Genomic DNA, 72,089 nt, shown 5'->3' with positions numbered 1-72,089 from the left:
TCCTCCATTAGTCCACATTGTTCCTCGTGATTTGAGCATTGCTCCCATGGATATTGGATTTCCTTCCAACCAGAGGCAATTATTCCATTAATACCAGTTGGCAGTACTGAAAGCAATGCGTCCATTTCGTGTTGTTATTTGTGGTGAGTAAGATCAGGCCATTAATAAGATGTAAATTTTTATTTTACAGCTTCATGAGGCCCAGGCACAATGTATGTCAATAAATTCATTGTCACGATCAAGGAAGAAAGACCACTTTCCACCTGTTTTAAACTCTGGAATTCAAGGACAGATAAACAAAGACATTTAGCTATTGGAAGGATGATGTTTTCAAAGATATCAAGGATAAAATTGGAATGAGGAAGAGTACATGAGGGAGATAGATCAGGTCATCAACAACCTTGTGCTCAACATGAGCAAAGCCAAGGGGATGTTTGTGGAGATAGGGGAACACGACCCAGTCCCCTTCAAAGAGTCAGTAGTGGAGAGAGTCAAGAATTTCCAATTCCTGTGTGTCAATATCTCCGAGGATCTGTCCTGGAGCCTCCACTTTGATGCAATCACAAAGAAGGCCCACCAGTGGCTATACTTTGTGAGGTGTTTGAGGAGATTTGGTATGTCACCGAAAACTCTCGAAAGCTTCAGCAGGTGTACCGTGGGGAGCATTCTGACTGGTTGCATTATTGTCTGGTATGGAGGCACCTAATCTCAGGTCAAGAATAAACCCCAGAGGGTTGTTAACTCAGCCTGCGACATTGCCATTGAAGACATCCACGCGAGGCAGTCTTTAAAAAAGCAGCCTCTATCCTCAAAGACCTTCACCACCCATGCCATCCCCTCTTCACTCTGCTACTATCGGGAAGGAGGTACAGGAGACTAAAGATGAGAACTCAGCGGCACAGGGACTATCAGATTCCTGAATAATCAATGAGCCAGAGACACTGCCTTACTTTCCATGCACTTTTTAAAATATATTGTTGTAAGATGGTTCATGATATGAATGTTTGCCCTGTGATGCTGTTGGAAAATACTGGAAGGGGCAGTTACAGTGCGGCATCTCTTATCATAAAATACATACAGTCCATTTGGCCCAATAAATCCATACCGGCTCCTAGACCAATGGAAGTTCAAAAGTTCAGATTTATTGTCCAAGTACATACATGACATCACATAACCCTGATATTCTTTTCTTCTGCATGTGAGGCAGAATTATTATTTATTGGTGAAGAGTCTTGATCTGAAAGGTTGTACTCAGGAAGATACATATACATGTAAATAATGTTAACAAACTATACAATACAGTGAGGGGGGGGGATAAAAGGTGCAAAAGTAAGAGTCCTTAAATGAATCTCTGATTGACTTTGTCGTTAAGGAGTCTGATGGTGGAGGGGTAGCAGCTGTTCCTGAACCTGGTGGTGCGAGTCTTGTGGCATGTATACCTCCCTCCTGATGGCAGCAGCGAGAACAGTGTGGGTGCTGGGTGGTGTGGATCCCGAATGATTGCCACTGCTCTCTGCCGGCAGTGTTCCCTGCAAGATGTTCTATCTACATCCTATTCCCCCACCAGTTTCCTCCACATCCACCATTCACCTGGGTTCAAGTAATAGTGACCAAATAGGATGCCAACCTGCACTTCTTTGGGATGTGAGAGGAAACTGGAGCACCTTGAGGAAATGTGTGTGGCCACAGGGAGAGACGTACACACAGCATCAGAGGTCAGGGTCCCTCAATGGCTCAAAGGGGCCCGCTTTTGTGTTGCATTGAACCTGGGTCACCGGAGCCCGGAGGAAGCAGCTCCACCTGGCGTGTAATTGCGTTGGCCTGCATGGGTTACATGCTCCTTTGGCACTTTGATTTGCAGCGGGAGAAATGAGAATTGTGGAAACCTGAACGGGAGCAGCTCGATGGCTGCAAATTTCTCTTTTGGAGCTGTGAATGATGCAGGAGAATGCGTGTTAGCCTTGAAAGGCATCAATCTAGTCATCAGCTCTGAATTCACAGTGTCACCCCCTTCAAGTGCAAAAAAACAGTCATTACCACATCATCAGAATCACACAGCACAAAAGTGCATGAAATCATTACTGTTGGCAGCTATAAAGTCATTGCACTGACAGTGTGGATAATATGAGATTACGATGATACAGTTCAGGATTTACAAGTTAAAATATTGTCAGGACAGCCTACAAGTGCAGCCGATCAAAGTGATAGTTTAATGAAGTACATTAAGGAATGAGCTGACTATGAGAAGGAGGGATTAATTTTTCAATTAACTATTTATCTTTATTTGAGTAACCAGAAAGGATATTTTGAGGTCATTTTGACAATACATTATTTTATAACTAATTAGCTTTTGATTAAAAATGTTGGACCATTAATTGCATGTACCTCCTCAAGCACTGAACAAATCAAGAGATAATCAACCATTCTCTCACTCCTGATAACTGTATTTTTCCAAAAGTTCCTTGAATGACTGAATCAATTTGCATTTTTTCTTATTCCCAAACTGAACCGGTTATCCGTACGTTACCCCCTAATAAATAGACATTATTTATTCTGCTTTTCACACGGCCACTTCATTCCCCGATATTATAGTCTCTTTTCTGGAATGCGTGCTGTGTGTTTTTTTTTAACACCTAGGCCCCTAGTCAATTTTGCAAACCACCTGCAGTGTAAGCTGCACTGCAGACATTCCGGGACCAACTCAGGTCATGATGTGTATTTTGTACCATAATTTTTTTTTAGTCTGGCCTGCTGTCCTGCGCTGCCCTAACGGTTCGCTGCCTGCTCTCTGTTTCTGTAGACCGCTAACCCGAACCCTATCCCAAATCCCACAACTAACCTTAACCCTAAGGTGTGATCACCCACCATGCAGACAATAAACTTACCCCAGGACATATCAAAATGCACAACGAGGACTGGACGGGGAATAAGGCACTGATCCCACTAAGAGCGAGAAACGGGCCCAGGTTAATGGAAGCCTGGGCCATCCAAAAATTGGCAGTTTATAGTGACACAGAACCTCAGAGAGACGAACCAGTGAACACAAGAGATGTGATTATCCTGCTGTCCACATATTGACAAATTAACCTGAACCCTAACCCAAGGTTTGACATGATTGTGAGCAAGCTGTTCTGTGGATTTGTCCTCCGTTTGAACAGTCTGAAGCCCACCGGCTGGCTGCCACACCGACAACCCACCACCAGTCCCCAATAATAGTGGTGATTAGTAAGGGATTGTGGGTGTATTTTCCCATGCTCCTTTATAAATTGTGTGGGTATGTCTCCTTAAATTGTGCACATTTTCCCATGCTCTTTCATAAATTGTGTGGGTGTGATTTATTCCTCCTATGATTTTCCCATCATCTTCTATTAATTGTGTATTAATAAATGTAACATTTGATAGCAAATCCTTCTATCCAGACTGGTCTCTCACGGACCTAACACTTTCTCAACACAACAATGACCAGTGTGGGGACTGACAGCCTTACTGTCCCCATTATCACCCTAATTTCAATTTGGGGGGAATATTTTTGAGCCTTTCTTTTTGAGGGGGGGGGAAATAAGTGGGTCTAACATGCCATCAAATATGGTATGTTATACATGACATTAGATGCAGATGCATGTCTCACCCCTTTTGTTTGCAGAATGCAGGGATGCTGTATAAAATGGCGGACTGATGCGGAAAATTGCAGGGTTTGGTCATTCCAGTGTGAACAGCCAATGCCGGCGTATTGGAGGCTCATCAAAATGGAAAAATATGTTTGTTTGTGTGTCTCCCTGCAATTACTTGTGCTAAATGGAGCTTTTCCAACAATAACAGGTGCGAACCATGTTGACATCAATCTCACTGGTACAGTACTTAATCGAAATACTACATCACATCTCTCAAGGGACACGCCAAAGCTCACAAACAAGCACCAGGAATTGACCTGCCTGGCAGTGAGGGGTGCTCTCCCCCATCCCCCAGTGAGATCCTGTTTGTATAAACAGGAACATCGCCCTCCACGCATGTTGTCCTCAGGACATTTCCAGCAGAGTGAAGACCTTCAGGGTCCTTGTCATTGGTTCATCTCCAGCAGCAGCCTGACAGGGGACTCTCTCATTTACGGGCTGTTCCAAGGGACACAAACAGAGTCAAACATCCAAAAATACTGGAAGACCAGTAATTCAGAGAAAGACGCACTTAAGTCTGCCCGAAACCTGCTGGTCTTTCAGCGCATAGAGATGTTGGTGAGGGAATGCTGCCCACTGGCACGTTCCTGGCTGCAGGAGCATTTGCTAAGGGACGCACTGAGGCTTGGTGCAGCCAACATGAGAACATTGCGGGGAAAGGCCGCAGTCTGGAGTCCTCCCATTACTGGGCATTGAGGGACTGAGTCTGAGGGCAAATCCCATGTCAACAGGTAGAAGAAGTGATAAGGTACGACAGGGGTGGTAATGGTGGTGTTAGAAAACAAATGCAATAATGTAAGTAGATGGGAATATTTAGATATGATTGACACTGTGTGCAAAAAGGCTTTGAAGAGTTTTTCTTTGCTAAATAAATTATTGTGAATAAAGTCTATTTTTTTGGAAAAAAAAGTGGTAGGAGAGCATTGCATCTTACTGGCCAGGGGTATGAGCTTGATCCCAACCATGACAGCTCAGGAACTTCCATTCAAGCAAATACATCAATCTTGTATCAGTGATGTTGAATAGTTGTAAATCCCCTCTGCATCATTCACATTTCTGTACCTCCTATGGCTTCTACACTCATGGCAATATGATTGACACTTTGAGTGTTCGTGAGGTACCAAGGACTATTCGGCTCATAATGATTCAGATGACTGACCACACCCCCCCCCCCACCTCCATCCCCCACTATCATACTATGTATACATTTTTAATGTGCCCAGTAATGTCTCATTAGGCCCTTTCAAATTGGCATTTAAAATGGGGTTAACTGGGTAATTTGCTTGGTTGACGACCCAGGTACATAGCTCTTTGAATGGGTCCAACGGGGTCAATCTGGTCAAAATCCGACTGGGTCCCAGACCTACCTTGGAGGTAAAGCTTACTTGGGCGTCTGAAATGGGAAATGTCCAACACAGTTACTCAGGTGACGTTAGTGTTTGCGTGCGTCACAGGGAAACCCCTGGCTGGCTCAATGCAGGATGCTGTTGCAGTGCTGCCACAAACGGGGTGGCGGGTGCCGTGAATGGGGATGGGGGGTGCTGCAGTGATGTGCCTCTGCCACGAACAGGGTGAGGTGTCACGACGTGCTGCTGCCATGAACGGGGGCGGGGGGAGGTGTGTCGCAAAAGGGGTGGGGTGGAGGAGGTGGAAAGCTGTCACGACGTGTCACTCAAGTTCGTGGCGACAGCTTAATGCAGGAACAATGACCATCTTCCTTACCCATACTAGAGGGGTTCCAGCTGCATGGGGGATTGTGTAAGGAAGAAGGCCATTGCTCCTGCACTCCTGCTTTGACCCTTCACTGTGAACTGGAGTGGCATGTCGTGGCAGCAAACCCCCACCCCCGTTCATGGCAGCGGAATGTCATGACACCCCCTCCCCCAACCCCAATCACGGCAGTCGGCTAGGAGCGGAGGCTTTAACTTTAAACGGAAAGAGATTCCCTATGGGGCTGCCTGTTACTGCATGACATGCCACTCACCACGTCACCAAAGGGGCTGGATCCCCCTTAAATCGCCGGGTTGCCAATTTAACGGGTAGGTTTGGCTGCTATTTGAAGTGCGCATCCTGCCCATGTGACCCTGTAATCTCACCCAGGTCCCAGGAGGGCTACCTGAGTGCTGCAATTTGAAAGCGCCTCGTGTTGGCATACATGGGGGCCGTGGAACCCATAAGCTGGCCTCCCTAATAAAGGAGTGTATCAAAAAAAAGGCTCACCTGCCTCAGAGAACAAGCACAGCTAGGAGCGCACATGTTATTCAGATGTGCTTCCTTTATAGATTGGGCCAAAAATCAGTAAGGGTGGTGTTTCATAATCAGGCACAACACTCTAGAGGCTAACCCCACCCTGCCCGCCCAGGATGGTGAAGGTTAAAGTTTAAAACTGAAAGGATTGTGACATTCAGAGCTGGTACTATTTCAATGACAGTGAGGTGTGTGTTGTGCAAACGCCCCTGCTCAAGAGGGGCATAACCTTCATGAAATATTAGAACGAGGATTTCTGCTATTCGTGTGTAAATATCAGACAAATTATGACCTGTAGTTTTCTGAGTCCAGTTGACTATATCGCAAAGTCTCTTTGAGGCATGGTTAGCACTGTGGTGGCCTGGTTAGAGTAGCTGTTAGTGGAATGCTATTGCAGCACCAGTGACCCAGGTTCAAATCTGGTGCTATCTTTTTGTACATTATCCCCATGACTGCGTAGGTTTCCTTCGGGGATTCTGGTCTCCTCCCACCGTCCAGGGCTTGTAGGTTATTTGGTGTATTTCAGTGGCTCTTGGACCAGATGGGCCTGTTACTGTGCTGTAGCTCTTAAACAAATTTTTAAAAAAAATGAATGTATGCCAACTTTGAAGAAATTTTCTTCCTCTTTTTGATGGGACTTCTTCGACTGCTCCCACTCTCGATCGATTCCAACCTGTCACATCGGCCATTTGTTTTCGACTCAGAATTGCTTCATCAGATGCTTTCTTGTTCTCTGATGAGCCTTCGTCTTTCGTTTTATTGTGTGGTGGTGGCTGTAATGGTCATATATTTGTTTAGGTTGGGAGAGCAGAAGAGTTTTTTCAGAGCAAGGGGTTTTCCAGATATTCTGCAAAAATCAACTTTTTGAATTCCTCTCAGTCTCAGCCCCTCAATGCACAGTAACTGTGCAGTAGACTGTGCCCTTGCGTTGGCTGCGCCAAGCCTCGGTGTGTTCCTCAGCACATACTCCTGCAGCCTGGAATGTGAGGGCCAGCAGCATTCCTGAACTGAGATCTCTGTGCGCTGAAAGGCCCACAAGTTCCGGGGCAGACCAAAGTGCATCTTTCACTGAGTTGATGATCTTCGAGCAATTCTGGATGTCTTACTCTGTGTGCGTCCCTGGGTGCAGCTCATAAATCAGAGAGCCCTCTGACATACTGCTGCTGGAGATCAGCTGAGACAAGAATCCTTTGCCTTCTTGTCCACCCACTCTCAGCAAATCTGCATTCTGCAAAGAATTGGGTGGCTGGCTCCTCTCTACCGCAGGTGACATCATGCATTCTGATTGTACAGGAAGGATCTGACGAGGAGCGCTCCTCTACCGTCAGGCTGGCCAAGTCCTGGTGCTCTCAGTTCATTACTGATGAAGTCATCAATGTAATCGTGTACAGATGAGTCTCAGCAGGAAGATATAAAGGGTCTCATCAAATCAAATTTCTACTTTAACCAGTTTATTTATTTATAATCTGGTTTACGTTTTCCAATCATTGCTGTCAGCTTGCTGGATCCAAAATAAAACCTCTTGGAACTGATTAATTGTAAATATCAACGCGAACCATCTTCATAATGGTATAAGCAGCTTAACAATGATCTGAATAAATTCGTCCCAAAACATTTGAGCTTTCTGCTACCAGAAAATTGTGCTGAAGACCATTACTTTTTATACCTTTCCAGAGAGAATAAAATTGATGAATAGTTAAAGGTTTCTAAAACCACCTGCATTGTCCACAAGGCCAGTGAATGTCAGAAGATAATTTGCTGCCTACTAACAGGTCTTAGTACAATCACTCTTGGAGTAGAGCCTGCAAATAGATTTTACTAGGGTCTATCTGCGTTCTACGGGAAGGTAACAAATGGTGTATTTCAGTTTGCTAAATATATCAAATAAGGTTCAGAAAAAGCACTATTTTTGTACATATGACGCTTTACAACAAGGATTATTTTGTGTTTATATCATTTTAGCTTGGAAAAACTATCTTTAATAATATGACATTTAAAAAAAAAATTCCCATGCTGGAAACACTCATCAGGTCGGGCAGCTTCTGTGGAAAGAGAAACTGGAAGTGTTTCAGCCCGAACCGTCGACTGTCTATTGCTTTCCATGGATGCTGCCTGACCTGCTAAGTTCCTCCAGTATTTTGTGTGTTGCGCCAGTTTTCCAGAATTCTTGTTTACTGCCAGCAAATGCTTTTAACTCCTGGCTAATCAATGAACTGTCAACGTTTGTGTTAAGATATTCAAGGACTCTGCTTCCACTGTCTTTTGATAAGTTCCAAAAATTTTCAACCCTATGAGAAGGAATTTAAAAAAAATTTTTCTCCATTTGTGGGTGGCCTCTTATTTTTGAATAGGGACTTTAGATTCTCCATGAGAGAAAATATCCTCTCCCGCTCAACCTTGTGAAGTCAAGCTTATTGTCATCTGATTGGACAAGTTCATCCTGATGAAACAGCGTTCTCCTGTCCTCGGTGCAAAACGTGCAGAAACACAACCAGATATAACTCATATGCAAGCAAACAATACAAGGACAAGTATTCATAATCTACAAATCAATAGCTAAATATTGTTTCATGAATATGAGAGCCTTGGATGGGGAGTGCGAGCAGTTCCTTTGGTCGTTCAGCATTCTCACGGCCCGTGGGAAGAAGCTGTTTCTCAGCCTGGTGGTGCTGGCTCTGATCCTCCTGTATCTCTTTCCTGACGAGAACAGCTGAAAGATGCTCTGTGTGAGGTAGAAGGTGTCCTCAATGGCAAAACCCAATAGGATGTAATGTATTTCAATCAAATCAACTCCTGCAGAATTCACAGGAATGTAATGGGTTGTCTGTACCTAATTTGATGCATTAAGCAAAATAAATCATTTACACCACTGTCAGTTCACATATCTGATTTATTGTCAATTACACCATTCGTTACCTTATATTATGCACAGGTTCCAGGTAGAGTCTCAGCACTGGGTTAATTCTGTTATTGGTACTCCTATCATTACCGATGTTGATATTCACTCACATCCGGAGTCCAATCTCTCTATAGATTTTTTTTACAATATATGGAAGTGAAGATATTCATGAGAGGCACCTCTTAGTTATTTTAACTGACCACTAAGCAGATGTGTGACCTTATTAATCTGAAGTCTTCAATCCAAACCTTTTAAAACTTCCCAGGGAAAGCTTTGGAATGACCCCAGTTAAGGGAGGTTTAAATTTGGTTAGGGAAAGGTAGCAGACCGAGTTTTTGTCTGTGCTAACATTCTGATGCAGGTGGGCTTTCTCCCCAAGTTCGGTCCCAAAAATCAGTCTGATGAATAATTTAATTCCTTAGGCAGCGATTGCTGTCACACCAGCTGGCAATTGAGTTGGTAGTTAGTGACTAAAATTGTTGGATTTGGGAAGTATGGTGCAGTTGGAGAGATAGTGAAAAATTGCAGGGTTCTAGCACCAAGGTTTTAGAAGGTGACTGATCACAGAATGGGGGATCTTGCAAGTTTAGAGAGGCAGGGAGAGTTAACTTTTGGTGCAGTGACCGGTTATTTCGTCACAGTTGCAGAATTACTGACAGTGTTGGGCTCTATTACCTGTGTACTTCTGCCCCCATTATCTAAATGGAAAGCAAATGAGTGGTAATGCAGGTAAAGCAGGACATAAATCACTTCAACAGTGATTCTTAGCCTTTTTCTTCCTGCTCACATACCACCTTAAGCAATCCCTTACTAAACACAGAGCACCAATGGCATAGGGAATACTTAAAGTGGTGTATGAATGGAAAGAAAAAAGGTTGAGAACCATTGAACTAAACATTAGAAGACAGATCCAACAAGTAGTTCAGAAGGCAAATGGCTTGAAAAATAGGCAAGTTTTGGTATAGTTGTACTGGGGATTGGTGAGACCACACTTGGAATACTGTCCACAGCTTTGCTTCTCTTACCTGAAGAGGGATAGCATTGGAGGCAGTTTGAAGAGAGTCGCAAACCTAATTCTGGAGAGAGAGGGTTGTCCAATCAAGAGAAGCAGTTTGGATTTTTATTCCCTCAGGTTTAGAAGCATGAGGCTTCACCCTATTCAAACATATAAGATTTGAAGGGGATGAGGACATGGTAGGTATTAGGATGTTCGCATTGATGGGAGAGTCCATGGAACTATCTTCTCAGAGGATAGTGAACCTTTGGAATTCTCCGCTCCCAAGGGCGAAGAAGAACAGATCATTAGATATATTTAAGGTTGAAGGAGATAAATATTTTTTGATTTATAAAAATCCAATAAACATCGCCATTCAGGTATACATGCATGCCCAAAGTCACTATTTGTTCCATCCCCACATCCATTCCAAAAATTCATCTCAATCCCGCTCATCATGGGGCATGCGACCAAGTAGATAAATATTTGAAAGATGGTGGAATCGAAGGTTAGGGGAAACTGGCAGAGACGAGGGGTCAAAGGCATCTTGGATAACCATGACTATAATTGAATGGTGGGGAAGGAGAAAGAGGCAGACTGGCCGAATCCTTCTCCTATTTGGTTGTGTTTCTGTGTTCGAGGTATTTTCTAAAATTCAGCAACTGTGGCAAAACAAGAACACAAAAGAGTACTTTCTCCTTCAATCCTCTATTTCACACGTTTGGAAGGCTAATAAGTAAATGGAGGAGGGGGGTTTAACTACAGATTACAGAAACACATGATCACATCAGAGAAGTTAGTAAATATCTTATATAAGGGAATTTTATGTGTATCATTTGTATAATTTTTGTACTCAATATTGATTTTGGACAATGAGTTATGATTTAATTGTTATAATTATAAAATCTGATCTCCTTAAGTTAATGAAATAATTATAGTTTTGCTTCTAATTTTCATATGTATGATATGATTTATGTTATCATTAATATACCATATGTAAATGGTTTTTGTTAAACTCAATAAAAAAATATTTTAAAAAGGAAGGGAAGCATGTGGGGAAAACATTTTTGGTTGCATGTGATTTATGAAATAAAAGGTTACTTGGTAATAAATAACATAATGCTCAATTAGCTTGGGAGTGATATTGAACTTGATAAATTTTAAAAAATGAATAAAAAATAATTCAGTCCTGAGACATTTGTGATAAATAGACTATGATTCTTTGGCTTGGCTTCACGGACGAAGATTTATGGAGGGGTAATGTCCATGTCAGCTGCAGGCTCGTTTGTGGCTGACAAGTCCGATGCGGGACAGGCAGACACGGTTGCAGCGGTTGCAAGGGAAAATTGGTTGGTTGGGGTTGGGTGTTGGGATTTTCCTCCTTTGTCTTTTGACAGTGAGGTGGGCTATGATTAAAAATAGTTGAATTACGTGAAATTGAAAATTGAGGGAAAGCCTGCTGAAGGGTTTCATTATTTTCTTGTTTGCTTTTAGAAATAATTCTAGGTAGCAACCTGGAAACTACTCACAAACAAAAAATGGAATTTTCAAATATTTATAGCAATTATGCCAGATTGATATTGTTGGATTTATGTGTGTCAATAAATGCTAGAATATTACACCAGCCATTTAAATCACTGTTGAAAATAATTTTCCTCAAAGCTTGTATCTGGTGACAATCTTGTTCTCAGTGAAGGTGATTGAGTAGCTCATAAAGGAAAATATTGCAGATGCTGAAAATCTGAAAATAAAGCCATGTGCTGGAAACCCTCATTAGGGCACATTAGCCTCCGTGCAGGGAGAAAAATTTTTTTTTCAGGTTAATTATGGCAACTTTATTGTCTCCTGATCCAGTGATTGGTTGTACACAGGTTGGAGTACATCTTGCAAACCCTCCATTCAGGATGCCACAATTGGAGAAGGGATGCAAGAGGTGGCCGTATGATGGTGCAATAGCTCACAGGTTACTTACTGCAGATGATGGGCATGAGCGCATATCTATCTATATATCTATCTATTTATTTATATATTTCCTAATTTTTAAATTGGTTTTTATAATAAATACAGTACAATGGGAAAAAACCTGAAAATATTATCATATATCTATACATATTAAGATAAACCTTCAAACAGTATAAACTTGGTTCCCCCTCCATTGCACTGGATGAAGTCAGAAAATACATTTTAAAAATTAAATATATCATAAAAACCCACCTAATCTTTATTTAAAAACAGAAAACTAACCAAAAAAAAAATCTGAGGGTTGCATCTATTTTGTAGCTTTTGATGCATACCATGAATCGTAAAACAAAGGTAAGACTATATCTCATCTGGAAGAGATTACATCAAATGAAAATAAGACTTAAAAGGTCACCACGTATCTTCAAATTTCACCTATGAATCAATATTTTTCTGACCTTAACACGACATAATATGAGAAAACCATTGAAACCCTGTTGGAGGTCTGGAGTCTTTCAATTTGAATAAGAGGGCTCTTCTAGCCAACAATGTTGAGAAGGCCACAAACCGTTGCGCAGGTACAGAAAAAAACTCCCTATGTCCCATTCAATAACCCCAAAAAGGGCAGTTATTGGATTGGGTTGTAGCTCCACCTGAAACGCTGATGAAAAGATAATAAAAAAATATTTGAATAGATTTCTAAAGATGGACAAGACAAAAACGTGTGTCAATCAGATTTGCAGCTGTCACAGGTTATTATTTAAAATGGGTAGCTAAGTGGGTTACAGTTATAGCTTGCTGGATTTAGTACACGCATTCAGAGCAGAGTTATGGAGGCTAGATTCCGTGAATTGAATTGAAATTCTCACAATGCACCTTCACGCTCAGGCTATTGATTTTTTGGTGGACCTTTCAAACCTTCTAGAATCTTTTCCAATTGAAAATCTGCTATTCAGACTTCATGTTATAATTGTTTTCACAAAGCACAGCAACCATTTTTTATTGCCAATAATTATGTTAGCTCCTTGCTGCTTTGACATCGAAATTCCAATGGGAATGCTTGATGTTGGAAGAGATGGCCTGATGAACAGCCACAGTCTTGTTTCAATTGCTTCTTCAAACTTGTTAATAGCATTTCATCAACTGCAAATAACCTCCGAGTAGTCCCATTACAGAGCGACTAAATGCTTGTAAAATTGTTCACATGCTTCTCTTTATCTTCTTAAAAGAAATGTTACGAAACCACATGCCTTTTTTTTTCTGTCAGGCTTCAGTCATGTTTATGCCTCCAAGTCAGAAACATAAATTTATGATTAATACTATCACTAGGCAGGTGTCATCAGGAAAAAAAAATGGAACTTGAATGAACAATATGCTGTGGCAGAATTGTCCTCTGGTAATGATGTGTCAGTGGAGCAAAGCAGTGATAGACAATACAAGACCAAAAGCACTTAACTCTGCCCTCAAGTGTAAATCTATGATTCATTCTATCTATGACAGCTAAGTCGTAGCGAAAAGAGTACATTATCTCTCAAAGGGAAAATCATCTAGCTAGATTGACTAATGGGAATAATGTGGAGCAGGAGGGGTATTCATGTGTTGTGTGAGATCTCCGTTATATCTGATCCAATTGACTATGTGCTCAAGGGATGCAGTTGGTGAAGATGATACACTGTTATATGGCAAGAGTGCGTGAGAGGTTCGCATTTTTTGTTAAATTTTTAAAAATTGCAGATGCTCAAAATCTGATAAACAGAAAACACTAAATTTGTTCAGGCAAATTTGCAGAAAGAGAAATCGAGATGATGTTTCATGTCCAAAAGGTTTAAGGACCTAGAGGCCTGTTTCTCCTATTGAGTGCTCATCGTATTTCCTGTCGATTTGCTCAGCAGCCTGGGCCCGTTGGCACCACCCCTGGCTTCCGTGGTGATTGGTGCTGGGGATGGCTCAGGGTGCTGGCTATGGAGGGGCTGAGGGCCATTGCATGTGTGTGTCCCACTGCGGAGCTCGGCCTTAGTTCCAGTGTTGTCGCGTCGAGGCCGCCCCTTGCTTTTTGCCTGAGAGCTGGGCCATGATCAATGGCCTATAATTTTCAGGGTTCGTGAATATTAGAGTCTTGGTTGTTTAAGTGTGAGCAGTTCCCTTGGTTGTTCATGCGAAGAAGCTGTTTCTCAGCCTGGTGATGCTGTGTCTGATACTCCTCTATCCATTTCCCGACACGAGTTGCTGAAAGATAGTAGGGATCCTCAATTATTGACATGCCCTCTTCGTACAATGATCCAAATAGATCATGTCAAGGTGGGGGAGGGAGACCCCAGTGATCCTCTCCGCCACTCTTATGGTCCTGAGGATTGACCTCTGATCCAATTCTCTACAGCAGTCGCTTTCAAACTGCCCCCACTAAACTCACATTCCACCTTAAGCCATGTGCTCTGTGATTAGTTAGGTGGTATGTGAGTGGGAAGGGAAGGTTGAGAACCACTGTTCTCGATCGAATTGTTACTGAAATATTTTGCTTGAGAAAATTGTCATTAGCCCATTTCTTTTGGAGTTATGAAACCGTGCACATAATGAGTCAATGAGGTACAATTAGAATAGTGGTTTTCAACCTTTTTCTTTCCACCCACTTACCTCCTTAAGCAATCCCTTACTAATCACAGAGCACCTATGGCATAGGGTGAATATAGGGGAGCAGTTTGAAAACCACTGCTCTACAGCAACCATGCAGCTGGCCATGATGCTCTCAAATGAACTCTGTAGAAAGTAGGTGGCTGGTAACCTCGCCCGCTTCAGTCTTCTAAGGAACTGCTGTCGCGCTTTCCTGACCAGTGAGGAGAAGTTGTATGCTCAGGATAGGTCACTTGTTAAGTGGGCTTGGAGGAACTTGGTGCTGTCCACTACTGAGTTATTAATGTGAAGTGGAGGGTGCAGATTAAGATTTAAATCTCTTGGGCACATAAGGCTCGGGGCCAAGGGCTGGGAAATGGGATTCATGTGGAAGGGAGTCCACTGATTGGCACGGGCAAGTGGAGCTGAATGGTGTGTTTCCATTCTGCACGTTTCTGATGTGAGCCGCTGTGCATGAATATGCCCTTCCAGAGATAGAATAAAGGCAGAGAGCGCTGCTGTGTGATGCAGATGTCACACCTGGAACTGTGATTCCTGCTTTTGATGTCTCTTTAATTAGAAGAAACAACTATCAATAGTAATGCCATCAAACTGGCAGAACAATATTATTCAATCCTATTAAATGAACAAAAGGAATAAATGCTTGTAATTAACACCATTAATGACCATACAAAACTTAGTAGAACAGCTAATCCATGAGCAAATTAACCTTTTATTGTGGGTGAATAACTGTGGAAATGTAATTTAAAAACAGCTGTCGCCATGGAATTTGTAAGTGTTTTAGGCTCATTCCCCTGAACAGCCTGTGAAATATGTGAAACAAATGCCCGTCTTTACTGCTCATAAATCCTTTGCTCTGATTTATTAAAGGTGAATGGAAATTAGATATAGATTGCTTGACTATATTTGAACAGTAAAACTGAAAAATCAATACCAATATAAAGGTGACATTTGTACTATCTGTATTCATAGCTTAAAACACACAGATAATGAAATCAGATTCTGGTCTAATCACAGCAGTTGAAATCACATTGATCCATTCAGCTGGTTCTTTAGGCACCACTAATGCTGGCAACACTGAAGGTAACAGGTACACTGTTTTGCCCGCAAACAGGTATTCTTGAGTGTTCTCGTTAGCCCCATTCACATTGGCATTTTAACCCAGTAATTAGCTGCCAATCTACCGGTTAACGGCCAATATGAGCGCATGAAACCGGCACACAGGTGTCAGATCGACCCGGGAATAAACTGCCTAGGGAGGTGTATCATCACCAATTTGTTTTGAATCAGCATGTCGGTTACCCAGTGTGAAAGGAATGGGGTGGGGGGGGGGAGGGTATGCCAGGCCCAATTAGTAAGATTAGTTGCCCCTTTGGTCTGCGACGCCGGGTGGTGAGTGTGAAAAGGCGCAGAGAACCGGGCTAACATTGGTGAATGGCAAAAATGTCATTTTGAACCGGTTTGCTGAACTGAATGTGAAAAGGGCTACCTGTGGAGCATTAGTTAAACAGTTTTGAGGCTTGCTTAATTTTTTTTCTAGGCATTCAGCACCCAAGAGCCAGTGCTGCCCAAATACACCCCCATAACGGTTTCGAAGGGTGGGAGGAAACTGGAGCGCCCAGATGAAACCCACATGGGAGACATACAAACTCCTTACAGACAGCATGGGATTCAAATACTGGTGGCTGCTGTGGCTGTGACAGCATTGTGCTAACCACTACACTACCGTGCCGCTAAGAGATGTGGAATATAATTCCTGGCTGTAGAGCCACTGCTTCCCAGCACCAGAGACCCAGGTTTAATCCTGACATCGGGTGCTGATTGTGCAGAGTTTGCAGGTTTTCTGCAATGATGTGGAGTTCCTCTGGGTCGTCTGATTTTCTCCAACATTATGATTGCAAATTGTCTTGAGCACATAAATGCATAGAAGCATCTGGGAGGGTAGAGTTGGAGTTGAGAATGTGGGGGAGTACAAAAAATTAACTTAATACAAGATCAATATAAATGGCTGGCTGATGCTTGGCAGGGGATGCCTGAGCCTCAGGGCCCATTTTCATGGTGTAGCATTCTTTGATAGTTTAATATTTTGAATGCAGACGCTTTTAAATGAAATATGCCAGCTAAATGTGAAGTAGTTATTGCATCTTACGAAAGTGAGATGTTGATTAAAATAGGGAAAGGGGGTAAAATTCATTTTTAACTTATCATAGTAAATAATATGAATGATTACACTGGACAACAAATTTTTTCCAAAAGGTTTGTTTCCTGAAAAAAAAACATGGGGATTATGATAGACAACTTCAAGCTGAACAGAAAGATCATTCAGATTTGCTGTATCCCAGAGGAAGATGGAGAAACATTAAATGAACTTCCATTGAATTTAGCAGGTTTAATCGCATAACGATGCTGTCACATTGCGCCAGTTTAACTGACCTAGAAATGCTTTGCTGCCGATTTTCATTTGTACTCAGTATCTGATGCCTCTCGTGCCAGTGTCCAACAATAGTCAGCCGGCATTGATAGATTCCAGTTGCCCTGATAACACTTTTCTACTGTTGCAATGTCCTGGTGAAACCTTTCGTCATATTCGTCGCTGACTGCACCAAGGTTAGCAGGGAAGAAGCCCAAGGGTGGATGGAGTAAATGAATTTTCAATGGTCCGTTGTACTTCATGGTTTTGTATGCTTGAAGCATGTTAAAAATATGACCGGAAATCACAAAATCAGGTTAAAAATAAATAACGGTATGTGATAGGAAAATTATAAGGTGATTTTCAACAGTCAAAACACCCAAATGTGTTCAGGAAGCAAAGCCACTGGTTGAGGACTAATGAGATTCAGCATGTCCCCTGTTCTGCACCAACTTCTACAGGAATAACATCAAAAATATACTTGCTGGATGCATCTCAGAGTGATATGGGACTTACTCTGCTCAAGATTGGAATAAACAGCAGAAGAGGATGAATCCACACATCTCACTTGTCAGGAAGCCGCAACAGTGACTGGACTTACTGAGAAGAATGAAGTGGGCAAGACTACCGGCTGCCATCATGTCAACCTCTTACAGGAGTTCTATTGAAAGCGGCCTGGCTGGCTGCATCACAGTATGGTACAAATGCTGCACAGAAATGGATTAAAGTGGCCAAGAGGATCATGGTAGTCTCCCTCACCACCCCCCCCCCCCCCACCACCATTGATGTGATCTACTGGGATTATTGACTGAAAAGAACATCCAAAATCATTGAGGACCCCTTCCATCCTGAACACAGGGCAGGCCCACCATCGCACACACGTGCTCTCTCTCTCCCCCCCCCCCCTCCCCCACCACCACTTCTACAACTTTCCCATGATCCTTTAGAAAGTTATAAAGGTTTATAGAGGTCGGCAAAGTTTATACCTTTTTGATCTTTTGTTTCCTTCATGTTCCTGCACTCGCAAAAACGTCATCAACTTGTCACTACTTTGTCCCTGGATAGTCCATGTCCCTTTCACACTGGGCTAATCGGCACGCAGACACCAGCTGAGCCAGGAATGATACAACCTACCTAGACAGTCCATCCCTGGTGTGATTTGACGCCTGTGTGCCGATTCTGGAGTGTTCACAGTGGACACTTACCAGTAGATTGGATGTCAATTATTAGGACAAGGTGCCAGTGTGAAAAGGGGTTAATGACTCTCTATTACTCTCTGTTGAGACCCTTCAGCTTCTCATTGTTTGCTTAACATTCACAATACAGCGCAGTAAAATGGAAAACACCATGTGACTTCTTTCTGCCACCTGTGGCAGAAAAATCAAATGTTGGAATGTTTTTCTGAGAAGGATATGTGCTGAGTTTACTGTGAAATTAGATGTGCGGAATTTTTTGGCTTTCCAAATAGGTGTTCATTGTCCTCATCCAAAATCACAAGTGACAAAAATAAATGGTGAAATTACAACATTCTCAAGAGGTTGATGTACTCTTCTGAAAATGGACCTGAGATTACTTGACACGTGAACGCAAATACGGTTAAAAATTTCATGGTGCCTCATTATGGCTTTGCAAAGTACGAGAACGCTGTTACAGCAAGGGGTACTGCCAAAGCAGCTCATCTCGTTGCAGGGGAATCTGCCGCATCAAATTTATAGTTTTCCAAACCATTCAAACAGACCTTCACATATCCTTTTCATATATAAGTATGTTTCTTGGGATAGGATTCGTTACACGGAGTTGTGTCCCTTAGCCAGTCTTTTACTGTCTTTGCCAAATAAGGAATTGTTGTTCTTCACAATCTGCTTTTGCTTTGCTAAATCATCAATCTGCCCATCAGAATGCATTCTGCTTCACTACTTTTTGTCAATACTTTAAGACTCACAAACTCTTTCTCCTTTTAAGAGCTTAAAATTTGACCAATGTATTTCACAGATGCTGCTACCTTTGAGACGGACAGCGACTGAGATGAGGGAGAATGCTGGTGGGGAAGAGGTCAGTTGGTGGCAGAAGATAGGCACGACTGGAAAGGGAGTACAGAGATGGAACACTGATCTCCCCAGTGAATTCCCTCACAGAGAGTGGATGTCATCTCCTCTCCTTTTACAGGTTTCCCAGTGATTGGTGGCAGCAACAGGCTCACAATCTCGAGGTCTATGTGCTGCAAGTTATCAGCTCAGAGACACCCTCGACCTTTGCAGAGGGGGCCTGGTGATAACAATTGATTGAAAATAAAAATTGCAGGAGCTGCCTTCAGGGAAATCACTTAAATTCACACACAGTTCACTACTTGCAATGTGATGTACTCCTTAGCACTTTCTCAATCTTTATGACAGGGTCATAAGTCACACCCTTGCGAAACAGTTGTTCCGGACCACACGTGTGTTCAACAGCAAAACAAAACCTGGAATAGACAGAGTTAAGCCATCTCACAATCACCAAACCAGTTCGCGGCTCTGCAGTTGCTACATCTGGTCACGAACGGCTGCGGACAATTACAGAGCGAACAGGAAGAGGAGGTTCCAGGGATCTTCCATTCCTCAGCGATTGTGAGGAGAATAGTGCGAGGCTCTGCAGAATTCTGATGATCAGCTGGTGAAGCAGTGGCAGGTGGAATTTAATCCTGTAGACAGTAAGAAAATTCACCCCATGGAAAGTTTTTTTTACACTCTCAGGGTGTTTTTTTAAAATCAGGAATGCACTACCAGAGGGAGTTATGAAGGCACCATTGAAGCGAGATTACAGAATATGAATATTAAAGAAAGGGCTCATACTGAAATCAACTTGTTTCACCTGATATTGAGAAGTAGCTGAGCATTCAGAATATTGCAAAGGCTGTGGGACCAAGCAATGGCCCAGTGGTCGTATTGAAGGCATGCTCCAGAACTGGCATCTTAACTAGACAAGCCATCCCTGTGCAGTTCCGACACTGGCAACCCTCCAGCAATTGAACAATTGCCCAGGTTACATCCAATCCGACCACTCTCAATCATCAGGAAATTAATGGAAGCTGTTGTCACCATTGCTACAAGTAGCACTTACTCACCAGTCGGCACTTTCTCTTGATCAAAATATGCGGATCCTGGCTTCATCAGAATGACAGCCTGTTGTGTCGTAAAGTCCACCACAAAGTGCTATAGCAACAACCCACGCACGAGCAGCGACACCTGTGACATGATATTCCTGAATGAGGCACCATTAAACGTTTGCATCACCTCCACCATGACAGCCAGTGTCGGCCTGACCTCAGGGTTGGCATCATGAGGGGGTCCATCCGTGGACCATGCAACCCCCCCCCCAAAAAGAGTTATTGTGCCCCCAAACCTCCAGTCCGACACTGTCACCACCCCTCTACCCCCTCCCTCTGTGCTGCTGGTGTAAATCAGTAACATCCCCTGCGGTTACGCTAATGCTCCTTGATTGGATTTGTTCTGACACTGACTCTGCCTGACCTCCACCTGATCAGCTGTATTATCTCTAACCACCTATCCCCTAAACATCGGATAGAGCTAATAGAGATAGATCAATGTCAACAGTCTCAAAGATGCAGAATCTAAATGGCCAAACAGCGGGATAAGTTCGGCGGGCTGAGTTTTTGATCCTTGGCTGGGGTAATTGATCAGGGTGCCACAATAATGGGAGCAGAATCCTGGGAAAATAATGAGGGGATGAAAGTCTATGGCATGTCTTTGACTTGTGCCTGCAGGCAAATCTATTGCGGTAATAAGATTGGAAAATTAACAGCGAGGGGAATACGTTGCCATCTCACCAAATCATTTCTGTTAACTTTGGCTGGAGTGTAGAAAAGACATGCAATCGATGGCATTTTCTTTTGCCAAATGGACGCGGTCAAGTGCAGGCCCATGTCTAGGAGATGTGGCCTACTCCTTTCCCTGCTCTCTTGTGCTTTGAGTATTCCTCATTCTTCCTCACAGATTTTGCATTCGTTAAATATCTCCATACCTGATCATTAAATAACAGAATGACATGTCTGAAGGAAGAATATCCAGTGAAAGTAGGCAGACTCCTTGTTCTTATCCTGGGGAGAGAAGGATGTTTGTAAAGGCAAATATTAGTTTTGTTCCATTAATTAAGAAGAATCTGTAGCAAACATAGAACAAATGAAGTGAAAATCAAAATTTTAATGATTGAACATTCTCAAATGAATAACCATTAAATTGGTTTATACCAGTACAAAATTTCATTTGTTTAATTTGACTCAGTTGTCCTAGATTAACTGAGGATCTGTCTCCTTTAATTACAATTTTAAATTATTTAAAGCCTATTTTCCCTCCCAATTACTTGCACTCATTTGTCTGAATCATATGCACTGATTTCCAGGCCATTTTTCAAGGTTAAAAGAGTGAGTAATTTGGATTATATATTTTTTTCTTCTATTTTTTTTTAATCAAAACTAGATTTTATTCACAATAAATTATTTGCAAAACGTAAGTGTCATATTTCTACATTTGCGTCACTGTGCGTAGCTACATTTATTTCTATTTACACCATTGCCACCACTGTGGCACCCTGTCTTTACTCCACTGTGGATTCTCCTCCGTCTCAGCCTCTCAATGCCTGGTTACAGAAGGACTCGAGACCGTGGTCCTTCCCCACAGCACCCTTGTGTTTACTGCGCCAGGCCTCAGTGCATCCTTCAGCATATACTCCGGCAGCTTGGAATGTGAGAGTTGACAGCATTTCCACCCCGAATCCTCCGTGGGCTTAATGACCAAAAGGTTGCGGGCAGACCAAAGCGCATCTTTTACCGAGTTGATGGTCTTCCAGCAGTTTTGGATGTCAGACTCTGTGCCCATCTCCAGGAACAGCCTGTAACTCTCTGAAGAGTCCTCTGTCACACTGATGCTGGGGGAGGGGGGGTAAACCATGATGAGGATCTGTGCGCCTTTCAGACTTTTGTAGTCCACGTTTAACGATGTTATCGGTTTCCAATTCCTCATATTCCTCCTTTATAAAATTTTATTAGTTAGACGTACAACACAGTAACAGACACTTTCGGTCCAAGAGCCCTTGCTGCCCAGTTACTCCCAATTAACCTTCAACCCCTGTACATTTTTTTGATGGGTGGGAGGAAACTGGAGCACTCGGAGGAAACCTACACAGATATAGGGAGAATGTACAAACTCCTTACAGATAGCACAGGATTCGAACCCGAGTCAATAGGGTTTTAATAGCGTTGTGTGAACTGCTTTGTTAACGGTTGTTACGGAGTCCAGAGGACCCCAAAAACCAGCAGTAATAGATATGCACAACAACACAGATTTACTGAAACAAAAGTCGTTTTTAATATTAATGGAACAAGAAAACAGAATTGAACTTTAACTTATTACTTAACCTACCTAACTACTTAATCCCTCCTCTAAGCGCAGGTGTGTATAACATATATTTAAGATGAGAAAAGTTCTTTGGATCACAGTCCAATTGGTTGCAGACAATTCTTGTTCTGTGCTCAAAAGTTAGCATTAACAAAGTTCACCAGGCTTTGGTGCTTAACAGGCAAATGGTTACCACTCAGGAGGGTTCTTGCTGATTTTCAGAGAGAGATTGCTTTTGTTCCAGGACATCCACAACTGATTCCTTCTCAATCAGTCTTGCTGACAAAACTTTCCCCCTTCAGAGTTCTCCAGATGATCCTCTTTCTTTCAGGTCACCTTTCACACCGCCAGTCTTCTCCTTTGACCAGGCAGCCTTCCAAAGCTTGACCTTCTGGAACTGATTTCCATATCCTCTCTCTCTGTTTCACACCCTCCCTCTCTGAGAGCAAAACTCTTCTCCTCTGCCTGCAAAGATCACATGCTCTCCCAGGCAAGCTGCTGTCAGTACTTTGTTGCCTCCTGCAAAAAGCATTCTGCAAATGTCTTGTGTTTTAATATGTGTGTGTGCAAGCTGCTCTAACAATTCCTCCCAAACCACCTCTAAATACTCTGTCACACCGTGCCATCCAAACTGTCTCCCCCTTCTGTCCTCCTTCATGGCAGTTGACATGCTGCCTGCTCAGAGCATAGCATTACATACTTCCAACAGGTCTAGGCCCACCCAGTCCCACAGAGCTGTGAACAAATCAAATGGTAAGTCGTTGCTTCTGGGAGTTTTACTTGAACCAAAAGATGGAATCTGTCAACTCCCCCAGGGTAACTTGCTGGTACAGTCTCCCATGCTTGCTGTTGTCTAAGACCTCTGTAATAGAGGACAGGAAGTTTTGGGAGGCCATTCTGTCTGTAATAGTTTGATTTATGAAGGCTCATGTGTCAGAAGTTCTCTTTATGACCCTATCTACCTCTGATGCCACTTTCAGGTAATTATGTAAAGGTTCCATTATTGCCTCATACATTTAGAATGTAACATACATGAAATTCTTTAACTTTCGTCCACCGTAAGGCAGACAGAGCGTCGCCACTTTGTCCAGCGCCCCTCACAGAAACCTACAGCACCTGGTGTTCCTCGGTGGTCTCCCCTCCAAGTACTGACCAGGCCTGAGCCTGCTTAGCTTCTGAGATACATCTGTATTCCCAGATCCCACTGTTCTACCGCGCTCCTCAGTATACCTACCTTGGTTTGTCCTTCCAAACTGCAACGCCTCACACTTGTCTGTATTAAATTCCATCTGCCATTTTTCCAGCTGGACCAGATCCCTCTGCAAACTTTGAAAACCTTCCTCACGGTCCACTACATAAACACTATCAAAATATTTTGCTGTAATATAGACTAGGATGATTACGTGAACGTTAAAAATATTTCTTGGAGCATAGTTCTGTAGCAGAGCAAGAATCTGCTGCCCAAACTCTGCATTTCCTTTGTGAAGGAGATATTGACAGAATAGTCGAATGGGGAGAGCTGCTGTCTCACTGCTCCTGTGACCTGGGTTAGGTCCTGATCTCAGCTGTTGTCTGTGTGGAGTTTGGACATTCTGCCTGTGCCCATGTAGGATTCACCCACTGCTTCAGTTTCTTCCTACATCTCAGACATGCTGTCCACTCCATGAATTGCCGATTCAGGGGATCTGTAGGGGTTTATAGAACCTCTAAGGACATAGTTAAGATAAATGGTCATCATCTTTCCCCCAAGGTAGGGAAGCATAAACCTAGTGGGCATATGTTGAAGGTAAAAGGGGAACGATTTAAAAGGGACATGAAGCGTACATTTCGCTTTACACAGAATGAGCTGTCAGAGGCAGTAGCGAATGTGGGTCTAATTGATAGTTCAAGTTCATTATCACTGGATTGTACATATAAAGCCCGACGAAACAGTGGACCATGGTGCACACACAAAAAATACATATTACCCTGTCAGTACACAACAAAAGATCGTATTATATGGCGAGCTCTCCACTGGCCACCGTGACAGAGGTGCACCAAAGAAAAGGTACAAGGACTGCCTAAAGAAATCTCTTGGTGCCTGCCACATTGACCACCGCCAGTGGGCTGATAACGCCTCAAACCGTGCATCTTGGCGCCTCACAGTTTGGCGGGCAGCAGCCTCCTTTGAAGAAGACCGCAGAGCCCACCTCACTGACAAAAGGCAAAGGAGGAAAAACCCAACACCCAACCCCAACCAACCAATTTTCCCTTGCAACCGCTGCAATCGTGTCTGCCTGTCCCGCATCGGACTGGTCAGCCACAAACGAACCTGCAGCTGACGTGGACTTTTTACCCCCTCAATAAATCTTCGCCCGCGAAGCCAAGCCAAAGAAGAAGACACAACAATCACATTGCTAGCTGGATGGCCAAATGCAGTGTGGGGTCCTGGAGTCACACTTCCTGAACTACCAGAGTTCAGCAGCCCTACATTCTCCTCTGGTCCAGAGTCGGTCAACCATTTTAATTTTCCAGACATTTGCAAGTAAAATCGTCGAGAGCATGGGCCTAGATCATTGGTTCTCAACCTTTTTCTTTCCACTCACATATCACTTCAAGTAATCCCTATGCCATAGGTGCTCTGTGATTAGTAAGGGATGGCTTAAAGTGGTGGGTGGGTGGAAAGATAAAGGTTTGAAAGCCACTGTTTTAATTGTACCTAATTGACTCGTTGTGTGCATGGTTTCATAACTCTAAGGGAAATGAGCCAATATTTCCGTAACAATTGGGTCCAGAGCAGTGATTCTCAACCTTCCCTTCCCACTCGCATGCCACTTTAAGCAATCCCTTACCAATCACAGAGCACCGATGGCATAGGGATTACTTGAAGTGGGATGTGAGTGGAAAGAAAAAGGTTGAGAACCACTGGCCGACATGGATTCCTTTGAGTCTTGAATCACTTAGTGTGCTTCTGCTTCCTTGCCCACGATTTCTGATGGCCTCTTCCTCGAAGTGCACACCATTTCCGATGACCTCTTCCCTGACTTCAGCTTGGTGTTGGGGCTCAATCCTTTCATTAAGTCATATTCGCACAGTACCTTCATGCTTGATAGACCTGCAGGTTTTAGCATTCCTTTCCTTTTGCTGTGTTTTCTGAACAAGAGGAACAGAACAAGACATTGGACCTTTGTTAGAACCGGAGTGGTCGCTGAGACTATGTGTGCTACCATTTTTCTCTTTCAAGATAGGAAAGGTTAAATTTTAAATTTAAATTTAATTTTAAAATTTTAATTTAGATATACACCATGGTAACAGGCCATTTAGGCCCATGAGGCTGTGCCACCCAATTAACCTACACCCCAGTATGTTTCGAACGGTGGCAGAAAACCGGAGCCCCCCCCCCCCCCCCCGGGAAAACCCATGCAGACACAGAGAGACAGTGTGGGATTCGAACCCATAATCTCAATCGCTGGCATTGTGCTAACCACTACGCCAATCGTGCCGAGGGATATGGGTCCAAAGCAGGGATATTGGACTAGCTTAGACGGGTAACTTGGTTTGAATAGATGATTTGGGTCGAAGGGCCTGCGTCCATGCCATCTAGCTCAGCTACTCTCTGTGTCACGTAGTCTTTGCTGTGATCTTGGTGCGTGTTGGAACCGAATACAAGGGAGGCTTATACTGGCTCTCATTATTTTAATTGCCTCCCTGCCATTTGCCTTCCAGGTTAAGGCAGTTAAAATCAGGGCTAACATTTTACAACACATTCAAACTCGAGTTGTCAACTACTTGAATTTAAAGATGCTTTTTTTAGAAAACTCTGTCTTTGCAATTTCCCATCCTGTCGTCTCCCTGGTGACTCCTATAAATCAGAAAAATATATTAGCATCACAACCCCTGTCCTGCTGCATCCTGTAGGCTAACAGTGTTGTCTCCAAAGAAATTACACAAAATCTTGTGTGACACAACTTAACAAGCCTGACTCGGTTATATTTCAATTGACATTTCAATAAAGCCGTTGGTTAAGAGAAACCTGTGCACTTGGCTCCTTGAGGAGATAAAATGCAGAAGAATGGGAAATTATGAAAGAATGAAGAATTTTATTGCAAAACTGAACAAGAAATGGGCTGAAAATTACAAGGTAATGGAATCTCAGCAGGCAGGCAGAGGAATGCCATTTGCAGACTCCAGAAATAACTGGAGGAGCTGTCATTTAGACAACAAGTATGAAAATACCTCAACAGTTAAGGTTAGTGGTGGAAGCTCACTGTTTGTTTTTGATGCCTCAGCAAATGGCCCCCTCCGTAACGTGGTGGTAATGAGGGGCTGCAGATTGCAGGCTCCAAGCAGATGTTACAACAGGGATATGGTCGGAGTATTGCAGGGTATATGTCTGCACATAGATAAGTAAAATAAATCTTGAGGCATTGAAATGACGGTGATTAGGAAAGGGAGTAGGTGGCAAAGAGGGCAATAGTCGCACAGAAACTGAATTTTCACAGTGCAGAGCTCTAATTATGCTATAATGACCAGCTTGACGGCAGGAGGCTAATGTAATTGCTACTTCTTCTAAGGTCTCATTACATCATTTACAATGATTCACGTTAAGATTTTATTATAACTCAAAATGTCGAGTATTATTTAAATTTCTTCTAAATGTAACTTTTTTTCCCCCCACAGAAAAGTGACAGTTAATCAACAGTTGCCTTTGCAAACTGAAAATAATTGGGTCGTACAGAATCCACATGTAGGGTGGTTTAATAAGAATTTCTGAGAGAAAGTTAACATTCAGTAGTTGCCGTTCCTTTTATGGTTCAATGTAGAGATGGTGAAGGCAGATTTGCTGCTGGTCTCTGCATTGTTTCCAATTCTTTAACCTTTCGTTACATCCAACTTTCAACCTTTTGCTGATCAGAATCCATTCTGCTAGAATGGCTCCTGATCTAGGATGTCTTGGCTTTGATGTTATTACCAAAGGACATTGATAGAGTCAGAGAGTTAAAGAGCATGGCCCAACTTTCCCCTTCTGATATAAACACCCCACCTGTCATTCGGCAAACTTGAGATGAACTTCTAGGACCAAAGCTGGTTTTTTTCGTCAATAAGACCCTTCTCCGAGGATTGTCTCAGGCATCCATGTAAATCAAGGACACCTATGTTTTCTGTCTACTGTTAATGACTACAGCTCAGCCTTCAATGCCATCTAGGCCTCCCCTCCCCATCTTTAACTGGACACTTGACTTCCTGACAACCAACTGTAATCAGGGAAGACAGATAATAACATTTCCTCCATGATTGCACTCCACAAGGACGTGTAGTCAGTCCTCTACTATAATCTCTCTACACCCGCAGCTGTACCGCCTGTAGCATTCTAATTCTGTCTTCAAATTCGCTGAGGACATCACTATTGTAGTCAGGGATCTGAAAGCCTACAGACCTCTCTCTCAAAGTTAATAACGTTAAAGAAATTATCGTGGGAGAAGGGAGTAGAGACCACAGCCTTGCTTGCAATAATGGTGCTGAAGTGGAAAGAGTTGTTGGCAGTAAATCTTTTCAATGACCTGATCTGGACCAACTTCATTGACGTTACCAATAAGAAAACACCTTTGCTCTTCTTTCTTGGAAGAAGGAGGAGGAAGTTTGGTATTTCTCCCCAAGTCACTCAACAACTTCTGAACTTTCAGCATTGAAAACATGTCTGCTGGATGTGACCCGGTGTGGTGAGGGAGCTGCTCTGCTCAAGATGGGACGAAGCTGAGGAAGAAGTTAATGGAGATGGATGTAGCCCACAATTTTCCCTCCCCTCTGTGGACTGCATCTATATCTCTTGCTGCCTGGGAAAGACAGCCAACACACTGAAGATGCCCTGGACACACTCTCCTCTTCTTCATCCTATCAGAGAGAAAGCTCAAGAATGTGAAGCTGTTCATCAATTGGCTTAAAGACAGGTACCACCCACCCCCTAACCACCAAATCAGGCTCTTGATAAATTTAAATTCAGACATACAGCATGTTAATAGGCCATTTCGGCCCACGAGCCCATGCCCCCCAATTTACACCCAATTAACCTAGACCCATGGTATGTTTTTTTGAATGGTGGGAGGAAACCGGAGTCCCTTTCACGTTTCAAAGGCATATGGTTAATTGGTCACATCGGTATAATCGGGGATTGCGGGCTCACTGGGCTGAAACACTTAATGATGCTGATTCTGTGTGAAATGAGCTGAATAGAAAGATCAATTAGCATCAAGTCAAGGCAGCATGGTAGCATGGTTAGGGGGTGCATTCAGGCACCCGATGGTAGTGAGGAAGAAACCATCTTTAAACCTGTTGGTACATGGTTTCACACCCTTCAGCTTTCTCCCTGATGGGGGAAGTGGGATCCAGTCTGTTGTTGCCACCTGGAGATTTAGATGGGGTATCTGCCAAGTCAAACACTTCACAAAAAGGAAATTTGAGGGCTCAATTAGAATTTTTCAACCAAGTCTAACTTCAAGTGAGTATGCATTTCAAGCACTACTCCATAATCCATCACCTCATCCACCTTGCCATTTACTCAAATCTTTCCCCTGATCCTGACCATCACACCATATATTCTATCCATCCTTGCTTTTGGAAGGAGAGCCCTGAATATGGGGAGAGAAAGGGATTGGGTTGGTCCTTTACTCATCCCCCAATGACTCGGAGTATTTAGTGTTGGAAATGAACAGAATTTCATCATCCTTTAACATGAAAAGTAGAGAATAGGTAGTCATAAAATATTTTAATAGCTCACATGTCATGTTTGCTTGATTTCTACAAAGAGTGAACCATAATCATTGAATTCCTACCTGAGCTCAATGATATTATGTGTTTTATTTGCATTAGAGCCTTAGAGAGACATCGTGAGTCCACAATGACTCGGTGTGCAAATCAGCTTAAAATCTTTGTGGTGAGGAGGGGTCAAGGTTGGATGGGAGAGACCTCAGAAGCAGAAATTGGGATTTTCAATTAGACAAAAAAAAACTGGTGACAGAAAAAGGTGGCGCTGCTGTAACAGAAGCACTGCTGTTGGTGTGGACATGAGGAACAGAGATACAGCACTCCCATGAGGTCCAACCACCCAATCAACTACCATCAGCTCTGCACAGGCTTTGAACAGCCCCATTAAAGGAGCCAACGGTATTTTTATTTAAAATCCTGCGACCACAGGGTCTGCACCCAAGATGGCATCACCTGTGACCTGCCCCAGGGGAGGGGAGGACTGGTACAGGGCACCAGAAAATCACCCGTCTGAGGAGGAGAAGCAGAGGAGATGACCAGTGTCAGGGCTCTGCAGCTGAACAAAAACAATGCATGCAACTTGAGGCGTGGAACCCATAGAGGCTGAGGGCAGCTGTCGGGAGATTCGTACCGGGCTAAGGACTGCTGGTGACTGGCTCGAAACTGGCTGAAGGAGTACCAGGTATCAGAGCCTGGATGCGAGGGGGTGCCAAAGGCAAAGGTACTGAAGGGTCCTGGACCGTGCTGAAGGTTTGGATCTGGACTCTGTGAGGCTGCGGAAGTGCCAGAGGTGAATCTACAGACACTCAGTGACTCCAAGGGGGACTCTCTTTTGCTTCTCTTTCTCTGACTGTAATGAGGCGTGCCTTATACCAGGCAAAAGCAATTTCATGCAAAAAGACATTGTTTTATTACAATGACAATGAATTGAATCTTAATCTCTCTTGAAACTTGAATCCTCACATTTGCACAAGTGAAACAAATGGAAGTGCTAGGGAAATTAGGGAAGTTTGGAAACGCAGGGCACAGGTCTTAGTGTTCTTCTTGCAGTAGTGAAAGCAGGCTCTCAGAATGCTCACTGGGATATGATCTTAATGAGACGTGGAATCAGATCTATAATCAGCCTCGGAGATCTGGGACTCCGTTCATCCCTTTGCAAATTAATCCTCGATTTCCTCATCGACAGATCCTAATAAAAGCAGATTAACAACATCACCTCCTCCACGTTGACCACTATTCCCTCTACACTCATAACTGTGCAGCCTAGTTCGGCTCCAATGCAATCTATAAATTTATTGATAGCATTGTTGTTGGCTGAATAATGGGAAATAATGATTGTGTGAGGTCAAGGGCATTTGGCGGTAACAGTTGGGTGGTTTTCACTGCGGGGTGAGGGGAATGCCATGTCTGTTGGCAAAATATCCAGCGCCAAACTGCAGATGCCAAAATGTCCAAATCCGGATTGTGTGGTTCTATAACAACATTGCTCTCGGCAAGGCCAGGGAACCTATTGTCCAATAGAAGGGGAGGCTGAGGGACCATGCACCCTTCTTCATTGACAGGACGGTAGTGGAGAGGAACAGGAATGAGCATGGGTGGGGGGAAGACAGGAGAGTCCAGACCAAAATATCTGTAATTACGTAGATGATAATAAACTCTCACTTTTCATCTCATCATCTAATCTCATAAGAGGGTATTTGAATATATACCCATGGTCTACATGGGCTTTCTAAAGAGTTCTAAACTTGTGGCTACTTTTTTTTTCTTGTTTAAACACTTGGCTCATGCTCTTCAACACATTTCCCTTGATTGTCACCTTGTCATAGTGGTGAAGCTTGTGTGGTCCTGAGATCCCAAGAGCGATGCTGTCTGGAGCTATGCTCCTGGTAGGGTCACCCATGGTGGTAAGGTTGAGGCCCTGTCAAAGAACAATCCAACCAAATCCTCAATGGTGCAACAAGCGGACAAAGTTACTCTGAACTCAACGGCTGTGAAGGCGGACGAAGGCTGCAACAAATCCAACAGCTCCAGTTGTGTGCTTCTTGGAGTGCAACATCAAGTACATGTTAAACGACTACACGCACAGTCATCTTCACTCTGTGAATCAACGGATCGAAGACCATCATCCTCAACTACAAGGGATAGTCACGACGATGACTCTCGAACAACCTCTTGGCATCTCTGTGAACAGTTTAGTGAAGAAACGGAGATGAACAAGAAATACGTAGGACAGGAAGCTGTTTAATCGGAGATGCTTTCTCAACAAACCAGTGTAAAAGGTATTCACTTTCAGGTCATGCTTGGTGTCCAAAGCTCAGATACTGAGTTCATCAGACTGCACAAGTGGGAATGAGCCTACTTTGCATTTGCTAATGAGGGGGTTAGCACCTGTCTTTGGAAGTTCTCATCGTAAGTCTAACTATAAACTACTGGGACAACCCAAGGATCTGCTGCACCATTGAAACATCACTTTCTATCTTGCAATAGTGGCCACTCTGAATATTTATTTGGGCTTGGTCTGTTAGTACTTGATATTTCTTGGGAATTGGTTTCTACCAGAAGAAGATTTCTAAAGATGAATGTGGACCCAGGAAGTCAAATGGTGCACCTCACACTTCTGGAAAACTTTGCAGGCTCCCTTCAGACCCACGGGCACATTCCACGTGAGAAAAATGACCTATGGTGCTTCCTGAAATAGGTGAGCTGCCTGCAGAGTTCATATTACTGTAGGTACTGGCAGTATATGTGCAAAAAAAAAGCCTAGTTAGAAGTAAGCCATTAGGTCATAGGAGAACAACATCACTGCAAGGAATCTCATTTTAACAACCCTGGACTATATTTCTGTGGATAACTGTTGCTTGGAAATACAACAGGATACTCCACAGTCTTTTTGCTAAGATGTCCTTCATGACCATCCATGATACTTGCATCATTTTCAGGTTAATGTCACATCACAAAATAAGCTTGAAGCAGCCCCATGTCTATGATCTTACCTTGTACAAGATCACCCAGCTTTTGAAAGAGCAAACCACACTTTCTGTTCCTGTCAGACCTGATGGAGAATTCTGCAGCATTTCCTGATTGCCAACAGTGGGGGATTCACTTACCGTGTGCTTCGTGTAAAATGTCATTGTTCATCCTCACTGTCCAGCAATATCCAAATTTCTATAGATTCAGCAGAGCAGGGAATCACCTTCCTCAGCTCACGTAGTTTCGTCATCCAACTGCTCGTTTAAAAAAAAAAATTGACGTAAAGACATTGCCTCTCAACTGTTTCACCTTCAAGTTTTCTCTAAAAATTTAATCTTCTCAAATCACATACTCCAGACAAGTTGACACCACACATCTTTTACTGGACTCAAGCGCTATTGCTTTTATAAACAGCAGTTTACACTTATATCCTTGGAAACAGATAAAAGAGAAGGACACTATTCCATGTGTGGCAAAATAATTAACTTATTGATCCCATCAAAATGCTTGAGTATTACTTGAGTAACATAACAGACAATCATACTTGACGTACACATTCTAATTCAAGAGAAATTAACAAAGGAAACGTATATTTAAAAGAATTAGAAAAGGAAACCGATTAAAATAAATGGTCCTCTTCAGATCAATCACAGTAAGGTCCATTTTCAACATTCTCCAAACACAAGACTATTTTGACATGTATTTTTTTCTACTTGCTATCCAACAGACATCTCAGACCCATTTGTTGATATGTAATCATTTTGGAAATAACTGCATACACTCACGCTTGTTTGCAGTTATCAGAATTTAATTGGAACATTAAGTGAAAGGAAATAGCATATATTAATATTTTCCTCCAGGGTTTTTAAATTTCTAAAATGAACTTTATTCACACAAACTGTACATGGTCTCCCCAGGCTATGAATTACTTGACTTAGAGAAATTCACCGTTAATCAAATTCTCCCATACATTTTTAGGCATTTTTCAAGCTAGTAATAAAAATATTATTAATAATAACAAATGTTTCATTATTCAATGATGTGAAAGAACTATCACAGTAATATTTAGTGATATGATATGAAACAGCCATTTCTGATGTTGGAAGAAATTGGTTTATGGATACTGTCGGTATCAAGAATGGAATCCTTGTGTAACCTGGGGGCTGTCTACATACAAGAAATACAGATCATTACATGGCTTTCTCTACATTCATAATATCGTCATATTTATATTCACAGTGTTGTCAAGTTGATTGAGTATGTACAAAGCTCTAATGCCAGTTATGTGGCCTCATTGAAGATTACACCCATCTAGTGTCTGAGGGGCTGTTAGTAAGGCCATCGGTATCCAGTGGGAGGAGGATCTTGGGTTGCAGTCCCTTCCCACAAAGCCTTGGTTCTGGATGCACCAAGCTCTCAGCATGTAATCTTGCAGCTGGGAATGTGCCTGTGAACAGCATTCTCTATGGACATCTTGTCAAACTGCAAGACCAACAATTTTTGTACAGACCAATGTACGCCTTTAACCGAGTTGATGATCTTCCAGCAGCACTTGATGTGACCCTGGAAACAACCTACACATCAGAGGCTCCATAGCTGCAAACAACTTGGGAGAAATCTTGACAGGGAACGCCGCATAATTTTTCCAAACATTCTTCGCAAATGCTTGTCTACCACTTGGAGAACATCATCTCATTCTCCTTGCAGAGTCTTCAGGAATAAGATGAAAAGGTATGTCTTTGAGAAAGGTATTTCTTGAGGCAAGAAAGGAAACTGAGCCCTGAGTGGCTGCAATCCAAATCAGACATTTGAGGGCAGCATTAATGCACAATAATTAGTGTTTGCCACCTCGTGTGTGAGCTCCAAGAGACCAGATTTATTCTGAATCTTGGATACTGTGAATGTGGAGTTTGCACAACTCTGGGCACCATCTAGTTGCTCTAATTTCCTCTTACCTTTCAAAGGTATGCTGATAGGATAATTGTACGTTTAAATTGCCCTGAAGTGGCTCAAAATTCAAAGCAGAGTTGAAAGGCAAGTGCAAAAGAGAGTAGGTTGCAGGGCCACAGGGAAATGAGAAGGGGGAAAAGCTAAATCAGATTTATTGCTGTGTCAGAATAAATAAGCTATAGCTTTTGTAGAAATCCAGAAAAAAAAGGAGCAAAAAGATGGAAAAATGGTTTGAAATCTTGGTGGTTAATTAATAATATGGGTCAACAAAAAGCAAGGGTTCCACGTGAATGAAATAATGCATGAAATTATGTTGGGATGAGTTTTAAATAAGCAGGAATTATAAGGATAATGAATTTAATGTCATATACATTGAACAATGTACAAATGCACTGAAATTCTTACCATAATAAAGCTACAACAGTATACTTGATTGAATTAAAAAGAGACAACAAATACAGAAAGTAGATAAGAAGAGACATTGATGAAGGCTTCAATGGCAGATTAATTTGAGATGGATGATGTTCACTGAGGGATACAGTGATAGGAATTGAAAGCATAGAGTTTATGATGGTTTGCAGGAGAAAATAGTGCCCTTTACATTAAGAGAGATCAGCTTGTTGAATGGAATAACAAGATCGCAAGAGGGTCCAGACCTTCAAATTCCCGGATGTCTGTATCTCTGAGGATCTGACCTGGACTCTCCATATTGATGCAATGACAAAAAAAGGCTCACCAATGGCTATTCTTTGTGAAGAGTCTGAGGAGATTCAGTCTGTCACCAAAAACTCTCTTTAAAAACTTCTACAGGTGTACCATGGAGAGCATTCTGGCTGGTTACATCACTGCCAGGTATGGAGGAGGCAACTCTCAGGTCAAGAATAAACCCTAGGGGGGGGTTGTTAACTCAGCCTACAACATCACAGGCACCAGACTTCACTCCATTGAGGACATCTACATGTGGCGGTGTCTTAAAAAAGCAGCCTCTATCCTCAAAGACCCCCACCACCCAGGCCATGCCCTCTTCACTCTGTTACCATCAGGGAAAAAAGGTACAGGAGCCTAAAGATGAGCATCTAGCGGCACAAGGACAGCTTCTTCCCCGCTGCCATCAGATTCCTGAATAATCAATGAACCAAAGACACTGTCTTACTTTTCGTGCACTATTTTTATTTTTTCATAGTAAGGTTGCAAGATGGTTATAATATATACATTTGCACTCTGACGCTGCCACAAAACATCAAATATCATGACGTGTTCATGACAAATTCTGCTTCTGAAGAGTTGCTTAGAGGTGATGGATACATCATGCTTTATACCGTCAGAGTGGATGTTAACGAAACTCAGGAAAGAGGCAAAAAGGGTGAACCATACAGGATTTAAGGGGGCAAGAATGGTGAGCAAAGCCACGGCTATAATCACGTCAGTAATTCACATTGACACCAAACGAAAACAGTCCAACAGCTCAGGAAATAACCAGCAGTCGAAATGTGGTTGACCATTTGAAAGGTGGGGAGGCACTCACGGATGATAATACACGATGATCACATTAATCAAGTCCACTAGCCATTTCATTAGGACCATTGCGGGCTGTGGAAGAGTGGAGATATGATCAGAAAGACTCCAGGTGGTAATCAATGTACTTGAATCGATCTTGCTATAACTGGAAAAGCAAGTAATATGTCAGGAGTGAAGGAGGTGTTTTAAAGTTGCAATCAATGACTCACCTTGCTTTGGAGCATGGAGCAGCGGAGTAACATTACCCTAGCTGTGAGTAGAAAGCACACAGCTACATCAGTCATTTCCTGAGCGGCTGGGGAACATTCTAATGACTTTTTCTTGTTAAATGGAACTAGGTCAGGGAAATGTTTATTGTAGCATTTTTTTTCCCCCCCAAAGAGAAATCAGGAACTAATCAATCTCAACAGACTCAATGAAGATCAACTGGGAAATCTTGGAGGTTGCAATAGGGTTGGGGTCATAACATAGGCAACAACAAAAAAAACAGGAAATGTATCAATGCAAGCCAGAGAATGCACTCCAATCCCTCCCAAAGAAGCCTTGCCTGAAAGTGTTGACTCCACTAAATGTCTTGGGTGAAGGGAATCACAGTCTGGCAACACACAAGGATGGTGTCACTTTAGCATGGTTTGTTTTGTGATTAAATCTGCACAAAGACTTGGAATTAAAGTCTCATAATTAATATCATTTTTTAAAAAATCATATCATGGACTTTTCAACCCTTTACTCAAACTTCAACCAAATAAGATAACAACATAAAACTGGATATTGCTCTACAAATCATAGATTTACGATGAAGGGAAGAAGTTTTAGAAGGGACACAAGATTAAAGTTTCCCTCCTCCCCACCACCCCAAAAAGAATGGATGGTATAATCAATTCCCTGGAATGTTTAAGGACCATGTAGACAGGTATCACAGGACCACAATTTTTTTTCCCCCCAAAAGATTTGTTACCTATAAAAATAATTTGGGGTTATAATAAACAACTTCAAGGTGAACATAAAGATGACTTCAGATATGCTACATCATGCAGGAAGTTGGAGAAATATTAAATTAACTTTTACTGAATTTAGCATGTTTAATCGCATAATGTATCTCTGAGCCAAGCTCTCAGGTTGAGTGCACATATTGCACAACAAACGTGAGGAGCCCAGGGTTTGTCTTGGTCACCATTTTTACAACCAAAGTAGAGCTCACGGGCTTTCTTAAAAATGCATTTTGCGTCTTTGAGCCTTAAGGAATACTCACCACATATGTAACAGTTGGATCACAGCTGTTGTGACATTGTCGAGACATTTCTGCAGTATTGAATCTTCCTGAATGCTATTGTTAAGTACACTCACTACACTATTGCCTGAAGAACATGTGCAACAACATGCATTCAATCTATAATCACAGCGTCTGTATATGTGAGCTGCTTTTACAGCCAGGCTGCTTCAGTCCTGACTAAGCATGCCCAGGCCTAAGACAACTTTTACATAGCACTGCACTCAGTGCATGCTTTGTAGGCAATATAATAGTTGATCTAAAATATGACAGAAAATCATAAAAATAGGTCTATCTAAAAAACAGAACATGATAGGAAAATTTGAAGGTGATTTTTGTGATTAGCAGTCCAAAATCAATTTTTTTAAAAACTCCCAGAAGTGTTCAGGAAGGAAAATTTTTGTTGTTCAGTGTATTTAAATAGAAGGAGGTGGGCCTAGTGTGGGCTTATGAGATTAATGTCGATGGACGAGATGTGCTGAAGATCCTTTATCTGTGCTTGACAACTCCATGATTCCATGACCAGGTTCCTCTCGTATTGAGTGGTAAATGCATTGCAGAAGCTGAAACAAAAATGCTGGACTTCTCTGATCCAGGCAGGAAGTTAATATGTTTCATGTTATTTCTCATACTTACACACGATCCAACATTTTTCCCACCTGGGGGAGTTGGGGCTCACTGTTTCCCTCTCTCACATTGCCTATTTAGATTTCTCAAGTCAAGTTTGTTATCTGATTGTACATGTACAACCCGATGAAACAGTATTCTCCGGTCCTCGGTGCAAAACATGCAGTCACATGATCAGATATAACAGACATACAGTCATATATATATATATATATATATATATAAAAATTTTAAATTTAGACATACAGCACAGTAACAGGTCATTTTGGCCCACATGTTCATGCCACCCAATTAACCTATACACCTGGTGTATTTGTGAACGTTTGGAGGAAACCAGAGCCGCCGTGGAAAACTCACGCAGACACAGGGAGATCATAGAAACTCCTTACAGACATCACGGGATTTGAACCACAATCCTGATCGCTGGCACTGTAAAGGCATTTTGCTAACCGCTACACCAACTGTGCCTCCCTAGGACGTGCAGGACAAGTATTTCATCTATATAAATAAATATTGCTCGATGAATATGAGAGTGTCAGATGGTTAGAGTGAGCAGTTCCTTTGGTCATTCATCATTCTCACTGCCCGTGGGAAGAAGCTGTTCCTCAGCCTGGTGGCGCTGGCTCTGATACTCCTGTATCTCTTCCCTGATTTCTATCTCTCCACCCAGAACGGAGATGCCTTTTCCTTGGTGCATGTTGACTCTGAGCAAGCCAGGATCACTCACCAGAATTTGCCATTTGTGTCTGTCAGGCGGGTGATTATCCAGTCATTATTGGAATCATTCAAACAGGCAGGGAGCAATAAGCTGGGCCTGTAATTCATGAACATAGATTCACAGCATATTATAAACTATGTGCCCATTTACAGAGGATTTCAATGCATTTGATGTACAAGTTGGAGTCTCACCTGTAACTGCACTGATTTATAACAGCTTACACACAAATAAAGAACACACTCACTCTTTTCTTACAGCACACCATGAAGTCAACTTGCTTTATTAAACCCTAGACACAACAATGCATACTTTTCCTCTCCAAACATCGCCCAGCGAAACTCCTCTAATATCCACCACATGGGTAATCCTAACGCTATCACTCTTCTCCTCCTCCATCTGCCTCCCTCAGTTTCCGAACCATGCAAGGAGGCGACTGATTGGAACAGTCCCGCTGCGTGACGGTCCAGAGGGCTGACAGTTCGGCCTGACCTCATACGATAGTGCAAGACAGGCAATGCACAGTCCGACCGGTCCTCTGACTTTGGCTCCGACGCAGAACGTGGACGGTCGATGTACGCCGTCTTTAACCTGTCAATGGAAAGCGTGTCAGCTTTTCCATTCCTGTCAATTACAAAAATCTTCAGGTGGGAAAGGACTATCATAAACAGGCACAAGAGGTTTGGGAACAGCATCACGCCGAAGGAATACGAGTACAGCATTGTAAACCATTCAGCACATAAACTGCAAGTGATGTTTGCCGCGTAGACATAAATTTGAGTAATCTCATGTATTCCTTTGGCATGAAGGAACTAAAGGTTCACGTAATACTACATTTAGAATGTAACATAGATGAAATTCTTTAACTCTGTCTACCGTAAGGCAGACAGAGAGTCACCACTTTGTCCAGCGCCCCTCACAGAAACCTACAGCACATGGTGTTCGCAGGTGGACTCCCCTCCAAGTACTGACCAGGCCTGAGCCTGTTTAGCTTCTCAGACTATTAGGCTTTGTAGAGCTCGTCGAAAGAACCAAAGACTTGTTGATCCAAACCAAGGCTTTTATTAGCAAAAGACCGGAGCTCTTCACAGGTGGCCGACCAGTCCGGAATGATCCGACCTGGCTAGGGACACACCCCTTTAAGGCCCAAACAATAGGTGTGGCTTAGCTCTCAGCCAATCGCTGTAAGCACAGTCTAGATACAGTAACTATATACACTATGTACATTGGTGATAGATCTGTACTATCACAGGCTTCTATTCTAAACGTACAGGAGTAGAATAAAAAAACTGTAATAAAAGCAAAGGTATTTACCGTCGTTCACATCTTAAACCCCTTTCACACTTGCATCCCATTAAATCAGCCGTTCGGCTTGGCCTTTCACTGTAGACCAGTAGACCACTCCTAACCAGGTTACTGAATGCTTTCACACTTGCAAGAGTTTATCCCCAGTGTTTGGTCTGTTCTACCTTCAGTAGGAAATGCCTGCAATATAATTTCCCGTTTCACACTTGCCTGATCGCAACAATGGCATCTGCGGGGATTGAACTGGGGATTGAGGCCGTCAATCCCCATCATGAGATGACATCATCTGACGCTGTCGTTGAGCAGATATTGTTTTCACGCTTGCCACTTTAAAGGCTGATTGGCCGTTCGATTCCTGGGATCACTGGCAAGTGTGAGAGGGGCTTTAGAGTCTCAGTATGTCAAATATTCAAGATCTACGTACTTACAAATTCATCTTCATTTGATGAACCTGCTGGAAGGCTGACAAATTGTGACTAATTCTATCTGGGACTGAGGCCATGTTCCGCTACAGCACATACGTGTCTAAAAAAAGATAAAGATTTAATTGTAGGACAGCACACTTACTATTTACATGTTGTGACTTTAAGACTTGCTGACAGATTAAATGTTCCAGGATGTGCTATTGTTGAGAAGCAGGCACACCACATGTCTCTACTCTAACAGAATCACAATATAAACACACACAGAGATACAGATAAAAGGCAAGGTAACATGTGGTGAGGTACATGACAAAAATGAATTTAAATTCCCCTGTGCCACAGTGGAATTTGAACTAATGCCTTCAGAACATTAGTCCAGGCCTCTGGATAGTGGTCTGGTAACCTAATAATGAGTGCCTCTTCATTCATTATTAATGTTTACTTAATTTGCAAATTTACTGAATTGGATTTCTCCACTTTGGGGAGGTGGTTAGGCATTCAAGGAGCTGGGAAAAGAGAACTGTTCAGACTTGGGTTACCTTAGTGTAGGGTAGCAGGCAGTGAGTGAGAAACTGGATCTACAAGTGAAGTATCCATGGCATTTCCTTTTAAAGAACACTGCGCGCGTTCCTCTTTCAGGAGGCCGTGCATGGTTCTGAGCAGTCCTGTCCAATATGTGGGTTGTGGCATTGAAAAGAAGCTCAGCAGTAAAGCTATTCTCTTTGTAGTGATACACCACTAGCCGACTGCAGGGGTAACCTGTGTACCTGTAGGAATAGCACTGCAGGACAAGGCAACACCTGGCCGGCTGTCAATCAGCCTACCTGAATGGACCAAGCCCCACCGAGTCAGCTGCCAATCACCCTCCAGGATAATAAGCTACATCCGGCCCCTCAAGGTCAGTCTCAGAGCCAGCACAGCTACTCTGACAGCCAGCTCTGTGGAATAAAGCCTGTTGAACAGACTATGTTTTGTGTCTGCTTTTCTGCTTGATAGCACATCACACAGTTAATCACATATTTGACGGGTTGTAATGTCCACTTCAGCAGTGGATTGGAGCAAGAGGGCTGACCACACCAGACCACATAGAGAAACCTTGGACAATCACTTGCTCATTTTGACCTCCATGTCTAACATCCTCAATTTTCTGCCTACCCTGCACGCAACAGCGATCGCCCTCCCAGAACTTGCAACAATCATCTCCGATCAAGACCCTGGGTGGGGTCTGGTGCAGCTTTTGTGCATCGCACTCGAACCCAGAATCTGCAGATCTTCACTCCTGGACAGGGCCTTCCATCCGTGCATGGGTGAGCCTCCATCTTAGTTGAATGGTCAATTGGCTCCTGAGCAGGAGAAAAACTGCATCTCTTGATCTGCCAAGTAAACAAAGTATCCGTTACTGTTTTCTGATGGTCTTTCACTGAACTTTTACGCCAAAGGAAACAATGGTACTAAATACACATGTAAATTTGAGATTGACTCTTGAAGTCTGTGTTTCTCGGCTCTTTAATCTCTGATAATGTACACCAGATGGTGATTTTCTTTGTGCTGTGCTACATCAGGGGAATAAAACCAGAAGTGCTATAAGCAAATGCACCTTTGTTTCAACCGCATAAATTGCTAACGTTTAGCTTACATCGGATGTCAATACTTTCATCTTAAAATCAATGAAAGGGAGCAGGGATATAAAAACAATAAATCATAAAATACTACATAATACAGATTAGCTATAACAACAAACACCTAGGAATGTGCCAACACAGTAATCCCATCAGAGAGTTCAGGTAATGCAATAAAAGCATTCAAGCTTTACTTTTACAGAGGATGGCATCATTTGACCCCAGTGATTGGATTACAAGTTTGTAAATCACTTGAAGAGATCCATTATCTTCCAGTTCATTTAATATATGTCAAATGCAGGAACCGGTGCCTTTGTTCTTGCTGAATTTTAGACCTGTTTTTGATGTTAAGTGTTATTCAGAGCAAGCCCGAGATATTTTTGGCTTTGTCCCGCTCACAGTATCTCAATCCGGCCGATGTGGAAGGAGCAGCCAGATGTGACAACGAAGCCTCCCCTTTTTTTTTGTCCAGAGCAAGGCTGAACCCTCCTTCGGGGAAATGGAACAAAAGCCACGTCTGAAAGATTCTTGAGAAAATCAACAGCTGCGCACAGCTGAGGTGACGCTGACATCTTATCTGGACGGATCAGTTTCCAGGCTGTGCTCAGCGGAGCAGGCCTAATCCTGCTATCTTTTCCATCTGTCTGGAAAGTTCATTACTTTCTAATCATTCCTATGGCCCCTGTCAGGGAGACCTCTGGGGCCATCAGACTGGAACAAAGTGATGGATCAAAGGTAAAGATCCTTTCCTCTGTCAGGAAACCTTCCTTTCAATCAAAGTGCCGCAAGAAACTTATTGTGAAGCGGCAGCTGGTGCCAGTTTGGGCTAATAAAAGGAAACACTTTAATGAACATAACCTTTACTATATTTCAGAGAAAAGGAATAAGAAACAAAGAATCCCATTACCGAAGTGCTTGGAAACTGGAAAGTCTCCCATGCAATAGACAACGATGTTAGCAGCCAGTGTTGTTATTAGCCCTTTGACTGAGTTAGTGGTCATAGTTATACAGTATGAAAACAGGCCCTTTGGCCCATCAAGTCTGTAGACTATCATGCACCCACTGATATTAATTCTACACTAAACCCATTTTATTCACTCTTCCACCCTATCAGTCCCGCCTCAGATTTTTGTCACTCATTTACCAGTCAAGAGCAATTTACACTATTAATTAATCTAATAGCCTGCACCGCTTTGAGATATTTGTGGAAAGTCGAGCACCTGGGGAAAAGTCAGAGGGCAAACTTGCAACCTTCACACAGAAATTGGAGGTCAGGATAGAACCTGGGCCATTTCCTTGCTCAGGTGGCAGCTTTAGTAGCTGTGCGTCAAAACTTGGGAGGCCTACATCTTTGGAAGTGCCATGGCCCCAACGTGCTTCGAAGCTGCCACAGTTGTCCCCGTGCCGAAGAAGCCATCTGTGTCCTGCCTCAATGACTCTTGCCCTGCCACACACTTGCCCATTGTCATGAAGTGGTTGGAGAGGGTCGTCATGGGGCACATCAAGCTCCTGCTGTCCCTGTCTCTAGACCCCCTGCAGTTCACATACAGATCCAACCACTCTACAGATGATGCATCACCACTGCCCTCTATCAAGCCCTCACCCACCTGGAAAACAAGGACTCGTATGTTCGAATGGTGTTTATTGACTTCATTTCGGTATTCAACACAATCATACCTGATAGGGAAGTTGAACCTGTTGGGTCTAAACACCTCCCTCTGCAGTTGGATTCTTGACTTCCTGTTGGGGAGACCTCAGGCAGTCCGGATCAGTAACAGCATCTCCAAGACCATCTCACCAAGTATGGTGGGCCCCCCAGGGCTGCGGGCTTAGTCCACTGCTGTTCACTCTGCTGGCCCACAACTGTACAGCTAAACACGGCTCGAACCACATCAAGTTTGCTGACGACACAACCATGGTGGGCCTGATCAGTAAGAATGATGAGTCAGCGTACAGAGATGAGGTGCAGTCGCTAATGGTGCAGAGCCAACAACCTGTGTTGGAACATTAATAAAACAAAAGAGATGGTTGTTGATGAGGAGAGCCCGGGTGGACCATGCTCCGCTGACCATCGACAGCTCCACCATTGAGGTCGTCAAGAGCATCAAGTTCCTTGGAGTGCACTTGGTGGAGAACCTCACATGGTCCTTTCACACCAGCTCCACAGCCAAGAAAGCCCAGCAGCACCTCGACTTCCAACGAAGGCTGAGGAAAGGCCATCTCCCACCCTCCGACCTCACTACATTCTACAGAGGATTAATTGAGAGCATCCTGTGCAACTGCATCACCAACTGGTTTGGATGCTCAGACCGCAAGACCCTACAGAAGATAGTGAAGTCAGCGGAAAAGATCATTTGTGCGCTCTCTTCCTACCATGAAGGACATTTACAACTCTTGATGCAGGCAAAAGGCAATAAACATTGTGAAGGACTCCACACACCTCTCAAGTAAACCATTCTCCTTTCCGCCATCTGGAAGGAGGTATGGCAGCACTCAAGCCCTTACGTCCAGATTGGGCAAGAGCTCTTTCCCCAAAGCCATCAGACTCCTGAATTCCCAGAACAATTGGGGATAGGGTACCATGAAATGTTAATGCACAAGTCCTGATATTGTCGCCGAGAGACGAGTGTGAATGTATGAAAGCAGCAGCCACACAAAATGCGATCAATAGCCCCAGTCACTTTTACAAAACCTGTGATTCTATAAAAAATAATCACCTACTCCCTCATCTGACTGGTACCATTGTCAAAGGAGATGAACTGAACTGCCCTGGCACTCAACACATTTGTCACTTGTCTTGTGGTGCAATGCATGCAAATTGACTAATCTGTCAGAAGATTCAAATACTTTCCTTAACTGAGACTCTGGCTGTTCTCTCATCTTTCTGTGCTTGTAGCGTGAACATGAAGCTTAGTTTTCCCTTCAAAGGATGGAACAACAAAATGATGAGTTAGAGAATCTTCCCACTACGGTTCAGTCTTTTTAATTTAACTTCATATATATTCATTAACTGTCTTAATGCCACATTTTAAACCCGTTCCTTACCCAAGGTAAGCTGTAATTTATTCACAGTCCACATGCATTTTGTGATTAAGTATTCCAAATCTGCATTGGTGATGGGAAAAATAATTTGATCAAACTATCATCTTGTCCATTTCTAACACCAATAACCCACAAAGTGAAACGAGGGCATGTAAGACAAGAAATCAAAATCTAATTACTTTATGACCTTACAAATCTCGACGCTCAACCAAATTATACCAAAAGAATCCATGCCTTTTAATTCAAAAATCACTTAATTAAATTTTTCTGATATTTCAAGTTCTTCGAACTAAATTTTCACTTAGCTGTGTTATTTATGTTACATAATTAAAAGCTTGAATAATTTATATATTTTTAAACCTCAAATTATAAATGGACTACAGCTCAAATTCATAAATATTGAGCACTTAATTAAACAGGTCAAAAAGCCTTGTAATTCAAATGTATATTCCATTGTAGCCCAAATTGTTTGGAGGCATCTTATATTTTTGTCTGGCAGGGAAGGTGGCTGTTCATCCCACTCAGTGCATGCCAGCCCTCTGATTCCCTCACTGACTTCTGTGTCACCCATTCGCTCTCCCTTTAATTCTGCAGAAAACCATTCACACTGGGGAAATTTACATTTGTCGAACACCCATCAGCAGCTTACCTTAGAGACGTTGGAAGAAATCCAAGCACCTCTCGAAAACCGACGCAGTCACAGGGAGACTCCATACAGACAACATCAGGCGTCGGAATCAGACCCTGGTCATTGGAGCTTTGTACATCCAAACTAACCCCTATTTCACTGCAGCGTCCAAGTGATGACTTGAATGTACAAGAACACTAATACAGTAGAACTGCCAGTATTCAGCACCTATGGGGATTAGTAGACACCAGAGAAGTGAATTTTCCGGTTGTTTGAGATTGTGCGCTGTGTGATTGGCAAATTAACGGTTAGTTGCGCCAATTTTAAACCCATTTTTTTTAACATATTCATTTTTTAATTCCAGATAATACTGTATATACTTAGAAAGCAGGAGTCTTAGAATGGCACCAAGGCAGAAAGGAAAAACCACAGGGGAATTGGACGGGGTTGCAGGTTGAGGCAACGCTGTTTTTTGACAGAGGGTCAAGTGAAAGTTTAGATTATGGTGAGGTTGGTGGAATCTTGAGATGAGGGGGAAGGTTGGGGCATTAAAGGGGCACATAATATCTTTAAGTTTATCGATGCAAACAAAGCAGCATACTCACAATTACAATTCTGATTGGACAACGCAGTCATGTGATGTTAAAAACAATCCTCTGGAGAAGCTCGTAAAAATACAGTGCTGGAGAAACTCAGCAGGTGAAACAGTGTGCTTTATATAGCAAAAATGAAGATACAAAACCAGCATTTGGGGCTCAGGCCCTTCATCAACTTATGACAAAATGTAGGCAGGTGTCCAAACAAAATGGTGGGGGCTGAGAGGGGTAGAGGGAGGAGCACAGTCCAACAGGGAGGCGGAAAAGGGAGGGAGGGGACATCTGCAAACAGGGGGAGGGGGGATGGCTCTTTGAATGGAGAGGGAAGGGGATGGAGAGCTGGAGGAAAGAAATCAGAGGGAATGGGGAATTGCAGAAAATGGAGAAGTCACTGTTAATGCCCTCCCTCCACCATTTTGTTCGAGTGGCCACCTTCATTTTGTCATACCTTGATGAAGGGCTCAAGCCCGTGACATTGGTGTTGACTCTTTACCTTTGCTATATAAAGTACATGGCTTAACCTGCTGAGTTTCTCCAGCATTGTATTTTTACTTCAATCACAGTGTCGGCAGACTTTCATATCTTACTCCACCGGCAAAGCTCAGTGGGTCGAGCACCATCAGCAAGAGAAAAGAAATAATTGATGTTTCGGGCTGGAACCCTTCATCAAGTCAGGGGTCATGATTATAACAGTGATCAGTCACAAAGGGCCTCAGAGTAGGATATATGGAGATGCCCATGGCAAAACAGATATCCATTACTGACAAGGTCCAGATTTGTTCCCCACCCTAATGATCCTGCTGGATCATCTCATGGATCGTTCAGGAATGGACTGTTGTTTCAGGTGCAAGTGAATATTTCAAGCGAGGTGGCAATCGGCTATCCAGCAAAATCATCTGATGTACCAATTTCCTTGAAACTTCCTGCCCCACATCCACAGTTTGGCATCCCACATTCTTGTTCAGTGCCTTAACCGGGTCCAAATGGCCGACCCATCTTCCAGGGGGTGCTTTGCACCCCATCTCCAGACCATATCCCTGACAGCCATAATTCACACGAATTGCAAGACTTGGGACGGTGTTACCAATTTTTTTTAAAGCATCTTTAACCTGGACCCCACCTCCACAGTTTCTCATGGCATATTCAATTTGACCCTTGATATTCTAGTTGTTTAAAATCGCAGGAGTGTGAACATATAAAGTGTGAGCAAGCAGGGATTCTCTTTAAACTTTCAGCCAAATTATAAATCCCATTATCCCACATGCTTTATCTGCTGTGCATGTAACTTAGCTATTCTCAGCAAGTCTCCGGCTGAAACATATAGTTTACAAGCCACACTTGAGTTCACCTGCCAGCTTATATTAGGCAAATCAATAAGCACTTGTGAATAACAATGAGGCTGTGGGTTAGGAAGCATGCAGATTTGGTGACCGCTCTGTGTAGTGATTATTCTTGTAAAAGCAATATGATTGTTATCTTCAAATGTTTCTGCAGCTGCCTAGAACATGGGCCAAGTCACAGTCGAAAGTGCAGGCATAATCTTCTTTTTCAATTGACTCACTACCTCTTGAGAAAATCTATGCGTAAAGGCTCTGCAATTGAACCGAATGCAATTCCATATGGCTTGTCAAATGAATTTTTTAAACTTAAGTCTTAGACCTCAAACTGCCCCTGAACCAGAGTTTCAGAAATGTAAAAATGTTATAAGTTTGCCAAAAAAAATCATGGAGTATGAATCCATGTAAACGTTTCTTAACTTAAGTCCTTAGACCTCAAACTGCCCCTGAACCAGAGTTTCAGAAATGTAATATACAAGTTCGCAAAAAAAAATTATGGAGTATGAATCTTAAACTTGCAGGACACAAGAAGTTTAGAAAAATTCACCCTTGGAATTGGGCTTTTATGACAAGTCACCCGGCACCACTTTGATTCAAGTTGTCAGTGGTTCTCAACCTTTTTCTTTCCACTTACATCCCACTTTGCCATCAGTGCTTTGTGATTAGGAAGAGATTGCTTAAGGTGGGATGTGAGTGGGAAGGGAAGGTCGAGAATCACTGCTCTCGACCCAATTGTTCCTGAAGTATTTTGCTGGAGAAAAATTGTCGTTGGCCCATTTCCTTTGGGGTTATGCACATAACGAATCAATGAGGTACAATTAAAACAGTGGTTTCCATCCTTTTTTCTTTCTACCCACATACCACCTTAAACAATCTCTTCCTAATCACAGAGCACCGATGGCATCGGGATTACTTAAAGTGGTGTGTGAGTGGAAAGAAAAAGAACCACTGTCAAAGAGCATTCACTACATTCCTACCATTATAGCAAGGATCTTATATTATACTTCAGTGAGGTCTATTCTTCAAAACAATTTCTGGAAAGGAAGGCTTCCAAGGTATACTCTCACAGTCCTTCATTTAATTATGGGTCCACAGCACCATTCCAGGATCCACATTGTTTGCATTCCAATTTTTCAATAGCAACATTGCACCCTTGTGGACTGGTCCATCTTCAGCAACTCCAAGTGTATACACCTTCCAGTACATAGAACAGTGAATAAACCAAATTTATTGCAGGATGAGGGCAGAAATGCCTCCTTATTGCTTTAGTTCACATCACACTAATATAAGTGAATAAAACTGCTAATCCTACATTGTGTAAATGAGTTGGTGATGATATCTACATTGGGTCACTGATTTCCTGTTCAAAAGTCTGGTCCAGCACATGTCTGCTTTCTGCATTTTAGTTTTGCAGAGGGTAGCATACAGATTATACTGGAGGAAATCAGCTGGGCCTCACGGTGGCCATAGGAGGTAAAGGTATGCAGATGGTCCCTGACGTGCATCCAAGTTCCATTCTGACTGACCGGACAGATCTCAAAATGGCCGGCACGTTCTTAAACTGGAGCCCCTGGACTTTGTCTATGGCCCAGCCCACCTGGCACTGGAAAGACCCATTGTCCACCACCACCTGGCCTGTGCTCACCTCCCCCACCTTGAACATTGGGTCCACCACCGCGAGTGTTCTGAAAATAGAAAACATTCGGTAGCAGCGGAGTCTCAGTGCCCTCCTGGCCTGTGGCTGCCACCATGTTGGTCCATCAAAATAAACAGAATTTTGATCGTATATACACATGGTTGTAAGTCGCATAGGTCATAAGTTGGGGTCCTCAAGTATTACTGACGTTTCGGCCCTGAGCCCTTCTCCATGGAATAGCAAAGAACTGGAAGGCATCAGAATAAAGACTGAAGACTGGCTGGGGGAGAAATACAGACCAACAAAAGGTGTTAATTGGATCCGATAAGAGTAGAGGTGAGAATTGATTTTAGCTCTTTAAAATGGAATCAGAAGCCCCTTATACACAGTAAATTGGCACGTCAATGATCTGTGTTTAAAGTCAGATCGGGTTGGATCAAGGCATTCACACTGAACCAAGAAAAGCTGGTTCAGTGCAACCTTTTACACAGGAATCTGGTATCCCAGTGCAAAAGGAGGTATTACAGTGTTGGTGTCCCAGGAAGGTGTGCAAGTCTTTTACACAGGAGCCAAAGCAAAATGCATCATCTCTGATATTACCTACCCCCACCACCCCCCGCGTTTTGTTGTGTTCACACAGAGAGGAAAAGGAAGAGAGAGAGAGAGAGAGAAGACCATTTCATGTCATGCCTCCACCTGGAGGCTGGCGACAAGAGAGGATCTAAAACTTAAAACTTATCTTTCATGAAGCAGCCCTAAAAGGCTGCTCCAGCGTCCAATTCATATCCAGAGGCACCTCATAGCACCCTCCAGAGCCTATGGAGGTGGGGTGACTGGTGCCATAGCACCATCCATCCTAAATATGCAAAGAGCACTGGCTGTCTTCCCTACCCATAATCTCCCATGCAGCAGAAACTGCTCTGTAGTTTCCCAGAGCAAATCCAGTTGCATGGGGGATTATGGGTAGGAAAGACGGCCATTGCTCTGCCATGTTTTGAGCCACTGAGCGTGGCCCCAATGGCTGAAATGGCCTGGTGTGGCTGTCACAGCCCATACCAGCCACCCCCTGATGGCCATTGCTTCCCCACCGGTTTGTGCTACCCCGAGAGCTTCCCGCCAAGCCTATTTGACGGCTCCTGCTGCCTCGCTGACTGTTCCTGCTGTCCCGCCGGCCCCCGCTGATGACTCCTGCTGCCCCAACGGCCCTGCCTTGGAGGGAGAGGGATGAGTGAGCAGATGGGTCATGGCCTGACGGCCTCATCAGCCTGACCCTAACCAGCTGCTTGCAATGGCTGTACATTCAGGTCAGGCAATGGAGTGCAGCGCTCCACTGATTATCCTTCCCCGAGAACGGTTGGAATCACCGCCTCGGAGCCAGCTATGGCGCATTCAAGAAGGCAAGTCGCAAAGAATCTCTGCCTTTACAAACTGGTGTTTTTCCTGCTTGAAAGTACTAGAGAGGAAAAAAAAACTAAAGGAAAGGTGACAGGGAGTGTAATGATAGAGTGCTAATTATAGTCCTGACCACTAGAAGGAATTAGAGACCAGTTGTACCAGCTAGGAGTAGATTTAAAATGGATGCCTCCATGAGGTAGTGAGTTCTAAATCTAATAAATTATAGTTGATATAAAATAACTCAAAGTTCTTTATTACAATAAAAGAAACATCACATGGTACCAGGAGTGGAAGAAACACCAGGAGTGTGCAGAGTGTGAATTAGCCATTGGTAGCAGAAAACATGGAGTATATAAAGAATCCTGATGCTGCCAATTGGACTGGAAATGTCAACCATAAGTTGAGGGTTGTTCAAACAACAATTTATGCTGTACCTGCAAGGCATTGGACTCAATAGCAAACCAGATGCATGTAAGATTGTACTGCTACTTACTGAGGAAGGACCTCAAACACTAGAGGTTTTCAACACATTAGTTTTTGCTGAGGCAGTTGACCTATTGCTGGAGCTATAAAGGAGTTGCACTAACTGCTTCGCCAACTGTGCCACCATGATATTTGTTTTTATGTTTGTGTTGAAATTTACATTGAAATTAATACTGTTTTAGTGTCATATTGTTAGATTAAACATCTCAAGGAAAGGGGACGTAATGAAAGAGTGCTAGTCATAATCCTGACCACTAGTGGGATGTCTCCTCAAGGTTATGAGTTCTAAAGCTAATAAATTATAAAAGAACCCAAGTTTCATTATTACAATTAAAGAAATATCACAGGGGAAGAAGTGGTGTGGGGAGGGGGGTGGTGTTTAAACATAAACAGTAGATGTCTACGTTAATGCCATCCAGTTGGAGGGTGCCCAGGTGTTGTTCCTCCAAATTGTGGTGGTCTCAGCCTAGCAGTGCATGAGACCCTGGACAGACTTGCTGAGGGGTTGTCTGTTTCCTGGACTGACAACAGCCAATACATTGGATGCAAGGTTGAAATGGAGGAAGCCCAAAATTTTGTCAGCTGTTTGCAGTTCAGCATCAAGCTCAGCTTTTTTATTTCAATTGAAGAGCATTTCACGAGGAGCATTCCTGCATACCGGGTGCCATGCAGACAAAATGACAAGCTAAGTGGTACACTAGACCTGCTAAGAGAACCCATAACCAACAAATTAGATCAAAGCTCTGTTCTGCCACATCCGACCAGGAATGGTCAGAAGATCACAAAAGAAATAGGCCTATTGGCACAGTCCGCCATTCCAATTGTGATGTGATCCGTGCTCCCACACACACCCACTTCCCAGCCTTTACCCTGTGACCCTTATGTCCCGACTAATCAAATACCTGTCAACCTCTGCTTTAAATACACCTAACAGCCTCTTTTCCACAGCCACATCAGTCAACAGGTTCCAAAAATTCACAACCCTCTGACTAAAGAAATTTGTCCCTGTCTTTGTTTCCAACTGACACCTTTTTAATTCTGAAATTATGGGCAGTGCAGTTGGCGTAGCGGTTAATGCAACACCTTTACAGTGCCAGGATTGGACCTGGGTTTGAATCCCACACTGTATGTAAGGAGTTTGCACGTTCTTCCCACGTCTGCATGGGTTTTCCCCAGGGGCTCCAGTTTCCTCCCACCATTCAAAACGTACTGGGAGTGTAGGGTAATGGGGTGTAAATTGGTTGGCACGGACTCATGGGCCAAAATGGCCTGTTACCATGCTGCATGTCCAAATTTAAATTTTAAAAATTTTATGCCCTTTTGCCAGTTTAGATTCCAGATTTATTGTCTGCCAAGGATTCCTGGCCAGGTTTCTGAGTCTTTACCGACGCGAGCGTTGAAGTCGCCAAGGATGACAACATTGTCGGCTGTAGGGGTGCGTTGGATGAGGTTGCGCAGATCAGTGTAGAACTTGTCCTTTTCTGCTGGTTCCGCCTGAAGGGTTGGAGCATAGACACTGATGAGGGTGATGCGTCGTTGTTTTGAAGGGGGAGTTGCATGGACATGATCCGGTCCGAGTGGCCTGTCAGGAGGTTTTCGAGTTTGGAGGCAATGGAGTTCTTGACCATGTTTAGTGTATTTCAGAGTTTAATACACACCTCAAAAACCAACTGTGAACTCCATTGCAGAGATTTCTCCAGTCTTAAAAAATTTTCTACTAGAACTTTTCTTTCTGATCTTCAACCAATGCTGCATCCCCTTTACTCGGCCGCAGCAGGAGTAAATGCACGCAGGCCAATTCTAGGGCGCACCACTCCATAAATGTGGACAGCGGTCATAGATTTCCAGAAATGGTTCGACCTAAAAGGGGAGGCAGGCCTCTTCAGCCCGGTTAAGCAACCTGCATAGGAGAAGGTCACTCCGATATAAAACCTCGCTGCCACGTCCCAGCTTGCTTGGCCACGGCACACGAACCATGGGTGTAAAGGGTGGGGCCAGTACTACGCACACTGCACTCCACCTAAAACAGCTGATCCCAGGGGTTTCAGGAGATGTGTCCGTGAGGCAGTTTGCATCCTCGAGCTTTGCTTGGAGGTTTGCAAGGAAGTTTCCTCTCACTACGTCTGACTGCAAGTTTCCAACATTGAACCTCTTTCTGGGGGCTCCACTGTTCTTGAACTTTGGCTTGAGGTGAAGGTTGAGCTTGCAGCGAACAAGCCGGTGGTCAGTGTGGCATCACGCGCTGGGCATGACCCTGGTGTGGAGCACATTCAGAGCCAGCTCTCCAGCGCATGATGCCCTGCTTTGCGGAAACTGCCAAAATGTTTGGCCTGGAAGTCAGCCTGAAGAAAACTGAGGTCCTCCATCAGCCAGCTCCCCACCATGACTACCAGCCCCCCCACATCTCCATCAGGCACACAAAACTCAAAACGGTCAACCAGTTTACCTATCTCGGCTGCACCATTTCATCTGATGCAAGGATTGACAAAGAGATAGACAACAGACTCGCCAAGGCAAATAGCACCTTTGGAAGACTACACAAAAGAGTCTGGAAAAACAACCACCTGAAGAAACACACAAAGATCAGTGTGTACAGAGCCATTGTCATACCCACGCTCCTGTTCGGCTCCGAATCATGGGTCCTCTACCGGCATCACCTACGGCTCCTAGAACGCTTCCATCAGTGCTGTCTCCGCTCCATCCTCAACATTCATTGGAATGACTTCATCACCAACATCAAAGTACTCGAGCTGGCAGAGTCCGCAAGCATCGAATCCACGCTGCTGAGGACCCAACGGCGCTGGGTGGGTCACGTCTCCAGAATGGAGGACCATCGCCTTCCCAAGATCCTGTTCTATGGGGAGCTCTCCACTGGCCACCGAGACAGAGGTGCACCAAAGAGGTACAAGGACTGCCTAAAGAAATCTCTTGGTGCCTGCCACATTGACCACCGCCAGTGGGCTGATCTCGCCTCCAACCGTGCATCTTGGCACCTCACAGTTCGGCGGGCAGCAACCTCCTTTGAAGAAGAAGACCGCAGAGCCCACCTCACTGACAAAAGACAAAGGAGGAAACACCCAACCCCAACCCACCAATTTTCCCTTACAACCACTGCAACCGTGCCTGCCTGTCCCGCATCGGACTTGTCAGTCACCAACGAGCCTGCAGCAGACATGGACATACCCCTCCATAAATCTTCATCTGTGAAGTCAAGCCAAAGAAAAAAGACATACATGACATCACATACAACCCTGAGATTCCTTTTTCTCCAATGAGGCAGAATTACTACTTATTGGTAATGCAAAAAAAAACTGTACCAAGCGTATACATTAAGCAATGAAGAACTGTAAAAGCATTCATTTCAAGAGAAATAGTGGACAAGAGTAAAGAGGTATTGATGAGGCTGTATGGGGCACTGGTGAGACCTCATTTGGAGTACAATGCTCAGTTTTGGGCGCCTTATCTTACAAGGGATGCAATGATGTTCGAGAGAGCACAAAGATTTACCAGGATGATTCTTGGAATACAAGGGCTAACATATGAGGAACATTTCGCTGCTCTTGGACTGTATTCATTGGAGTTGAGAAGAATGAGAGGGGATCTTATGGAAACATTTTGAATGCTGAAAGGATTGGACAGAATAGATGTGAATAAGATGGTGTGTGAATCCAGGACAAGGGGGCAGAGTCTTAGATTTAGAAGGTATCTATTTAAAACAGTTGAGAAATTTCTTTCGTCAGAGGGTCATAGATTGTAGAATTCATTGCCACAGATAGCTGATCATTGGGGAAGTTTAAAGGGGAGATATATAGATATCTAAAAAGGGATATGGGGGAAAAGGCCAGAATTTGGAACTAGGTGTGAGAACAGTTTAGCTCAGGGTGGATTTGCGGAGCAGACTGGATGGGCCAAATGGTGTTCTTCTATTCCTTTTATCTTGTGATAATGAATGTAAACAAACTGTGCAATACAGCACACATGTCAAACTCAGGCCCGCGGGCCAAATTTGGCCTGTGATATAATTATATTTGACCCGCAAGATCATATCAAATATGCATTAGAGCTGGCCCATTGGCCGCCGCGCCAGTGTAGCGCATGCACAGCTAATACTACAAATCCCAGAATGCTTTGCAAATGCGTTGGCGCCTGCCCCTCAGCCCGCTAATCGCCCCCACCTCCTCTCTTTACTTGCATTAGCATCTGCGACCTGTCGCCCAACTCACATGTAATAAACCCCTTACGAAAAATGGCCAAATGAAAGACATAAACCAGGACCTTTCAAGACAGGTGGGAGGCAAACTATATGTTCATCATTTTAAAAGACAAACCCGTTTGTCATTGAAGCAAGTTGTTATTTTTTTGACTTGTTGGCTTGTGGAAAAAAAAATACATTTAAAAGGAGCTTAAAGGCTATAGAGAAATATTATTTATTGAATATTTTATTTCTCATTTGTTAATGCTTCTTCAAGAAAGAGTTTAACCAAAACTATTATTAAACAGTTTAAGAAAAAGTTTAACGTTACATATGTTGAAAGAAGAGAAAACATGCAGATGTTGTTGAAAATTTTCAATAAATAATTAGTTTGGCCCATGATTTAGTCCAAAGTTTTTAATTTTGGCCCTCTGTGAATTTGAGTTTGACACCCCTGCAATACAGGGAGAATTTAAAAATCAATAAAGTGCACAACTAAGAGACCTTAAATGAGTCTCTGATTGAGCTTGTTGTTTTCCCTCCACGCTTATAGCCAGCCTCCAGATGGCAGTCTGACATGAAACAGCCTCATGACAGCTGAGAGAGAGAGAGAGAGAGAGAGAGAGAGAGAGAGAGAGAGAGAATTTAACTACCCACCCTTAACATCCGATAACATTCGTTCCCAAGTCTCCCACCATCAACTTTCCAAGAGTCACCATTAATTGCCAATTCAACTGACCATCACACATACTTGGCTCAATTAGATGCCGAGTCACTCAATTCCTGACCCCCAAAAAGCTTTTCATCATCTACCAGGCGTGAGTCATGCTGGTCGGTAATTCAGTGGATTGGGCTCCATCACTGGAGCTAGGTGGACAGTTGATGTTTCAGGTTGAAACATGCTTCGAGGCCTCCCAGTCTCTTGGCTCACCTCCACCTTCTCGACAGCATTGAGCACATTGCATCAGCCTTACTGCTGATGCATTCATCGGAAATCAATAGAGATGCAAAAAGCACACACACACACTTGCACACGTGTAAAATTAAAAGCCAACAACACATTTGAAATCTTGCAAAGGAGAGTGTCAGCTGAAACTGAAAAAGAGGAAAGTTTTTTTTAAAGAGGTAATGACAGCATCTCCATACAACAGGGTTCAGGAAACAACAATAAAAGCAAAATATTGCAAAATAATGTCTCTATCAGTAACAATGACTCCACTTTTCATTACACATATTCACTGGCTCAGATTATGTATGGCAACTTCATGACCAAGGTCCCCGACTCACAAATTGGTAGAAATTAAGTGGTCCCTGTGCAGTTTATTTTGCTTCCATTCCTTGACAATAAAGTCCATTATTCATTGTGACCTTGAGCACATTTGCTCACACATTAACTTTAGCATAGTGGACTGTGGGAATTCTGCATTGTTGGAGTTGCTGCCTTGTGGATTGCCTGCCTGTTCAGGTGAAGGTAAAAAATCACGTTGGCATTTTTGGAGACTTGCACGATATGGTCTCACAACAAGCGCCGTGAAAAACGGATGACTTGATTATTTCTCCATTTGCTGCCCTTGGGATCTCGTGGTTTGAAACTGACTGCTCTCAAAGCAACAATGTCTCAATTTTAAAAGGAATGAATTGGTTGCAAACCACTTTGGGATGTGGGATTAGGTACCTTATTCATGCAAAACCTTTGTTTAAAATAAAGAAAGTATCATTTTCCCCATTTCCTCTGCAGCTAGCATTAGACACATGAGTAAATCAAAAATTATTTGATTAAACTATGGGGTGGATCACTCAGATGATTAATGTTAGCAGTAGCTGATCATTCACAAATGTAATGAAACAATTGCTCTAATCATAAATACGTAATTTACACACCAGTTCATTTACAGTATATTCAAGCTGCATTTTTTCCCCAAATGCTATCAAGGTTTGTGTAGTGTAGCTGAATCATTATATTAAATGAACACCTCAAAAACTACATTGTATATCAATTGGCTACAGAATTTCTCAACAAGTGACTCCAAGTATTTTTCAATATTGCTCATATATTTGCTGAAATCTGGAAGGCATGAAGCACTCTGACAGCAATTGTTAAGCACCAATATTCTACGTTCCATAAAATAAACCATATATAAATTATAAACATCTCAGATACCCTGGAGTAATTTTAAAACTAATCAAATCTCTGGGCTCTGAAGATAGTTACAATTAAATTAGTGCCTTGTAATCATTCCCAGGTATCCATTATGCAGGCAGTTAGGTTTTATTATCAGGAAGCTGGTTATGTCATTAGAGCAGCTCTTATGACATCATGCCATTTTCCTAATCTGATTTCAATGAATTAACAGAAAACCTCTTTCTCGCATTCACAGGACCCATCCGCAGAGGTTCAGTGGCCCTGGAACATTATCGTGTGGCTCCTTCAGAGGAGCATCTTTACCACAGAGATTTCGACAGTAGCCGGATCACACAGTGATGCTAATTCACAGCTTTGAATGAGGCTGCTTCACACCAGCTGCAATGATGAAAAGGCACTCAAAGGTCGTGGGGGTATAGTTCAATTTGTTACGTTTACTCGAGGATATCTGGTTTCATTCAAGAGAGAATGAGCATGACGATGTGGTGGGTTGCAGAGCCGAGGACTGGCACGGTGCAGAGAGCCCCGATGTATCGGGCGCGGTTCCAGCCCTCGGAGCTGACGTCCGGGAGTCACAAGCGTCATCAGGCTCTGAGGGATTTAAGCGCGCGTGAGAGTTCTATTAAGGTCTGTTGGTTTAGCTCGCTGTACCTCCTTGCGTCTACAATGAATGGATCCACCGTTCAGACGTTATCTCTGCTTCTGTGCCCACAGATGCAGCCTGACCCACTGGCTATTTCCAACAATTTGTGTTTTTGTTTCAGATTTCCAGCATCTGCTTCTTCAAATAAAAAGACACAACTTGATGCCCACAAGACATCTGATGCAAAACTTGATCTGGTGCGCCTTTAATTATTCTTACTGTATATAGTGACCTTCTGCAAGAAAGACCCCGTGTTAAAGGATCTTTCAAAGATTGGATGCAATGCTGAAGTGATCAATGAAACTTTACCCTTTCCAAATCATCTATCACAAAACAACACGACAGCTTCAAAAAAATGCATTGCTGAATGCATCTAGAAGTCCATCTAACATCCTTCAAATACAGCACATTCTTTGTTACGGAATTCTGAAAATCACAGAACCTTAACGAATATACCCATATATCCATGTGAGGCCCTGGATCCTCCTTTATTGATTAATAAAGAGTAGTTATAACATCCATCAATGTCTCCAAAGAGATACAACAAATCCCATTACTAGCATATGTCAAGATAATTGTGATTGTATGGCACAGTAATATCCCGGAGGAGCATAAATATTGAGTACTGTCACAGTGTAGTGGTTGGTAATATTAATATGTATGTTACATAAGAATATAGACATTCCATCTCGCCTGTTTTCTACCAACCAGGTCGTCTCACAATAATAATAATAATTGAATTGCTGACAAATCATTTCCCTTCATTAAAGTTAATGAACAGAAATTGTGGACGGAGATTACAGTCTTTTGCAACAAGGGCTCCAAGGACTTGCATGTCTGAATTGTTACTCCACAGACATGCCTCCTTAAACCAGTTAATTGAGCTTTCTTAAAAATCTTTTTTCCCTTTTCAGTGAGAGTTGACTGATAGCCTTCAGTTGAACTAGTGAGAAAAGTTCCAATTTTATTCACACAAATTGCTGAGGACAAGAGGTGGTGGGGGGGGGAGGCGGTTTGGGCTGGGGAGGGAATGTTTGAAAATGATAAAACTATTGCCCAGGGTGGGGAGGAGGGAGATGATGAGCATCAAGACAAAAAAAAGGTGGCATGTTTGATGGGGAGCGATCAAGAACTGTGAATTACCTTTTCCCACAAGCTTGGAGATGACAGACTGTATCAATTATCTCTTGCGTTGTAAGCACGTATAGTGATAACCAAGCAAATCCAAACAGCAATGTTGAGCATCGTGTAACACCTACCACCCCTTCTGTTCGGCTTATGGCAACTATGGGGTCTGTTGAAGGGCTTCCATCAAAAATGTTGATTGATAACTGGAGAATGATCTTGGTATTCAGCAGATTCTGATGTCTATTTCATTTTCGAAGAATTGCGAGCTGAATTTTAAAACAAAATCTAAGTTGTGCTTTGGGCCAATGGCAAATTGATGTTTCACATAAGCAAACTGAATTTTTTTATTATTTGCAACCTGAGGCCTTGTATATTTGCATATGTTATGCACGAGTGTGCATGCCTGGAGTTAATAATAATAAGGGGATGATACATCTGAAACGTGAGCTGCCTGTATCTACTGTAGCTGATCTTTGCTGGAAAGGGGAATGTGCAAGACAGGGAAACCAAAGGCCGTTGGAAACATGACTTGGTTAGATTAATTTGTGCACAGAAACCATACGTGATACAGACACAATATTGTTGACACTGTACGTGTGAAATAGAATACAGAATTTGAGGTTAAATTTTCAGTTTAAATTATTAATAGAAAAAAAAGCACCTGAATACATTTTTCATCACTGACAAAACTATACTTGATAATTGCCCTTTAACAGTATGGCCTTCAAAATGCAGATACACACCACCGATGAACTACATTCATTTGTGAACAAATAGAGTCTATTCATGCAGAATAATTCATTCTAAGAGGATAAGGAAAACCTGGAGTGGGAAAACCATGAGTAGTAATGGAAGATGTGAAGAGTTATTATTAACATTACCACTATATTTGTAATCTGGTTTGGAAACCGAAAGTTAACGGAACCTTTACATTAAAAAAAAATGACCAGAACACTCCATTTTGACAAACAATGATAACGTCTGAAAAAGACACCTCCACGCTGAACTAAAGTGTCGACAAAATTGAAATCCTAATAATAAATATTTTGATACATGATCTTTGGCTGAACATATTGACTCATGGTTTTCTCTCCTGGATGTTGCCTTGACTTGATAAAAGTTTGTTATTTTTGTTTTCTACTTGGAAACTGTCAATTTGTTATAGTGTAAAGAGGGCAAAGCCCCATTTTAGAAGAATATTTCTTACAGAATGGGAAAAAAAAATCACAAAGAACCAGACTGGATTTCTGCTTTTCCTTCCAGGTATGCAACTGCTCTTTGGCTCCAGGAGTTTCCAATGGTATGGATTTTCTGCCAGAATTGAAAATGATTGGCAATATTCCAGTATTTAACCAGTCCCAAGACTGATGAAGCCAGATCTCTCAGTTATTAATGATTAAAGAGTCCGTGGTAAACATTTCTATTGCTTAAAATATGATAACCAAAGGTTCATTCATTACTTATTAATTCACAGTGCAAGTTACATATCATTATGTTATTTATTGTATGTACGTAGCTATGCTTTTACTGGATATCATTAAACAAATGGTATATTACAACTTTAATAACACTTAGAGGGACATGAACATTCATCATATTATTTATCACATTAAGAAGGTTCTGAGAGTTAATGGACATAAACACCCACTCTAGATCTTTTTATTTCCAATTACAGTGAGATATCAACCATCTCAACTTCACCACTCCCACCCCCCGTACTCCAATCTCACCTCCTCTGAATTGTGTTTCTTCAATCGCGGTGTCTGCAGACTTTCATGTTTTACTCGAGTTATTGGAGAGGTCCGAAGGGACAGGAGCAGGGGAATTAGACTGGTAGGAACCGCTCCAAGAACTGGTGAAAACTCAATCGGATGAATGGCCTGTTTAATGTCAAAACAAGATGTACAATTTGTTTTTTAAAAAAAGCAGTTAAAATTGTGTCAGGCCAGGGTTATTCTTCTTTGGGGTCAATGGGTAGCTGTAAAGGATTAGTTCAATTGAAAAAGACTGAGGCAACAAGTTAAGTAGCCTGAATATGATCTCAGAAGCTAAGTAGGCCCTGGACTGGTCAGTACTTGGAGGGGAGACCACATAGAAACACCAGGTTCTGTAGGTTTCTGCGAGGGGCGCTAGACATAGTGGCTAGTCTCTGAGTGCCTTACGGTAGACAAAAGTTTTTTTAAAATTCATGTATGTTACATTCTAAATGTAATATTACATGGCAATAATGGAACCTTTACCGTACGGGGCTGTCAGGTAAATTACGATTTTTAAAAAAAAACCATTCAGGGGATATAGGCAGCATTTAATGGCCCTTAGGAGAGTGGAAAGCTATCTTCTTAAACCACTGCAGTCCTTGAAGTTTAGGTTCATTCACATTCCTGTAAGGGAGGGAACTCCAAGAATTTGACCTCAAGATGTTGAAAGAGTAGCAATACCTTTCCAAACATGGAAACAAGCCTTGACCCCTTGTGAGGAAGCTCGTTTCATTTTCCTCCATTCGGTTTGTAATCCTCTAAAGCAGTGGTTTTCAAAGTGCCCCCCTAAACTCACATCCAGCCTTAAGCAATCCCTATGCCATAGGTGCTCTGTGATTAGTAAGAGATTGCTTAAGGTGGGATGTGAGTGGGAAGAGAAGGTTTGAAAATCACTATTTTAATTGTACCTCATTGACTCGTTATGTGCACGGTTTCAGAACTCCAAAGGAAATGGGCCAATGACAATTTTTCTCAAGCAATCTATTTCAGTAATAATTGGGACTAGAGCAGTGATTCTCAACCTTCCCTTCCCACTCACATTCCACCTTAAACAATCCCGTACTAATCCCAGAGCATCGGAGGCACAGGGATCACTTAAAGTGGGATGTGAGTGGAAAGAAAAAGGTTGAGAACCACTACTCTAAACCTTTCCTGTGCAGAGCCTTTTGAAAGTAAATCAGGATGGTAAGTGGCTTGGACAGAGAGTGCAGGTGGAGGTGTTCCTATGCTTTCCTGCCCTCGTCCTGCCAGCTGGTGAGTTTTAAAAGTCCGAAGAGGTCTTGGTGAGTTGTTACAGGGTGTCCTGTAGATGGTACAAACTGCTGCCATTGCACACATCCGTGGTGGAGTGAGAGAATTGTTGTGTGGAGCTGCTTTGAAGGCAAGTGCAGAGTATTCCATCACTCTCTTGACTTGAGCCTTGTAGATGGTGGACTGGCTTTGGGGAAGGAGGTGGTGAGTTACTAACTACAGGATTTCTCGTCTCAGGCTTGTCCTTGTTGTACACACAGTGACTCTAATTGAGTTTCTTGTCAATGCTAACACCTTGAATATCGAGAGTTGGGAAGTCAGTGAACTATCTGCGAGGAGAGAAACAGATTTACTGTTTCAGGATGAAAAACATTAATCTTCCAGGAACTGGATAGGGCTTCTAGTTCAAGACCATATTACCCCTGTGATGGGAGTCAGGAGAGACCAGGTTCTCATCCTAGAGATGCTGTTGATCAACAGTTTCCTGTGGAACTCCATTCTTTGTGCAAGGAGTTGCAATTATCAAAAAAAAATCAACAATATGCTTAAAGTCAACTTGATAAATGTAATACCTCTAGTCCACGACCAAACCAAGAACTCTGAGGCATCAGGTGCACAGAGTTGGAATGAGCACGGCACCTTAAAAATGACCCACCTCCTTTATCGGTGGAGGAGTTTGTGGTCCCATAATGGCCTCATCAAAACCAAAGAGGAAAATAGAGAGTCTCAATCCCAAGCGACTGTTTAAGAAGATGAAGCAATGTTAATAATGATCCTCCACTGTAATGTATGTAAGGCACAGAATATCACCATCTGAAACTGAATTTTAATTGGCAATCTTTATTGTAGCAGAATTCTTTCCAGTGACTCTCTCTTAATATTAAAAGCTCAATAGGCTTATCAAAGTCAAAATAATGTTGAACTAATTTACACTTGAAAAGGCTGGTTTCTTGTAGAGCCGTGTTTTAAGAGTCATTGCCGCTGTATTGGGTCCCTGTAGATCTTGTCTTTTTAACATCTTTGCTTTATCCATCTTTTCTGCTTGAAACAATTCAAGTAATTAACAAAATCAAACTGTTAATCGTCCATTGATTTCTGATATCTTTTGCTGTTGGCACCCTGCGCTCTTCAACTTGAGGTCTTCTGTTAATTCAATAGTCTTTATCCTAATGAACCTTTCATTCTCCAAACATACACCGACAACTTGCTTTCTCCATTGCATTGTAATCCCTTTAAGGCTACAAAATGATTTGGCTATGTGTAGCTTTGATGTGAGGATGTGCAATGCACATTTAATCCTTGAAAGTTTGGGATTCTCTGCAGCAGGCGGTGCAGTGGAATAAATCAGATTGATAGAAAAATCAGAATCTCGATTTCAGAAACTAATTTTGCTTTGTAAGACCTCACCACTAATGTTTTTTTGAAACAAAATGCAATTTCATCAGACCAAATGATTTATTGCAGCCATTTTGCCAAGACCAGGCCAGAATTGTTCTGTTAAAACAATCGTCAAGTTAACCCTTTCCCTGAGAAATGATTTTACTTGCTTGTTCCACCCTCCACCACCCCCACCCCCCTCGCACAGTGAACTCCATTGCTTTGGAGACAACTGATATCAAAATTGTACTTTAATGTTTGGCTGGTAAAGGAAAATGCTCAATATATTGGCTTCAAATGGGAAAATGAAACACAATGAAATGCAGCACGCAGGAAGACAGCTAATCTGAGAAAATGTATGATGGTCATTTTTAGCTGTCCAAACCTTCATGTGTACTTGGGAAAAGAATTATTTAACTGGCACGGTAAACCAGTAGGATTTTTTAAATCTTTGCCCTGAAACTGAAAATCTATTATGCTGGGATTTCAAAATTTAAGATCAGAGACATATTCAGTTCATTTGGCTTCTAATCCACAGGCTGGACTGATTGTCTGGGTTTAACATTCACCTTTGCAATAGGGACTTTAAATTTGGTTGAATAAGTGTCTGGTCTACGATCCATAGGCAAAGTATTGATGGAGGAACTGAGCAGGTCAGAGATCCTCTATATTGGTAGAAATGGTCAGTCAAGGTTTTGGACCCAAACCCTTAACCATGACCAAGACAGAACACCTTTTCATTTCCCTTCTTGTACGAGGGTGAGGAGACTCTGCGGCAACGTTACGTACCACAGTAGGATCTCCAGTGACATGAACCCCATTGTGTGGTGCTGAGGCGAGCCCTGATCACCACATGCCAGATATGCCTCCGGGATTTTGCCTGCTGTCAAAAAAATCTATAACTGGCATTCAGAAATATTCAACAACAACTACAAATATATCAAAGTTGAAAATATCTAAAACCATAACCCTTATCCAAATCTCTTTTGCTACCCTTCTCCTCCATTGAGATTGATGGGGAAACTGCTTGTATCAAGCAGATTCCAGCACACAAGTGATATGGATCTCCCTCAACTTTGAACGTCGAGCTTCCTGAAATTTGGCATCAGAGGGGAATTGCCAAAAAAAATCCACATACAGCTTTACACAAGTTTGTGCTCATTCAACAGGTGTGGAAATTTCACATGTGGGTGATTTTTTTTGGCGGGGGAAATACTGGTCAGAATATGACAAAAACTTCTGCCAAAGTCCAGTGAACTCTATACACTCCATAAATAGTAACACCCCTTCTCCTTTATACGTAACAAAGATGGGAATCATGCAGAGGAACAAATTGCTGCAACTTTTTTAAATCACATTTTAACGAAAATCTTAAATTTTAAATTAGGCACACCGCACTGTAACAGGCAAATTCAGCCTGACTAAGGGCCTAGGTCCGAAATGTTGCCCAAATTTCACCCAATTAGCCTACACCCCAGTATTTTATTTTATTTGAAAGGTTGGAGGAAACCGGAGCCCGCAGAGAAAGCCCACGCAGACACGAAGAGAACAAACTCCTTAGACTGCGCGGGATTTGAACCCAGGTAAAAACGCTGTAAAGAAGTTGTACTAACTGCTACACCAACCGTGCCGTCCTGAACAGAAATAGTTGATGGAGACTTCAAAATGAAGTCGGGGGCCTCAGAAAAAGTATTTTTAAAAAAACGACAATCCTAATTCAAATTAAAGCTGCGCATCTATCCAACAGCTGATCTGTGGGGCTAAGCTGGGCCTCGGGTTTGCTTGTCATTTTGATTTCCCTCACCGTTGCCACAGACAGATCTGTCCTCACCTCATCAGGGTGAGGATAAACGTAAAAATGGGGAGTGACGTATATTTCTCCTGGATAACCAGAAATCCATCAGCATGAACATTGAACTTTCCAATTTCTTGAGATTCCCACCCCTATCTGGTCCAATATTTCCATCTCTCCTTTACCTGATCCCATTCTTATTTTGTTTTCAAACCTATCCCCTCCACCCATCCACTTCATGGTCTCCTCCTCTACCTGCCTCTCCCACATTCATTTTTGATGTGCTGCACCTCTTGACTCCTTCAGTAGCTTGTATCTACTCTCTCCCATTTTTTTTCTTGATAAAGGGTCCTGATCTGAAATGATGACTGACCACTCCTCTCCCTGGATGCTGCCTGACCAGCAAGATCCCCCTCCCCACCGCCCTCAAGCCATTCATGCTAAGGATGAATTAGTATGGAGACCTGTTTTTCAGGTATCAAGTTCCACCTGACCAGCCAAACAAACAAGGCGCAGCAATTGCAGTCATGGTTTGTAACAATACGCATATCAGTGTTATAACAGTTGACTGGAGATTCATCAGGTTGATTGCAGAGATGAAGGGGTTAGCTTACAAAGAGAGATTTAGTCATTTTGAACTGTACTCACAGAATTTAGAAGAATGAGAGGGGATCTTAGGGAAACACAAAATTATGCAAGACATAGATAAGCTAAAGGTAGGTAAGTTGTTTACATCGGTAAACAGGAGAGACCAGAACTAGGGGACACAGCCTCAAGATTCAGGGTAGTAGATTTAGGACAGAGATAAGGAGGAACTGCTTTTCCCAGAGGGTGGTGAATCGGTGGCATTCACTGCACATTGACATCAGTAAATATATTTAAGGCAAGGTTGGATTTATTTTTACATAGCAAGGGAATTGAGGGATATGGGGGGGTGGGTAAGGCAGGAGGTAGAGATAAGCCTATCATCAGATCAGCCGTGAATGGCAGAGTAGGCTCGACAGGCCAAATGGCCAACTCCTGCTCCTATTTCTTAAGTCAACCAAAGCAAAACCCCTGCTGTGTTTAAAAAAATGTTTACCTGCTGAAATAAAATGACAGACAGCAGTGGAGCAAGCTTCTAATTAGGTTTGTAGCACCATAAATCAAGGGGCCATGAATTTCTGGCCATTATTTCTTAGTACCTCTCATTTCTATGGATATTTAGTTCATGCACCTGGACATAATTTACTGTATTAATCAGTTTCATGTTAAAGTAGTGAGAGAAAAAAGGGTTTACTAAGATTTAGCTGGATGCTGTTGTCTGCAATACACAACTATGTTTGTAAAACCTAGCAGGTCACACAGCATCCATGGGAAGTAGAGGGCAACAAATGTTTCTGGCCAAGGCCCTGAGTCAGGATGAGTTTCTACAGCACATTGGTGTGTACCACATGATCCCAGCATCTGCAGACTTCCTTCTGTAAACAAAAACTGCTGGAGGAGCTGATCGGGCCAGGCAGCATCCGAGGAGGCAAGGGGTGGCCAATGTTTTGAATACACTCTGCATGGGAACACGACCCAAAACATCCTGTTAGAGATGGAATGCTCTGTCCTCAGAGGCCTCACCTACATCTCCCCCCCCCCTCCCTTCCTTCACTCACACCCTTGCCAGGGTGCCAAACTCTTCTCCAAATATTTCCATGTTCGGGCCCCCTTCTCCCAGCTTGATCCTGCTTTCTCCCCTTGGACACCTTATTCCCACCTTTTACCAGCACTGGGTCTTCATAATTGCAATTACTGCTGTGATATCAACCATCTCAACTTCACCACTCAATCTCACCCCCTCAGAATGCTCTGATTTCCACTCTTCTCCAATACTAATTAAAACCTTGAAGGTTTCAAAGCCCAAAATGTTGGCTGAATATCTTTGCCTCCTCTGGAGGCCCAGAGACCTGCTGTTTCTCCAGCATTTGTGTATTTACTGAAGCATTCCCTTTGTGTATTTCCTTTGAATATTCCCTTTGCCTCCATAAATGGCTTCCTCCAGTGGTTTAATTCCAGCATCTACAGTCCCACATGACACCATTTGCTGCATTTGAAACGCACAAGGACCAGCATTAACCCAATGATAATGCTAACAGAAAGCAAAGTTTCTGAATGGGAGGGAGGAAATGCTGGCCTAAATGGCACCCTGGGAACTTTACAGTATGGTTGATTCAGACCTTTGAATGTCTGCCACAGTTTCCAACCAGTTGTTGGTATAGTCATGAGAGCAGGTACATAGATGCAAATTTGGAGGTCAAAGGTGTGTGATGGCAGCTTTGTTTTTTGTGTAGTTACTCAAAACTTGTGAAAGTTTCCAGTGGGGTCAAAACCTTTATTAAACAGACTGGCTCAAATCAAGATTTTGAGGTAGGGACCAAGACTGAAATTAAAATTCTGATAGAATTGACACCCTGATGGCCACGTGGCTTTGTTTGAAATTGACAAAGATGGCATAGAAGAGCTGAAAATGGCTTGTAGTTCACAGAAGTGCCAATGACAGTTTATTGCTCCACACTTTCTAACCCCTAGTACCTTAATCACTGCAGCAGTTGGAGTCACATCTGTAACTGGGTTTAATCCCTTTGTCTGGAACTCATCCTTTAGCAAGTGCCATGTTCTACCTAACACAGAAAGCCTGTTATTAAATACGACTATCAGTTAAAACAATGTTGTCAGATTTGGGAATGAGAAACAGTAATTCATCTTGCAGCACTTTGAGAAAAATGGCAAACTGATAGCCCTTCATTAACCAATCAGGACTATTGGTTAGCCTCCGTGTCAGCTTTGTGTAATATAATTAAGTGCCTGAAAAGAGTCCCAATTGACAAATAAATCAATGGGAATAAATAGCTGCTTCCCTATCCGTGTATGGATTTAAAAACATTTGTTTCTACCCACCAAACCATACACCAAATATATTAATGGCATTGATAGTTTCCAAAAGCATCATGAATCTTCAGAAGCCTGATAGATTTATTGTTGATTTATCTCTCAAGCTTTCAAAATGGTGGCTTACAACATTGCTTTACAGTTCTTGTGCACAAAATTAAAACCATATGTCAGGCTAATCATTGCTGAGCGAGTTAAATGCAGTGTTCACACAGCTGTGATACGACTGACACTAATCGCTTAAAACCATCGATTTACAATTAATCGGCCAGGAATCCTTTCAAGTGCGCAAAACTCAGCTGCATGGATTTGAAAAAGGCTAAAGGTCCATACAAATCAAAGAAACAGAAAAGTTAATTACAGTCACATGATCTGAATGCAGTGGTAGCCGAAGGCTACTAGACTGATACAGCAGCAGGGACGAGTTTCCGAACCAAAGTGATTATCTGAGGTTGTCCGATTCATAAAAGTTGTACGTAATGGTAAAGGCCAGAGCATCTGCAAACATGGTCCAGTTCTGCATCTGGTGCACTGAGTGAAAGAGAGAAGTCTGTCGACACAGATCGTAGTAAAACAAATGCTAAACCTTGCCAATATCCATAGGAGGAAAAACTACACTCATTTCAGACCTGAGCCCTTTGGGCTACGAGCAAAGGCATGGATCTCCCAAGGCCACCCATTTCAATTCCCTTCCCAAAGGAAACCAAGGCCCTCTATTGGTTGGGTTGAATTTTGACTGCAAGTACCATGCAGATTCAACACAAAATAACTAAGGCGTTTCCCCTGGCCCACTGAGATTAGAAAATACAGGGCCTGCTGCACATCTGGAAAACATTTGCAGAAGTGTACCATCAAAAATTTACAAATCTAGTTAATAGGCAAGATTTCAATCATGTAATAATTTATCAACAATATTTCAGTTATTTACCTGGCTGGTTTACATGTCCAAGACTAGTGATCCTGACAGTACCATTTTACCATGTGAATAAGTTGCTCTATTGATCTGCTTCAGAGAGTACTGCTGAGTAGCTGTTATTGTTCACCTACAATGTACATTTCAATTTTGAGTTCATTTGGTTTGGCTGTGAAAAGAATTAGTTTTTTCTATTAGGGATTGGTTCTTAGGGCAAGGGTAAGTGTAAAATAATGATATCAGATTTGTACTATACCAGACCTAAATATCCTTCCTCTAGAAATATCTGGATTTTTAAAAATCCAACAAAGTCAAAAATACAGTTTTGCAACATTGCCTCAGGTTTGAATTTGCCCCCATCTCAAGCGAGGAAAATGGCCAACTGTAAAGGCAGAGGTTCTCCGCCCTTGCGCCTAGAGACTTACTTTTCTGAACGCGCCGTGGCCGGCTCCAAATCCAACCCTTCTAGGAAGGATAAGCAGCAGAGCACTGCCCTCCACCATCTGGCTTGATGTAGCAGCTGGTTGGGGCAGGCTGATAATGGCGTCAGCCTGCGACCCATCTCCCCTCTCTCTCTCCATGACCCCCTCAAGGCAGGAGCTGTCAGGGCAGCAGGGGGATGCGACCAGACAGGCTGTGACAGCCTCGCTGGGCTACTTTGGCCTTCAGGGCTGCTCTCAGCACAGCTGTCTGTAATGATATGGTTGTATGTACAGGCTGGCCCACCCTCCTAATGACATCCTCTCCTAGACTCCTCCCATGTGACCCAGGCCATAAATGTCAAGTCCCCTCTTCCTCTCCTCATTTCCCTCACCTTAACCTGGGCCAGCAATCTCTTGTGTAATAAAGCCTATCGTTCCCCTCAGTTTTTGTCTGTGTATTATTGGGGCTACTGGTAGTGCCCAACACTGTCTTTCCTACCTATAATCACCCATGCAACTGGAACTGTTCTGGGAAATGCAGCAGTTTCAGCTGCGTGGGGGATTATGGGTAGGGAAGACAGCCCAATGGCTGCATATTTATGATGGGTGGCACTATGGCACCAGTCACCCACCTCCTTTGGACCCAGAGGGCACTACTCAATGAATGCAACACTGGAGCAGCCTTTTAGGGGCTGCTCTATGAAACTTTTAAGTTTTCCCTCTGCACTTGTAGCCAGCCTCCAGGCAGAGGCCTGGCATGAAATGGCCTTCTAACAATAGTCATTCTTCAACAACAGTTGTTAAATGTTAACCTTCATCTTCAGGATTTTGTGTTGCAGTTTCATTTTTGCCCATACTGAAAGATTCTCAAAAGCAATGAGAATACAAATTCTTTGGTGTTCCTCCTTTTATCATCCTTTTCCCAGCTCACTCCAGGGAGCTGACTAACTCAATTCAGAAGGCAGGAGAATCAGATGGACAGAACAATCCCCACCTCTCATTTACCTCCATTGATCTTCAACGAAAGAAGAAAATCCAGTAGAACAAGTTTATCCATTTATTCAGTTTCTTCAATTAGTTATGGTTGGTCCTGCTGCAGTTTATCCCCACCACAATCCCTCCCTTCCACTACTTAGTAAATTCATATCCTATCTGTTGAAACAGGCCTACCCAATATTCACCAGAGCTTTGTCTGTCATTTTACCAACAGTGTTGAGAAGCTCCAGATCTTGGCTTTATTTGTGCTTCCCGTTATCCTTTAAAGCAATTGCAAATAAAACCAGGCAAAATAACAAAATCAGCAAGTCAGCCCATAAATGAAAAATCAAAAGATCAAATGAGGTGAGCTGCAGATCTGAGGTCTGCTTGAATTAAAATTCAGTGTTATGGTGTGGATCTCCACCCTCTCCTAAGGGCACTTTAAATGAAACCAATTTGGATAAATTCAGATCAATTTCAACCAGACAAGAGCTCACAGTTGAATTCAGGACAAATTGACAAGAAATTGAAAGTGTAGCTCAAAATACACAGTTACCTAGTGTTGAGCAGGTCAGCAAAAGTGTAGTTAATAGGTCAGAGGTGGTCATTGCAGTACCTGCTGGAACAAAGTTGAGTTTCACAAGATAAAGGAACAGAAGTAGGCCATTTGGCCAGAGTGTGCTCCACAAATACACCCCATTTTCACTTGTTCCAATTTCCTGCCTTTCCCCCCCATATTCTTCGTTACCTTGACTAATTAGATATCTGTCAACTCCCCCAATGATTGGGCCTCCACAGCTGTATGTGACAACAAATTTCACAAATCCACAACCCTCTGGCTAAAGAAGCTTCTCATCTGTTTTAAATGGGTACCTTCAAATTTTAAGACTGTGCCCTCTTGTCTTGGATTCACCCACCAAGGGAAACATTCTATTCACATCTACTCTGTCCAATCCTTATCAGCATTCAAAATGTTTGAGGTCTCCTCTCATTCTTCTATATTCCAATGCATATAGTTCAAGAGTCTCTAAATGTTCTTCATGTGTTAGCCCCACATTCCAGGAAACTTCTCTGTACTCTCTCCAATGCTATTGCATCCCTTCTAAAATAAGGGGCCCAAAACTGCACACAAGAGTCCAAATAACATCTCATGCCCCATAGAGCCTCATCAACACCTATTTACTCTTAAACACTATTCCTCTTGAAATGAATGCCAAAGCATTCACATTTGTTTTACTGGCAATTCAACCTGGTATCTTTTAGGTTATACTGCACAGGACCCCTTTGAACTTTCTCCCCACCCAAATAATAATCTGCTTGTTTATTTCTTCTAAAATGTGCAACTATATATTTCACATTATATTTCATTTGCCATTACTTTGCCCACTCTACCAAGCCGTCCAAGTCTCTGCAAACTTTGCTTCTTCAATACTTCCTACACCACCACCCATTTTAGTGTTTTCTGCATATTTAGCCACGAAACCATTTAGTCCACAATCTAAATTATCAATATACATTGTTTAAAAAGTGGCCCCAACACCAACCCCTGTAGACCACCACAAGTAACTGGCAACCAATCAGGACAGGATCCCTTTATTCCCACCGATTGCTTCCTGCCTATTAGCCAATGTTCCACCCAATCCAATATCTTTCCTGCAATTCCACAGGCTCTTATCTTATTAAAGAACCTCTTGTAGGGCACCCTATCAAAGGCCTTTCCCTTGTCCATCCTACACTATATTTCGTCAAATTCCAATAGTTTGGTCAGGCACGATCTTCCCTTTATGAAGGTGTGATAGTACAGATCTATCACCAATGTACATAGTGTATATAGTTACTGTATCTAGACTGTGCTTACAGCGATTGGCTGAGAGCTAAGCCACACCTATTGTTTGGGCCTTAAAGGGTTGTGTCCCTAGCCAGGTCGGATCATTCCGGACTGGTCGGCCACCTGTGAAGAGCTCCGGTCTTTTGCTAATAAAAGCCTTGGTTTGGATCAACAAGTCTTTGGTTCTTTCGACGAGCTCTACAATTTTATTAGCAAAAGGAATTTTTTTTGAAAGGGATGGAGCGTTTAACTCGGCCAGAAAAACTTGATATCGACCCACAGTCAGCTACAGCC

The 72,089-nt window shown here is 42.7% G+C and overlaps 3 long non-coding RNA genes across 3 annotated transcripts; 1 reads left to right on the top strand and 2 right to left on the bottom strand.

Annotated features, from left to right (window-relative positions):
• Positions 1-16,637: 16,637 nt before the first annotated feature.
• LOC138749753 (uncharacterized) lies at positions 16,638-20,689 on the bottom strand. The gene is made up of 3 exons (XR_011348854.1): positions 20,635-20,689; positions 19,912-20,032; positions 16,638-17,082 (listed from the first exon to the last, which is right to left on the bottom strand). It is a non-coding gene; the product is annotated as an uncharacterized lncRNA (long non-coding RNA).
• Positions 20,690-39,038: 18,349 nt separating this feature from the next.
• LOC138749752 (uncharacterized) lies at positions 39,039-70,508 on the bottom strand. The gene is made up of 6 exons (XR_011348853.1): positions 69,995-70,508; positions 68,583-68,736; positions 58,577-58,827; positions 45,030-45,236; positions 40,875-41,092; positions 39,039-39,822 (listed from the first exon to the last, which is right to left on the bottom strand). It is a non-coding gene; the product is annotated as an uncharacterized lncRNA (long non-coding RNA).
• LOC138749751 (uncharacterized) lies at positions 56,994-59,978 on the top strand. Its single transcript, XR_011348852.1, has 3 exons — positions 56,994-57,203; positions 57,555-57,630; positions 59,825-59,978. It is a non-coding gene; the product is annotated as an uncharacterized lncRNA (long non-coding RNA).
• Positions 70,509-72,089: the final 1,581 nt, after the last annotated feature.

Source organism: Narcine bancroftii, chromosome 14, assembly GCF_036971445.1.
Source record: "Narcine bancroftii isolate sNarBan1 chromosome 14, sNarBan1.hap1, whole genome shotgun sequence".
Lineage (NCBI taxonomy): Eukaryota > Metazoa > Chordata > Chondrichthyes > Torpediniformes > Narcinidae > Narcine > Narcine bancroftii.
This window is presented reverse-complemented; position numbering and strand designations above follow the sequence as displayed.